Below are 72,089 nucleotides of genomic sequence, written 5' to 3' on the forward strand. Positions count from 1 at the left end.
GTATATACCCAGTAGAGGGATTGCAGGGTCATAAGGTAGTTCTATTTTCAGTTTTCTGAGGAACCACCATACTTTCTTCCATAATGGTTGTACTACTTTACATTCCCACCAACAGTGTATGAGGGTTCCTTTTTCTCCACAGCCTCTCCAACATTTGCTATTACCTGTCTTGTTAATAATAGCTAATCTAAAAGGTGTGAGGTGGTATCTCATTGCAGTTTTGATTTGCATTTCTCTAATAACTAAAGAAGATGAGCATATTTTCATATATCTGTTGGCCATTTGTATTTCTTCCTGGGAGCAGTGTCTGTTCATGTCCTCTTCCCATTTTTTTATTGGATTGTTTGTCTGTTGTTGAGTTTTATGAGTTCTTTGTATATTTTGGATATTAGGCCCTTATCTGAGCTGTTGTTTGAAAATATCATTTCCCATTTAGTTGGCTGTCTGTTTATTTTGATATCAGTTTCTCTTGCTGAGCAAAAACTTCTTAGTCTGATGTAGTCCCATTCATTAATTTTTGCCTTCACTTCTCTTGCCTTTGGAGTCAAATTCATAAAATGCTCTTTAAAACCCAGGTCCATGAGTTTAGTACCTATGTCTTCTTCTATATACTTTATTATTTCAGGTCTTATGTTTAGATCTTTGATCCATTTTGAGTTAATTTTAGTACAGGGGGACAAACTGTAGTCCAGTTTCATTCTTTTGCATGTGGCTTTCCAGTTTTCCCAGCACCATTTATTGAAGAGGCTTTCTTTTCTCCATTGTGTGTTGTTGGCCCCTTTATCAAAAAATATTTGACTATATATATGTGGTTTTATTTCTGGGTTTTCTATTCTGTTCCATTGGTCTGAGTGTCTATTTTTCTGCCAATACCATGCTGTTTTGATTGTCGTGGCCCTATAATAGAGTTTGAAGTCAGGTATTGTAATGCCCCCAGCTTCATTCTTTTTCTGTAGGATTGCTATGGCTATTCAGGGTTTTTTATAGTTCCATATAAATCTGATGATTTTTTGCTCTATTTCTTTAAAAAATGTCATTGGAAGTTTGATGGGAATTGCATTAAATTTGTATATTGCTTTGGGTAATATGGCCATCTTGATTATATTTATTCTTCCTAACCAAGAACAAGGTATAGTCTTCCATCTCATTATATCTTTTTCGATTTCCCTTAACAATGGTTTATAGTTTTCATTATATAAGTCCTTTACATTCTTAGTTATGTTTATTCCTAAGTATTTTATTTTTTTGTTGCAATCATGAAGGAAATTATTCTTTTGAGTTTGTTCTCAAATGTTTCATTGTTGGCATATAGAAAGGTTATTGACTTCTGTATGTTAATTTTGTATCCTGCGACCTTACTGTATTGGCTTATTGTTTCTAGTAGTCTTTTTGTGGATTCTTTGGGGTTTTTGATGTATAGGATCATATCATCTGCAAAAAGTGCTACCTTTACTTCGTCTTTGCCGATATGGATGCCTTTCATTTCTTTGTCTTGTCTGATTGCTCTGGCTAGAACCTCTAGTACCACATTAAATAAGAGTGGAGAGAGTGGACAACCCTGTCTTGTTCCTGACTTAAGGTGGAAAGCCTTCAGTTTTGTGCCATTTAATATGATGTTGGCTGATGGTTTATCATATATGGCCTTTATCATGTTGAGATATTTTCCTTCTATACCCATTTTGTTGAGAGTCTTAAACATAAAATTGTGTTGTATTTTATCAAAAGCCTTTTCTGTGTCTCTTGATAAGATCATGTGGTTTTTGTTCTTTGTTTTGTTGATATGGTGTATTATGTTAACCGTTTTACATATGTTGAACCATCCTTGAGATTCTGGGATGAATCCCACTTGATCATGATGTATTATTTTTTTAATATGTTGTTGTATTCGATTTGCTAGTATTTTGTTTAGTATTTAGTATTTTAGCATCTGTATTCATTAGAGATATTGGTCTGTAGTTTTCTTTTTTTGTGCCATCCTTGCCTGGTTTTGGTATGAGGGTTATGTTGGCCTCATAAAATGTGTTTGGAAGTATTGCTTCTTCTTCAATTTTTTGGAAGACTTTGAGTAGAATAGGAACCAAGTCTTCTTTGAATGTTTGATAAAATTCACTGGTATAGCCGTCAGGGTCTGGACTTTTATTTTTGGGGAGGTTTTTAATGGTTTTTCTATTTCTTCTCTACTAATAGGTCTGTTTAGGCTTTCTGCTTCTTCTTGACTCAGTCTAAGAAGGTTGTATTGTTCTAGGAATTTATCCATTTCTTCTAGGTTGTTGAATTTAGTGGCATAAAGTTTTTCATAGTATTCTACAATAATTCTTTGTACATCTACGGTATCCGTGGTGATTTTTCCTTTTTCATTTTGGATTTTGTTTATATGAGTTTTTTCTCTTTTTTCCTTTGTAAGTCTTGCCAAGGGATTGTCAATTTTGTTGATCTTTTCAAAGAACCAGCTCCTTGTTCTATTAATTTTTTCTATAGTTTTTCTGTTCTCTATTTCATTTATTTCTGCTCTGATTTTTATTATCTCCTTTCTTCGGCTGGTTTTAGGTTGTCTTTGTTCTTCTTTTTCTAGTTCCTTAAGGTGTGAAGTTAAGTGGTTCACTTGGGCTCTCTCTTGTTTGTTCATATATGCCTGAAGTGATATGAACTTCCCTCTTATCACTGCTTTTGCTGCATCCCATAGATTCTGATATGTTGTATTGTCATTTTCATTAGTCTGTATATATCTTTTGATCTCTGCACTTATTTCTTCTTTGACCCATTCATTTTTTAAAAGTATGTTGTTTAGTTTCCACATTTTTGTGGGATTTTTTTCCTCCTTTTTGCAGTCGAATTCTAGTTTCAAGGCTTTATAATCAGAAAATATGCTTGGTACAACTTTGATTTTTCCAAATTTGCTGATGTTCTTTTTGTGGCCCAACATATGGTCAATTCTTGAGAATGATCCATGTACACTGGAGAAAAATGTATACTCAGTCACTTTGGGATGAAATGTCCTGTAGATGTCTATCATATCCAGGTGCTCTGTTGTTTTGTTTAAGGCCACTATATCTTTGTTGATTCTCTGTTTGGATGACTGATCTAGAGCCATCAGTGGTGTATTGAGGTCTCCAAATATGATTGTATTTTTGTCAGTCTTTGTTTTAAGGTCAATAAATAGCTGTCTTATATATTTTGGTGCTCCTTGTTTTGGTGCATGTATATTAAGAATTGTTATTTCTTCTTGATTCAGTGTCCCCTTAGCCATTATGAAATGGCTATTTTTGTCTCTGAGTACTTTTGCTGTCTTGTAGTCAGCATTATCAGATATGAGTATTGCTATGCCTGCCTTTTTTTTGGATGTTATTTGCTTGGAGTATTGTTTTCCAGCCTTTCACTTTGAATTTGTTTTTATCCTTGTTGCTTAGATGAATTTCCTGTAGGCAGCATACAGTTGGATTTTCTTTTTTAATCCATTCTGCTACTTTGTGCCTTTTTATTGGTGAGTTTAATCCATTTACATTTAGTGTAATTATTGACACTTGTGAGTTCCCTATTGCCATTTTATAGATTGCTTTCTGTTAGTTTTGTGTCTTGTTTGATCCTTCTCTTTCGTTTTTCTATCTTTTGTTTTTATTTGGTTGTATTCCATACATCTTTCCTCTGCTGCTATGTTTTTTATCTCATGTGCTTCTGTGGTGGTTTTTTCAATGGTGGTTACCTTTAAGTAATGAAAAGGGTTCCTACCCTGTTCATTGTAGCGCACTATTTTGTGAGTACTTTTGCACTCCATCGCCCTTTGCTACTGTTAATCTCCATCCTCTCCCCCCCCTTTTTTTTTGTTGTTGTCACAGTTTAAATTTGATTTTATTGTGTTCTTCTTCGAGCTTTTACTTGTGGCTTTGTTTTTGTTTTTTTTGTTCTTTGTATCTGATTGGAGAACCCCCTTTAGTAATTCCTGGAGTGGGGGTTTTCTGATGATAAATTCCCTCATCTTTTCTGTATCTGTAAATGTTTTTATTTCTCCTTCATATTTGAAGGATAGCTTTTTGGATATAGTATTCATGGCTGAAAGTTCCTCTCTTTCAGGACTTTAAATATTGGGGTCCACTCTCTTCTACCTTGTAGAGTTTCTGCTGAGAAATCTGATGATAATCTAATGGGCCTTCCTTTATATGTTGTATTCTTCTTTTCCCTGGCTGCCTTGAGAATTTTTTCTTTGCTGTTGGTTTGTGCCAATTTCATTATGATGTGCCTTGGAGTAGGTTTGTTGGGGTTAAGAAAACTCGGAGTTCTGTTTGCTTCTTGAAAATGAGGCTTTAGTTCTTTCCACAGGCTTGGGAAGTTCTCATCTATTATTTGTTTGAGTATGTTCTCCATTCCATTTTCTCTCTCTTCTCCCTCTGATATACCTATTATTCTTATGCTATTCTTTTTGATGGAGTCAGATAATTCCTGTACGGCTATCTCATTTTTTTAATTTTTGAGTCTCTTTCTTCTTCTCTCTGTTGTGCCTCAAGTTGCTTGTCTTCTATTTCACTAATCCTCTCTTCTATCTGGCCTGTTCTATTAGCTAAGCTTGTTACCTCGTTTTTCAGCTCGTGAATTGAGTTTTTCATCTCTGTTTGATTTGTTTTTATAGTTTCAATTTCCTTGGACATATATTCTGTGTGTTCATTGAGTTGTTTTCTGAGCTCCCTAAATTGCCTTTCTGTGTTTTCTTGTATATCTTGGAGGATTTTTAGGATTTCTAACTTAAATTCTCTGTCATTTAGCTCCAAGGTTTCCAGTATATTAATTTTTTTCTCCATAGATTTTTCCTCATCTAACTGTGTTACCTCTCTTTCTTTTGTATCCATGATATTCGATTTTCTCTTCCTTAATGGCATCTGAGGGTGGTTTTTTTGATAGTATTAATGAGATTTAATAAAGAAAAAAGTTAAAAAAAATAAATAATTGAAAAGAGTTGTTTTTTTTAAATTAATAGTGAAATAAAGAAAATTGAAATTAAATTAAAATTAAATAAAAGAAAATTATTCCCCCCTCCTTTTTTCCTCTCCTCTCCTCTCCCCTCTTTCTTGAGAAAATCTTGTGGTGGACTGTGAATTATATTGTACTAAATAGAACAAACAATGCCTGTAATGGAGGGCCTGAATTGGGGAAAAGTAATAAAGGGGCAAAAAAGAAAAAAGAAAAAAAAGGGGGGTATGGACCCACAAAAAGCAAATAAGGAAAAAATTTGTGTCAAGAATAAAATGATTTGCTTTTAGGTGTTGGTTGACTAAGAGTTATGATGAGAGGAATAAGAGAGAAACAGGAAAATGGGGGGGGATTTAAAAAATTACTGTTATATTTAGTGGAACAAGAACTAGATAAAATGGAGAGCCAGGGATGGGAGCACTGTTAGTGATTTATAAAGGTGAAGTAAAAAAACCCCAAAATGCCACAAACATAAGTTTGAGTCCCAGATAAGATAATTTTTTCATTATTCAGGTTTGAATGAGAGGAGACGTAAAGGAGAAAGAAAGAAACTAATATAGATGGAGAAAAGAAAGAGAGAGAGAGAAAAAATGAGGAAACCACTAAAAGAAGAAAAAGAAAAAAGAGGAAAGAGAGAGAGAGAGAGTTAAGGGTTTTGGAGTGCAACCCTCATAGAGAGAAGGGAAGAGGAAAGAAAAGATAATGGGAGATGTAACACTTATGGGTAGTGTAGTTCAAGGAGAGGAGAGAGTAAGACCGGCAGAGAGTTAAACGACCAAATTGGAGGAGGAAAAAAAATATCAAGAATGAAGATAAGAGAAACAAATGAACAAATATAATAAAATGGGATAGGTTATAAAGTCTGCGGATTATTCTTGATTTTGAGAGGTTATCTTCTTGCTTTTTCTTTTCTCTCCCTCTTCCTGGTCGGTGACTCTGTACCCCGGGTTCTGCCCCTTTGGCATGCTCAGGTAGAGGTTTGCAGTTGATAAGTCTCTATGGCGATGTCATGTATTGTGCTTTAGTCTCGTTGGCAGTCGAGGCTCATTAGCATTTATAGGCTCTGCCAGTCAGAGAGTTCGTGTTCCTGGAGCCTTTCTCCTAGTCTTTCCTTCCTCAATTAGTAGCCTGATAATCCAGCTATGGGGTTGCTGCTGCCTCGGCCTGGATAGTAAGAGGCTCAAAGAGCTGGCAACTCCCCACTTTATTCCCACTCAGCACAGGGCTCTGGGTAAGGCTCAGTCAGTCAGAGCTGCTAGCATAATCAGGTGGGGCTTCTGCCCACTCAAAGACCTCTGGCTCTGCCACTCGGTCCAGTAACACAGGCGGGCACCCACTCTTGGGGTGCTTGGAGGAAACTCTCGCTCACTATCTGTGCACACAGACCAGGATATCAGGCCGCAGTCTCACACTCTGAGTGAAATCTCCTTCCACCCGGAAAAGTTCCAGCGTTGGAATTGGCTCTCGCTCCGTCCCTGTGTGCGGCTTTTTCAAGGCGCTGGGGCAGCCCAAGATTCTGCTTTTGGCCCACACAAAGGCCTCTGACTCTGCCTCTCTGTGGGATAACACGGGCGCCCACTCCCGGGGCTTTGGAAGAAATCTCTCGCCCACTATCTGCGTGAGCCAACCAGGGGATCAGGGAAAATGGCTGCCCCACTTGTCTTTCTTTGTCTGGATTTGGCGCGAGTGTTAGCTTGTATTGCCCGGGTTGCCACAGGAACAGTTTTTCCTCAGCTTGGATCTCCGTGCCACAGCCTGGTTCGGCCGTTTGTGCCGCAGCCTGGATCTATTCACCCCCTTTGCCCGCCTCAGTTTCTATATTCTCAGTTCCCAGTGAAAGCCGCCCTGTTTAGGTTAGTGAGGAAGGCAGAGCATTTCTTACTCTCTATTTCCTTCGGGGTTTGATTATATATTTAGCCCATTTTTCACTCGACCATACCTTCGGGTGTATTGCGAAACATCTGGAGGATCCAAGGATAGGTTTTTCTGTTTCTGGTTGAAGATCTTGTTGAGTTTTTAGGGAGATTTATTGGTATGCTTCCTACCCCGCCATTACTCTGATGTCATCTCCCTCAGCCCCAACTTCTGAAGGGCCTTGCAAAACACCAACTTTACACTTTTTTTTTAAAATAAATTTTTATTAATGGTAATGGGATGACATTAATAAATCAGGGTACATATATTCAAAGAAAACATGTCTAGGTTATTTTGTCATTAAATTATGTTGCATACCCCTCGCCCAAAGTCAGATTGTCCTCCGCCACCCTCTATCTAGTTCTCTGTGCCCCTCCCCCTCCCCTAACTCTCTCCCTCCCTCCCTCCCATGTCCTCCCTCCCCCCACCCCTGGTAACCACCACACTCTTGTCCATGTCTCTTAGTCTCATTTTTATGTTCCACCAATGTATGGAATCATGTAGTTCTTGTTTTTTTCTGATTTACTTATTTCACTCCTTATAATGTTATCAAGATCCCACCATTATGCTGTAAATGATCTGATGTCATCATTTCTTATGGCTGAGTAGTATTCCATAGTGTATATGTGCCACATCTTTTTTATCCAGTCTTCTATTGAAGGGCTTTTTGGTTGTTTCCATGTCTTGGCCACTGTGAACAGTGCTGCAATGAACATGGGGCTACATGTGTCTTCACGTATCAATGTTTCTGAGGTTTTGGGGTATATACCCAGTAGAGGGATTGCTGGGTCATAAGGTAGTTCTATTTGCAGTTTTTTGAGGAACCACCATACTTTCCTCCATAATGGTTGTACTACTTTACAGTCCCACCAACAGTGAATGAGGGTTCCTTTTTCTCCACAGCCTACTTTTTTCTAATGTAAGGGGTCCATATTTTCTTCTGTGTCCGGGGCCTCAACTGATCTTAATCCGCCTCTGCCTCTGAGTTAATTCAGAGCTTGCTTCTGTTCAGAACCCAAGCCAGAGTTTGGAGCTGTGCTCCCCCACACACCCTCCATTCCCTCTCAGCACACTTCACATGGCCTGAGGGAAAGCCGGCTAAGTGCCAGATTATGTAGCTTGAACTAAAACTGATTTCTTTTTTTTTTTCTATCACAGTTTACACTCGATGTTATTTTGTATTAGTTTCCAGTGTATAGAATAGGCAATCATAGACTCTACAAAGTATTCCCCTGATACTGCCAGTACCCATATAGTTACCACCATATATGACACCATATAGTTACCACAACACTATTGATGACAGTCCCTGTTCTGTACTTCGCATCTCCATGACTGTCTTGTAATTGCTGATTGATACTTCTTGATTCCTTCGCCTCTTTTAGCCAGTGCCCCAACCACTGTCCCCTCTGGCAGCCATCAGTCTGTTCTTTGTATCTGTGAGCGTTTTTCTGTTTTGTATATTCATTATGTTCATTTATGTTGTTTGTTAGATTCCATGTATAACAGAAATCATATGGTGTTTAAAACTGGTTTCTTTGGAGAATTTTGGGATGATGGATAACACCAGAAGGTAACTCAAAGCCATCCTGCAAAATCACTACACATTTCCAAAACAATTTTTTGAGATTTATCAACATCACCTACCACTGAACTGACCTTAAAACGCTATCATGTGCCAAGTTAGAGGGCTTTTCCTAGTCAGTATTTCTCAGTCATCATTTGTCCAGGGGTTTCTTCTCTATATTTAAAGTTAGAATATCTGAGTGTAGTCTAAGTTCTGATATTAATATGCTGTAGGCGATACCTCTGTCTAGTTGGGTTTCTTCCTCTTTAATATGCACAGATGAATGAGAATGTTTCCTGCTTTCCAGAGATTTTGCCACTAAATGGGGCCAGAGAAAGACCAGGAGCACAGATGACAAAGGTTTATGTGAATGAACAAACCAGTGAGTGAGTCAGTGAATGAAGGTTGCTACATAGGGAAAGTGTTTTACAAGAATAATTAAGAAAAATGTTGGAGCTTTAAAAAAATAAACCCCATAAGGTATGAGGCTGATTCCTCTGAAGTGGTGCCTAATGTGGAGCTGGAGCCCTGCCGGGAGAGCATCCCCTCTGCCCATCTGCACAGACCCTGTGTACGCTCTGCTAGATGCCCAAAGAGCCACGTGGCTATCACCACTTGGTTTCTACTTCTTTTGTCTCTAGCACATTGCTGGACTGAAACCACCAGGGAGCATAATTTGGTGACAGCTTTTGGGTTTGACTTGCCAATGAGAATGTTTGGCTGGGTGTGGGATTTTCATGATGCAGCTGGCCCATGGCCTTGAATTTCTTCTAGTTTCAGTGGGCCCACGGCATCATCCACACAGACTCTTCCAAATGGTGCCTCACAAATGAGAACATGTGTGCCTATGTGTGTGTTAGTGTGCATGCATGCACACACAGAGAAGATAGTCTTCAGAATGCCCAACCTTACAGATGCCTGGCTCTTCAAACAATTACAGGTATTGATCGACTTATGACCTATGCAACTTACGACCATTTGACTTTACGACCACAGCCGCCAGCCATGACTGCGCTGCGTCTGGCAGCGCAAGTGTTGCCCAACTGGGCGTACGACAGTACTGGCCAATTAAATGTTTCATACATGTTTATATATTTTGATATGTTTTGCAATTGGAAAAATGTTTCCTATGGTATTTTTTACACCTGTATTTTGTATTTTTGTATGCACCTGTATTTTGTAATTTTGTATGTTTTGCAAATATTAAACCAGTTGTACTGGTAATGCAGTGTTTTACTTAAACCTGATGAATGTAAAAATAAGAAACAAAATGGTGTAGAGATAATACAAATGGCATAAAATGAACAAAGAAAATTATGCTATATAACAATAATAAAAAAAATTATGATAAAATATGACTTAAAGATTTTTATAACATCATTTCACAGTACTGTACATATAGCCTACTCAACTTACAACCAAATCGTGTTACGACTGGTCTGTCGGAACCAATCATGGTTGTAAGTCCGAGCACTAGCTGTAAATCATCCGCATCACCATCTGCAAACACGCCTTGAGCCCTCATTATATGCAAAGAAGTGTTCTGGATGTGAGCAAGGCCACGAGGCACAGCACCTTGGTGGCCTTCAGAAACCTGTAGTCTCCCCTAAGCAGATGAAACATACACAGGATGGGGCAAATGCAGGTTACAGTTGTTTGTATGGAAAATAATACAATAATTAATACATAATAATACAAGAATACACTCTGCGTTTTATGTACTCACAACTGTAAACCTACTTTTGCCCCACCCTGTATACATAGCCTACCCCATTTATATTCTCAGTCAGGTTTTCTGGTTGCATGTCTTAGAAACCAATTCTGGATGATTTAGGAAGAAAGTGGAATTATTGCAAAGGCTGGAGGACTAGGCCTAGTAAACAGGTGTAAGCCAAGGGAGCCAGGAAGTAGAAACTCCTCCCTGCCATCAGTGGACACAGCTGTGATTTCTGGGCTGCTGTCACCTCAGCTGATCACTCTTAATGCAGTTGTGTCATCTCTGTATCATTAGTTCATTCTCTGAATAAATGATTTAGTAGGAGCGTGGCACCATTCTAGAACTGGGGATTCAGGCATGGACCAAAAAGACAAGCTTCTCTGCCTCCAGGGAACTTGCATCTGGTGGAGTCACCTATCACTCGCTCACGTCCGGCTGCCCTTGTTCAGACACTCTTGCTCTGGCTGCTCTGTGCCCCACAGTGAATCCTCTAGCAGAGGAAGAGGAAGAAGATACTGGGCAGCTAAAAAAAAAAAAATGACAGTTTTCTACTATCCCATAAATTACAAAGTCTAGATAATGAACGTAGAAGTATTCTGAAGAGGTCATGCTCCCTTCCAGGTGGGAGTCACGGAGTGGCCAGGCATCTACAATGAGCCTTTGGGAAGTTAGTCATTTGGAGAAAAGGGTGTGTCTAAAGGTCCAATTGGGCAGGCGTGTTCCAAGCTCCCTGTGTTAGAAGAATTCACAAAATGTGACCACAATAAAATCTGGAACAAAACACTAACCCTTGAAGGACTGGGAAGGAAAATGTTTGGCAGCAGCTGCTTGAGTCATAGAGTTAAATGAGCAATTTTAAGTCAAGGTGGAGAAACTGTTCTGGATGACCTCCTCCCTAACCAGAAGCAGCCGCCTAACCTCATCAGATACAGAGGGCATTTGGAAGCTAAATGACCATCGCTGACAACAATAGAGTTTCTGGACTCTGAGTGTAGAAATCAGTCTGCAAAATAGTCCCCTGCCTTTCAACAAGAAAGAGACATAATGCCATCAGAAAAAGAGAGGTGGAAGCCAGAAAATTTAATTACTTTTTTTTTCTTTTTCAGTGAGAGGAGGGGAGGTGGAGAGACAGACCCCTGCATGTGCCCCAACCAAGATTCACCGGGAAAGCCCACTAGGGGGCAATGCTCTGCCCAGCTGGGGCATTGCTCCATTGCTCAGCAATCGAGCTCTTCTTAGGCCTGAGGCGCAGGCTATGGAGCCATCCTCAATGCCCCAGGCCAACTCACTCCAGTTAAGCCATGGCTATGGGAGTGGGAGAGAGAGAGAGAAGCAAGAAGGGGAGGGGTGGAGAAGTAGATTGCCACTTCTGTGTGCCCTGACCAGGAATCGAACCCCATCCATATGCCCGGCTGACTTTCTACCACTGAACCAACTGGCCAGGCCTAATTACATCTTGATGTCAATTTGTTCTTCTGTAAAATGGGGGAACTAGACCAGGCATGACCAACATATGGCCCGCGAGCCGGATCTGACCTGCATAATGAGTTTATGTGGACCATGATTAAATTTTTAATATTCTCCACTACTTTAAAATCTCAGCTACTCAGAAGCGGAAGCATCTTTGATTATTAGAAATCAAGATAGTGAAGATATTTAAGAAGATATGCAGAAAAGAATTCTGCGTGTGACTAATCTAGGGTTAACTTCCAATAATTGGTCAAATGTATTTGTGATACTTCTTTATTTTTTTAAAAAAAAAATTCCATTATAGCCTGACCGGGCGGTGGTGCAGTGGATAGAGCATCAGACTGGGATGCAGAAGACCCAGGTTCGAGACCCCAAAGTCACCAGCTTGAGCGAGGGCTCATCTGGTTTGAGCAAAAGCTCACCAGCTTGAGCCCAAGGTTGCTGGCTCGAGCAAGGGGTTACTCAGTCTGCTGAAGGCCCATGGTCAAGGCACGTATGAGAAGGCAATCAATGAACAATTAAGGTGTTGCGATGCGCAACGAAAAACTAATGATTGATGCTACTCATCTCTCTGTTCCTGTCTGCCTGTCCCTGTCTATCCCTCTCTCTGACTCTCTGTCTCTGTAAAAAAAAAAAAAAAAAAAAAATCCATTATAAAGATTTACAACTTTTGTACTTGTCTGTACTCGATATAAACTGTTTGATTTTTAGTGTTTAGTGGCAATGTGAAACCCACATTCTTTTAGGCGGAGTTTGCCAGTGCGCACCCAAGGTCAAACGATTCGTTATTTTTTTGGTCAAGTGTGCTGAATCAAGTGGTATTGTAGCATAGACAATAGCTGCAGTTGATAACTGAAAACATTTCCAGGCTGTTTGTAAAACGAAATAATTGTTTTATTTGTGATATAACCCTTCAAGCTCATTCTATTAATTAAATATTATTTTGATTGATTGTGATACAGTTTGGATATTTATACGGTATGTAATGATATTTTTATTAAAATATATTTTTATTAAAATAATATTGTAATTAAAATTTTTTTCATTCACATTTATTCATAAACAAATTACATAATAAATTTTTTTTACTTAAATGAATCATTTTTGTATTTAACATTTTTTAATTTTAATATTTCATCTGGCTCATGAAAAATGTTTTCTTTCTAATCTGGCCCGGGGGTAAAAACTGTTGGCCACACCTGTACTAGACCCTTCCTGCCAAAAGCAAATGCATGTCGACAATAATCGGAGATCAGGGTAGTGCTGTGGAAAGGGTCCAGTGTTCGGGGAGATGTGGAGCTGGCACTGCAGCTAAGATTTACTAGCTGTGTGACCTTGGGCAAGTCATGTAACTTTTCTGAGTCTGTGTGCTCATCAATAAAATGAAGACAGTAGTTCTTGACAGGTTCTGTAAAGAACAAACAAGATTATGTACATGACAGTCTTTATTAATTATAAAGTGCACTGCCGGTATGACAAACTAGACTTATTCTCCTTTAATAAACGTGATCAGTAAACTACAATGGAAGGTTTTGAGGGTGTTCATTAAATGCTTGATCCTACTGTTCCTTCCCTGGGTTACACGAGCATTGTGGCAGCCCAGCGATGGTCCTACTGAGACCCTGTTCGTGTCCAAAAGAGGCCTGAGTGCACGGGAACCCTTTGAGTAGTTTGCGCCCCTGGCCTGCACAGAGGCGATAAATCTTGCATATTGACCCAGGGAAAAGCCCCAGCAATGAGGCTTGATTTATTATCTTAATAAATCACAAACTATTCCTGAGCAAAGCAAGAAAGAGGGAGGGCCTGGATGGACTGGAGCCCACCTGTGCCCGTCAGGCCCAGGCAGAGTAGAAGTGCATCCGGCAGACCATGGGCAACAGTGCCTGCCTATGAAGTGCAGATGTCCAGCGGGGCTGGGCTGTCCTCCCCATAATTTAATTGCCTTCCACACCTGCTGCTGATATCCAGACTCCTTCCTCCCCATACCGCTTGGTTCATGGACTAGGAGGATGTTGTGGTGCGTTTGAAAAGCAGTATACGGTAGAAGCTGGGTTTTTTAACTTCCACTCCTGCAAAGGATGCCTGCATAGTTCATATTTAATGTTTAAATTAGGGTGAATTAAAATTAATTTTGTGTGGGGAATTCCACAGCTCCCTCTGGAGATAAGTGGATACACCCTAGGGTGGTATAAAATGGGGCTGGGAAAGGCTGTGTTGGAGCACCATGCTAATGAGGCGAAGGTCAGGGATTCGACCCCCATGTGAAGGGAGCAGTTAATTTCATTCTGCATTCTGGCCTCAGATTCCACCCTTAATACTGGCCATCTGCTTCAAAGATGAGCTACTGGTCACCAGCAGGACAGAGTGAGACAGATGGACCAAATCCGTGCATATCCATCAACCCCATAGAAAAACAACCCAAGCCTGACCCATGGGTGATATGCCAGGATTTTTAATTTTGCAGATGAGACCACTATTACATTATTACTTTATGTTCATGTAAACACATAAAAATATGGAAAGCTCCAATGAATCAGATGTCATGGGGTCCGTGATCTCTGAGACATCACTCTTAGCTCCCAAGAGTTAGGCTAACTTCTTAGAGAGACAGCTTGAAAAATGTGATGTGTCTGTGATGATCACACAGATTATTTTTGTTTATGCTTAGGAGAGGGAGAAGTAGTATGGATAGCTACAAACAAAAGCTAATGCAAATATCACTTGTATTTAGTTTGGATGAGACAATTTAGGGACAACAGATTGCCCTCTTTAATTATGTTTTTCTTTGCTGACACCAATACCAGTCCACATTCCCTGAATGTGCCTGCTGATGACAGAAAAGAACTCCTGAGTGCCCAGCTGGATGGGGAGGGAGGAAGTCTAGGATTAAGCATTTGTATGAGATAATCCACGGAGCAAAGATCATTCATCTCCACAAGTCAAAGGCTGGCCGTATCCTGCTAATTATTGACTTACCATCATAATTGTTGGAAACAGAATTTCAGGTCATTCAGATTTCTCTAATTCTCTCTTAAACTTTCTCTCGTGTCTATCCAGCTTCCACTCCTTCCCAGAGGCCAGTCTAAGGCCACCTCTGGCCAGGTCACTACTAGTCACCTCTACCTTGAATATGCTCCAAACTTCCAATCAGTCTTCACTTTAGGTCATTGATAGGTTCTGCAACTTACAGAAACAGAACAAGGCATAACAAAACCAACTTTACCATAGGCCAATTGATAGAAACAAGAGGTAAGTTCCCATGGAATGTTTCTGATTCCAAAAACATCACCAAACTTCTAAATAAATACTTGAAATACTTCTAATATTAAATTTTGAAATAAATATGAGCTATACATACATTTAAGAAAGATTAATAAAAATAAGTAAGATGATTATCTTCTCATTCACTTATTCCAGTTCAGGGCTGAGGGTGGCTAGAGATTATCCCTGCAGCTCCAGGTGCAAGTGACACCCATCCTGGTCAGGACGCCCTCTTTCACAGGGCCCCTCACACCCACACTCACTCAGATGGGGCAATACAGACAGGCCAGTTAACCTAGCATGAACCTCTTTGGGATGTGAGAGAAAACCCCAGTCCCCAGAGACAGTGAGAATGTGTGATCTCCACACAGACAGTGGCCCTGGTCCCAGCCATTTTTCTTTTTTCTGATCAACATTTAACAAAACTATGTTGCACAAAATGACGTTATTAGAGGCCCTACTGTGAGTATTACATTGTGAAATGGAAGTCATGTCGCCTCAGTCTTGCAGGCAGAGGTCAGGGTAACCCTCTATTTTTTACAGGCTCTAGCGCAGCTCTGCACAGGTGCTCAGTGCTCAGTAAGCACCATGCCTGCTGACTGTGGGTTTCACTTAGGAGTTTGGAATAACAAAGAAATTACTGCCTCCCCCCAAGTTTGACAAAATTCAACACCTATTTATTAGAAAAACTCTCAGAAAATTGAAATAGGAGGGAAACTTTTTCAACATCCAGAAACCATCCATAAAATCCTACAGCTAACATTATTTTAAAGGTGAAAAACTAAATGCTTCCTCCTAAGAGCGAGGTGAGGCAAGATGACCCACTCTCACTACTCATCATTGTTCTAGAAGCTCCAGCCAGTGCAACAGGACACATAAAAGAAATAAAGGCACATGGTGTAGAAAGGAAGAAATAAAACTTTTCCTGTTTGCAGATTACCTGATTGCACACACAGTAAATCCCAAAGAATCAAAAAGCACAGACTGATCAGAGAGCCCAGCACGACTGTAGGACAAAAAAAACCAAAAAACATACAAATTCAATTCCATTTGTTTGAACAAGAGGACACTAAAATTTAAATGCAATTATTCTTATAATCACTTGAAATAAAATTAAATAATCAGGTATAAATCTAACAAAATATGTACCATACTTATATATTTAAAATATTGATTCAAAAAAACACAAGAAGAATGTAAATAAATGAACAGCTATACTATACTCATGAATTGAAAGACTCAACATAGAAAAACTGTCCATTCTCTCCAAACCGATAGATAGGTTAATGCATTTTATGTCAAAATCCCAGCAATCATTTTTAGATATATAAATACAAGATTATTATAAAGTTTATACGGAACAGCAAAATACTAGAATAGCTAAAACAATTTTGAAAAAGGAGAATAAAGGGGGAGGAACCAGTCTACCCAATTTCAAGATTAATTATATAACTACAGAAATCAAGGCTGCGTAGTATTAACAAGGGGGATAAATATCTAATAAGGACTGGTATCTAGACTGTATAAAGGACTCTTAAAACCCAAAAGTTAAAAAAAATTTAATTAGAAAATGTTTTCCAAAAGACATGGAAAACATTTAACTGAAGAAGATATAAAGATGGCAAATAAGCACATGAAAAGATTTTCAAAATCATTAGGTGTTAAAAAAAATACAAACTAAAATCACAATGAGACATCACTAGATGCCTAAAAGAAGGGCTAAAATAATAGTCACAACGCCAAATGCTGGCAAAGATGCAGAGAAACTGCATCCCTCATAATTGCTCATGGAAAGTTAAAATGGTACAGTCACTCTGAGAAACAGTTTGGTAGTTTCTTATAGATGGTCTGGAGGGTGAGGCAGGGTTTCTGCAGAGAGCAGGGTCACATGGCCCTGAGAGGACAAGTTACAGGGCCAATTTCATCTATATAGGCTGGGAACCAGTTCAGGAACCTGGGACATGGCCTGTGATCATTGGCTAATCCAGTCAGGAGGAAAGGCTCAAGGCAAGGCAGATAACTGGTGGATACTCACATTCAGCGGATCAAGAAGACCTGCAGGCCGAGATGGGTTGGAACTCTGCATGGCTGTTTGCTGGGAGAGTCACAGCTCTGAAAAGTTTGTAAGATCCTTGTGGGTCTTCTATCCTCACAGAGCCAGGTCTATCTGCCAGGTCTCCTGCTTCTGTTGGAACTCTGTCAGATGGGCCTCCCATGTGGATGAGGCCCACTGTCACCATGGATCTGGAATCAAGTGAATGAATCCTTCACTCAACAGACAGGAAGATTCCATCTTCTAGCCTGATTTGAGGCTCACAGTCTCAGAGAGTCCTTCAGTTGGATAGAGGTTATCTTCCCCTGAATTTTTATTTCCTGGGAACATTCCAGGAGCCACCAGAATCCAAGTGGCTAATGGATCAAAAGACACCAAGTCTTTTGAAAGCAGAGATAAGGATGCCAGAGTGAAACAGGAACTCCTTCATACTTCCAACAAGTATTTATTGAGCATATAGAATGTGTCAGTTTCCCTGGACCGATGGCAAGCACATTTCTCTGTCTTTATGTAACTTACAACCTATGAAAGTCAGTCAAAGAGCCTAAAGAATATATTAGGTGGAATGTAGGTTCATCAGTTCTAACACAACATCAAAATAATAGGTTAACGAGGTAGAACTTTGTTTCTCAGCCACATCTCAGTTTAAGTGTGAGCAGTCCATCAGAGCTTTGTCACCTTGTGTACACTGTCCTCACCCATTCAGTCCAAGATGTTTCTGCAAGATTCACATTCAAATCATCAGGAAGGAGGAAGGAGAAGAAGGCACAACTGTGTTCAGCACAAACCTCTCCCCGCAAAGGCCCAGAGATTGCACACACAGTTTTGCACAAACCCTAAATGCAGAAACTAGCTCCACGGCCCCATTGTGCTGCAAGGAGTCTGAGGAGATATGGTCTCTAACTGAAGAGCACATGCCCACCACAATGCTAGCTATTTCTTGTGGATGAAGGGAAAAGTGATCAAGAAAGCAGTAATCTCTAATTACCAGGGAAGTGAGTAGCCAGAGGACACACTTTCTAAGGATGAGGACAAACAAGGGGTCCAAAGCTGAGCATGGGAACTAACAGGCAGGGAGGAGAGGGGCCATGTGGAAGAACAAAAGGAACATTGACTGGCAGACCAAGCTCTGAAACAGCACTGTTCAGGAGCTTTGTCTGGGTTCCTTCCTGAGAGAGGTATCACCTCACAGTGGCACAGGGGAAAGGATGAAGGAGGGGCAACCCGAGGCAGCTGATGAAGCAAGCTTCTTGGGGCTGATGCTTTTAGTTCCAGAACTGTTCAGTAGGAGAAATCACTAAAAAGACTAATGGACTAATAGTGCTGCCCATTGGTGGTGTCAACTTTTGCCTTACCAACCGTCCTAATGGTCACAGTGATGCTAACGATGATGGCAGTGATGATGCTGGGTGAACACTCTGTCTCACTGGAGTAGCAGTGAGCTCCCTCAGCATTCCTGGGGGGAAGGCGCCATAAAGTAGAGCTTTACTGGGGCTATGCTGGTAGGGAGCAACCCGCACATGTGGGCACCATCCACAGCAAGCCCATGTCCTCCCTCAGTAGAATAGGATCCTCTCCACCCCCTCCTTTTCTCCTCCCTCCTCCTCCTGCCTCTCCTTCCTCTCCTTTCCTTGGCTACAGCTCATCTGCCTGGTTTTCCACCTGCCTCAATGATCTCTTCCAGTGTCATGATTTGAAATCTCTTGCTTATCCTGATGACACCAAGTCCCCCCCCCCAGCCCAGATCTCTGCCCTGAACTCCAGACTTGAAGATCCAACCATCTGCTGTCATCTGCACCCCAATGTCCATGTGAATCTGCAGCATCACATGACAAAAGAGAGCCAGGACTTTCTCTCCCAAGCATGTTTTCAAGTCACCCCATCTCAGAGAGCGGCCGCTTCCCTTTTCCCGATGCTCAGGACAACTCTTGCTCTAACACCTCGCACACATGCAGACTGGCAGCAGAGCCTATTGGCTCCATTTCCAAAACATTCAGGAGCCTGCTACCGCCCTGACCCCAGCCAACAGCCTCCATGCCTGCTTCATCCCCAACTCCCTTTATAGCCCCCACCCCATCCTGTCCCTGTAGTCTGCTCCCAGTCCCAAAGCCAAGAACACTGTGCAAACCTGATCAGCTTGCTTGCTGGCTTCTCTGCTCACTCGCTTCTCTGCTCAAAGCCTCCCCTGGTTTCTGTCTCCCTCAGAAGAGCAGCAAGACCCTCGGCACAATCCCAGGGCCCTTCATGAGCTGCCTCCACCCCCTACACTGACTTATCTCATCTCCTCCCAACCTACTCCCCCAGCAACACTGGCCTGGCTATTTCTAGGACCTGCTGAGCTCCTCCAGGTTTGTATTCAAGCGTCATCTTCTTGGTGAGTTTTCCTGGTTGCATCCCAGCTGCCTTCCCCACCACCTTCTGCCTTCTTTGTTCCATGTCTCTCCTCAGCACTTATGTTTGGTTATGTCTCTTGCTAGCTACTTCATTTCTCTCGCTGCAGTCATATGTAGCTCCATGAGAGCAGGGGTTCCTGCCTGTTTTGTTCTCTGCTATTTTCCAGCCCCCTGAGGGCATAAGGCTTGCAGTGTGGTGGGCACCCAATAAAATATTATTTGAGAAAGGGAATTGAATGAATGGCTCTGGCACCCTTCAGCCTTTAGCAGGACACCTAATCTCCCCGAGTGTTCATTTCACATCCGCAAAATGAAGACTTGGAGCTCCTTGAAATGCATGCCCTAGCCCAGTAGGTCAAGGGCTCTTAGTAGCTCTCCACACTCCTGATGCTGTTGGTCTCCAGACCAGTTATCACCACCATGTGCTCCCTGCCATGGCAAGGGCACAGCAAGTGGGGGCCCATCACCACTCTGCTCAACAACTGGATTGCACCCTCCTCAGGCGCTTAACAGCTCTTATCAATGCTTACAGTAGCTCAGAAGCTGGGGGTCCAAAGAAAGGGAAGACTTTGCTATCCTCCTCATGGAGCTCACTACCCTTCGAGGGGAAACAGAGAGACACAACTGAGGTCCAAGCACAGAGAACCATGGGGAGCTCTGGCCTGCCCAACACACCCCTCACCTCCATCCCACACCCTCACACACAGAATACGCTCCAAGTTCCAAACAGTCCAAAACAAAACACAGCAACAATGAACAGACACTGGCCAGCCCCAAGGGCTGCGCTGATAACCCTGTAGCAGCAGCAGTAACACAAATGCTTAAGTGTCTCCACCTCAGGGCTTCCACTCTGGGGCCAGTCAGGCACTGAGCGAAGGGTTCGAGCAGAAGGAAGGGCCACAGGAACAGAGGCCATGAGCCCCTCTCAGGGCCAACCCAAGGGCCTAATGGAACTTGAACATTCCATTAGGAATGTTGGGCCAGGAAGCCCCCGACTGGGCCTCACCTCTCTAGGCCAATGGAAGAGCATGGATTCCTTCCCTCAGCCTCCACAGGGAGCTTCCTGCCTGCTCCCTGGTCCCCAGGACAGACCCATTTTGCTGGTGTCCACCCTGCATTCCTGGACCTTGCTCCAGAGCATACCTCCACCCCTTCACTTCTCAGTTGCACTTCACATGTGTGGCAAGGTCTTCCCCCAAATGGGTGCCCAGGGGACTGTTTCACTCAAGGATGTGGGATGGCTTGGCTCCCCATAAATGCTTGAGCAAGAAGTGCTGTCATAAGGCCACAGCCTGGGGCTGAATTGTCCCTACAAGAGAGCCTTTGTTTGGCAAAAGCATCTTCCTTGGTTGCTAAGGTGCCAGCAATTCCTACAAGATCCCACTTGATAAGGCAGGGCAGGGTGAGGGCAGGGGAGGGGTGCCACGGTTTCTGCTTAGCAAGTGGCAAGTGGCCTGCAGAACATCCTGGCACCTGGGCCCTGCTGATGCTCCATGCCTTTTCCTCTCAAGGGAGGCTCCCGCATGCATGTTGGAGAGCCCTGTCTGGTTGCATGACAAGCTCTCCTACACAGCAGCTGAAGAGGACAGTGTTTGGGGGTCACCTCAGTGCTTTTCTGGGTGACCCCTAAAATGATGGGTTACTCTATGTCTTGTGATCCCAGAGTACTCAATTGCACTTGGGGCCAGTTCTGAACTCACAGGGCTTTGAGCCCTTCTGAGCCAAGGAAGTGGTGGGTGTGCACATGCCTAGCAGGGCTGGGGAAGGACCCACAGCTCGCCATCACCACAGTGGAAGAGCCTGACTATGACTGTACATGGATGATACCCAGATCTTAGTGCTGGGGAGGCTGTGGACGGCACTCAGACCTTAGCTCTGTGGAGACTATGGATGGCACCCAGATCTTAGTGCTGGGGAGGCTGTGGATAGCACCCAGACCTTAGCGCTGCGGAGGCTGTAGACACACCCAGATCTTAGCGCTATGGAGGCTGGCCGAGTTACTAACTCTGAGGCTCATCTGAGAGATTGGGGCAATGAGAGTCCAATGCCCGCATTGCAGCAGAGGTGGAGCAGGTGTGGTGTCCTGCTTCTAACATGGTCCTGTGCACACAGAAAATGTTCAAGAACTGCTGCCCTCGCTGGTGTGCAAATGCTGTGTCCCCAACCACACAGAACCCTGGAGTGTTCGAGGACCCTCACTCTTGCTGCCTTTGCCCAGAATGTGCCTCCCCCAACTAAAGTTCATTTACCAAACTTCACCATTTCTCCAGATGCAATTCAGTGTGGTCTCCTCTGTGTCCCCTGAATTCCTCAGGCAGAGATTCCTGTGCCCATATCCCACGTCTGTTCTATCTGCATGAGCAGCACACTCTCAGGGTTTGCAGTCGCCTCTCCCACCTGTAACCACGTGTTTATGTGTGAAGATGCTGCCCTGCTGTCGGGAGCCGATCCACTAATGCTGGCTAACTAGGTCACAGCAGGAGAAGATCCACAACTGCTGGTTGACAAAGTCACAGCAAAAGAAGATAGAGTCACCACAGTAAGACCAAGAGCTGCGGGTTGACAAAGTCACCGCAAGGAAAGGCACAATGACACTTCCCCCTTTAATCTTTTGAATTAATCTGGCCTTATATTCCCCCCTTTTCTGGGTGTGTGCTATTATTTATGGCACAGGGATAATAGTACCGTGCTTTCCCTGTAGATTTGTAGTAATTTCTTTGGAAATGAGAAGGTGTAAGTTCCACAGAAAAGCCTGTAAGCCCCTTGAACTGGGCTCATAAACATAAGAGGCTGGCCATGATATCCCTCATAAAGGGTTAAGTTTGTAGGAGAATTTCTTCTTATTAATCATGTTAGAAAGAATATAGTTAGAACTTAGCTAGTATATGAATATAGTAAATAAATAAAGTTTAACTAGACATTAGAATCTTAGGTAAAGTGGAGTGGAGTGGCCTGTTGCGTGGCCTTGGATAGGAGTGCAGCTGGCTAGTAAAGAATGTTTTGTTAAAAGACTTGTTTTGTCACTGAAGGCAGTTGCTGGGCTTTTCTCAGTAAAACATTCTCATGAGATTTTTGTATTTTCCAAGAATAGGAGAGGTATGTGGTGGGATTCATAGCAGCAATAGCAACTAATGCCTTCTGATATTATGTTGCTACTAGCTATCTTGCAGGTGCACTCTATGTATCTCTAAGTAAAAATTACTCTTTATACTATGTCAGTTTCTTAACAGCAAGCCTTTTGTAGTCTTGTGAAAAAAGAATTAGGACACTACATGAACTCAAGGCTATTTGCCTGAGCAAGCGGTGGTCCTCTGCTAGTCCTTGATGATTTCGTCTGCTATCTCTTTCTGTGCCCTTGACTCACAACAAGAGTAAAATAGAGTTATTAATTAGTACTAATCTTTTAGAAGTTTGTACCAATATTATTATTACTATTGTATAACTGTACTTTGAATAACTTACCACCTGACTTGTAGCTTATAGATGTGAATTAACTGTTATCTGGAAACATGTAACCATAGTGAAACAAAATACCATGTGACTGTAACTCAGTGTGTATGCATAAAAAGTAATGTTAGACCAGCCATTGAGAGAGATACCTGGCAGTAAATGCTAACCAGAGAATAAAGAATTCGGCTCTCTCACTTGATTTCGCCGACGCCGTCTCCTCCTGTGGGACCCCTGGATCCTCCCGCCGGGGCTGGACCCCGGCACCCTGCCCCCTGTTCTGCACCTTTACTCCACTCCTGGAGAGTCAGAGGTCACCTCTCATCTGTCTGCTGGAAAGCAGAGGGGCTGCAGGGATGGAGGGAAAGTCCTCACAAGGCACGCAGTACCTTAACAGTGGCCAAAGGTAAAACATCTCTGCCTCCAGCATGGAGCCAAGCTTAGTCTACCCACAGATTTTCCGTGAACACATGACAACCTCCAGTTTTCAATTGTTTTATTTCTTCTAAGGATGAAGAAAGACCTTTTTTTAAAAAAGTGGACACTCTGAGAGCTCAAATCAGGTCATCTCCTTGTGCAGAGAAAGTTTCTGTCTTTGAAACTGGAACCAAGAGTAGGCACATTCAGTCTTCATATTAACTATGCTGTCCCCAGACAGCTTGGCCTGACCCTAGAATCTGTCAGGTCCTCATTGCTGTCCTCTGTCATCATTCCTGGAGTTTTTGTCATAGCATCCACCATATAATCTATGTATATTTTATTTGTCAGTTATACTGGAGAACAAATTTTTTTTTCATTTTCTGTTGCATGAGGTTTTAGAACTGTTTCTATATATTTCTGCATCACTGATTCCAAATCTAAAATCCATTTTTTTGCTGCATGCTCTAGTTTTAATGCAATTTTTATTTCTTTTTGTTACAGTTAATGGCATGCATTGGTTTTTAAATTGGAGTTAAAGGGCAACAACTCTTGGATTGAACATAACTACAAGGCAATTAATGTTTTACAAACATCATTTTTACATAATTGTAGTTGTTTTTAAATGTAAAAAATTATTATCTGATAAAAAACACCCTCTTATTTTCTTTTAAGATTGAATCATGGCTTCTTCGAGTAGGCGTAAATGTAAGAATAGTCCTGACACCTTCTGTTATATATGTGGCTGTTACACACTTAAACATCAAAGGCGCAATATTTCATCATTTGTGACACATGCATATATTGCCTATTTTCAAGTTCTCCTTGGCGATCAAGACAAGAATTGGGCTCCTCATATTGTGTGTCATAGTTGTGAGAAAATGCTTCGTGACAGGACAAAAGGAAAATGCAAAGGAATGCCTTTTGGTATTCCCATGGTTTGGCGTGAACCTAAAGACTACAGCAGTGACTGTTATTTCTGTCTAATCCACACAAAGGGCATCGGCAAGAAAAAACAGCATATGATTCCATATCCTAATATCCCTTCAGCAATACGACCTGTCCCACACTCTGAGACACTCCCGGTTCCAGTTTTCAATGGTTTTATTTCTTCTAAGGACTAAGAAAGTGAACATGGTGATCAAGTGTATTTTGATAAGATGCATGAGGAAATGGATGTAGAATCTGAAGGGTCTTCTGATGCCAAGCAGTAATTAACCCCTCAGCAGTTTAGCCAACCCAAATTGAATGACTTAGTAAGAATGACATAAAAATTGTCCTCAACTTTCTGAAGTATAAGGAGCATAACTGGATCATTTGTGTGGATCTTAAAATGATAAATTTCCTGCTAGGACAACAGAGAGGTTTCATGAACTATCCTTGCTTTCTGTGTTTGTGGGACAGCCGAGCTCAGGAGAAACACTGGACACAGATGAAGTGGCCAAAATGTGAAGCTCTGGAAGTAGGGATGCAAAATATTGTGAATGAACCTGTAGTTAATTGAGACAGGATCATTTTTCCCCCACTTCACATCAAACTTGGCTTAATAAAGCAGTTTGTTCAGGCTTTGAATAGAAAAAGTGAATGCTTTCAACATATTATTTCTGCTTTTCCTGCCTTGTCTTTCGAGAAGATAAAAGCAGGTGTATTCAATGGACCTCAAATTCGAACCCTCATACGTGACAAAGAATTTGCCAGGAAGATAAATAAGGAGGAGAAAGCAGCATGGCAGTCTTTTGTGGCAGTTACAAAGAACTTCCTTGGGGATGGGAAGATGGCAGTGGAGTAGGCGGATGCACAGACGCCCAGCTCTCACCACCAAACTGGAATACAAATCAATATAGGAAAAATCAGCGTGAAAAACCAACTCTGGACTACAAGAACAGCTCTCAAAAACCAAGGAGCGAGCTGAGCTGAGGGATCCCGGTCACCATGGTCTCAGACGAAGATGAAGTGAATCTCCTAGTTATCATAGTTGATACCAACCCAACTTGGTGGGGGAAAGCAAGCATTGAAGGAATCCCAGTCGATTCTTATACCCTGGAGAGGATGACAGACTTGGAGACTTCTTCGGGGAACCTGGCAGCTCTCCTGCTGAATTTAATCCCTCAGGGAGTAAAGACGGAAAGTACGAGTTGTTAACAGCAGCAAATGAAGTTATTGTTGAAGAGATTAAAGATCTCATGACTAAGAGTGACATCAAGGGTCAACATACAGAAACTTTGCTGGCAGGATCCCTGGCCAAAGCTCTTTGCTAAAATAAGATATTCACAGAATGAACAAGGAGGTTAAAGATAATCAGGAAATGAAATCAAGAATATTGGTGATCAAGGCTGCAGAGGACAGCACCCTGCAGTATATGAACTTCATGAATGTCATCTTCGCAGTGCAGAAACAGAATATTTTGATCGATGCCTGCGTTTTGGACTCTGATTCAGGACTGCTCCAGCAGGCTTGTGACATCACGGGAGACCTGTACTTGAAGGTGCCTCAAATGCCATCCCTTCTGCAGTACTTGCTGTGGGTTTTATTCCCGATCAGGATCAGAGATCTCAGTTAATCCTCCCCCCGCCGGTTCATGTTGACTACCGGGCTGCATGCTTCTGTCACGGAAAACCTTATTGAAATTGGCTATGTATGTTCTGTGTGTTTGTCAATATTCTGCTATTTCAGCCCTATCTGCACCACCTGCGAGACTGCCTTTAAGATTTCTCTACCTCCTGTGCTGAAGGCCAAGAAAAAGAAACTGAAAGTGTCTGCGTGAGGATAAAACTTTGTCCATCTTTTAGAGCTACTTGTAAAAATTGTGTGGGGGAGTCTTTGTAGAAAGGCTGTGGAAACAACACAGATATGTATGAGAAGTTTTAATGATGTTTCTTAAAGGATATAGTGCTAAAGAGTCATCCTCACCCTGTACTTCTAGGGGACTGATTTGTCTGAGGGAGACAGTCTATGTAGTATGCTTACCCTAAAATGTTTTCAGACTGATTTTTGTCCGGAAAGGGAAAGAAAGTACATACTTGTTTGTGGCTTTTTAAAAATTAGGATGATCGTTTGTCAGATCATTCTGCTCTGACTGCTTATATAGGCTTCAGAAGTTATTACCCAAGTCTGGGTTCTTTTTTTTTTTTAACAGAGACAGAGAGTCAGATAGACAGGGACAGACAGACAGGAATGGAGAGAGATGAGAGGCATCAATCATCAATTTTTCGTTGCGACACCTTAGTTGTTCATTGATTGCTTTCTCATATGTGCCTTGATCATGGGCCTTCAGCAGACCGAGTGACCCCTTGCTCGAGCCAGCGACCTTGAGCTCAAGCTGGTGAGCTTTGCTCAAACCAGATAAGCCCGCGCTCAAGCTGGCAACCTCGGAGTCTCAAACCTGGATCCTCCGCATCCCAGTCTGATGCTCTATCCACTGCGCCATCGCCTGGTCAGGCCTAAGTCTGGGTTCTTACTGTGAAATGTTACATGGGAAATTTGAACTCAGTTTCAGAAAAGGTGGAGTAATGGTGTTAACATGGAACTTCTTACTGGAATCAACCGTTAACTTCAACAATAGTCATGTAAATTAAATCCTTCTTGTCTAACTTGAGATTTGGCTTCAGATATAAGCAGTTATTTATTCTTTTGCGTGACATCAGTACATGTTTGGACAAAGATACCCAAACAGTAATGATACTTTGTCATTGAGTCACTATAAAATCTGATATTAAATGAGTAAAGTGAGTGAAAAAAACAAACAAACCAAGGAGCAAAGAAGAAGCCACAACAAACCTGGTAGGGAGCGCCTGAATCTCCTCTGCTTACAGGAACAGAGGGGAAGGGAAGGCTGAGAGCCCAGAGGGGATCTCACCCAAGGCAAAAGATTAGAAACTACTGCTCACAGCCACTTGCCTGGTGACCAAGGAACGAGGTGTGTTGAAAAGACCAGCTTATCTCCCAAGTGGAAAGGACAGGGAGAGGGACAGACTGTGAGGGGCTAAGGAATGCAGGAAATGAACTAAAAAAGCTGACTCATCCATGCTGGATGCAGCCATAGCTGGGGGAAGGACTGAACCTTCCACAAAACAGTACTGAATTGCTTCTGGATCAGAGATCTCCAGACATCTCTCCAGCTCCAATCAGTGCAACAAGACACAGCTGAAAACAAGAAGTGGGGAGGAGGGGCAGCAACTCAGGTCTCCATGGAGATCTGAGATACACCTCCCCCTACTGAAGCTGAGAAAACACCCTGCCCCCAAAGAGATTAGTTGGCTGAAGAGGCCTTCAGAGTCTCAGGTTACACCCATTGCATTCCTGGATACACTTTGAAGGAAGCCCCCTGCTGAGATCAATAAACAAGACTATCACATGTTAAGAAAACAAACAAATCAAGACTTCAAAGCTGCTCAAATCGGAAAGTGGATTACAAATAATAGCTGATACCAACCCAAGAAGACCTAGAAATAACACAACTGAAAACTGGAGGCAGACAACAACAAGCCTAGACTCAACCAACTCTACAAATAAAACACCCAAACACAATGAGAAGACAAAAAAGTGCAATCCAAATGAAACCACAAGAGATACCTTCAGGAGATGAACTGAGTGATATGGAAATAATCAAACTTCCAGATGCGGAGTTCAAAATAATGATTGTAAGGATGCTTAGGGATCTTAGAACAAAGAACTTTCTTGGCAACAAAAAACCAGAAAATTATAAACTTCTGGTTCAAAGGATGCTATTGGCTTTCTGCAACATTGGATGTAACATGAGCATTAAGATTCACTTCCTGAACAGTCACCTTGATAAGTTCCTGAAAATCTTGGAGCTATTAGTGATAAGCAGACTACTGCTGGAGCATCAAAGAAGATTGTCCTCAACAAGTATACAAACGCAAGAGCTACAAATGCAAATTTTTGCCTGAATAGAATTTAAATAAGTTTTGCAAAAATTTTATGATTAAAATAAGTGTTTTAATATGTTCTATTTCAAAATTGTAGACAAATTCTGATGCAATCATATCTTTTAGTGTACTAGTGTATTATATAAATCACAAGATGATGCCCAAGAAGACATTCTACTTCATTATGTTAAAATAAATGTTGAAAATTTTACAATAAGATGGAAACCTAAAATCTTGAATTGCAAAAAACTGTAGCTTACAGAGAAAAACTAATGTCAGTGTTGAGATCAGCACACTCAAATTAGGTAAGAACAGGTGTTTTTGTGGATGCAACAAAAATTTTGTTCCCCAGTGTAAGGCCAGGAGCCGCCAACGTGGCCATTCACATGCAGGTTCCCATTGGATTCAGGCAGACGATAAAGAAATGGTGGAGTCAGAGGATGGGGGGCCATCCTATTTATTGGTGTCTCACCAAGACAGGCAAACCACAAAAGAAGACAAGGGAAAAGCAGAAAACCAGCTCTTCCCATGAAGGGCAAGGGATCAGGGAAGCCCCTGCAATTGTGATAGCAGGAACTGTGTGAGCAAGCTCCTGGTCTGTCCCACTTTATAGCGTAGAAAACCAAAATCCCTTAATCCAATATACAAACAAGGAAGTCTTCGATACAAAGTCACTCATCCAAGGCATAATTGGATTCCCCATGAGAGTGCACCACCCAGATCATACAATCAGTCAAGGGTGTGGGGAAAAGCTCAGTCCCAAAACCAAACCTTAGGCTACAACGACCTGGCCTGCCTATAGCCTGTCCCCCACACCCAATATAAGTCACAAGCGAGCAAACATACATATCATATTTACAAACCCATTTGACCAACATTCCACCCCTTTTGCTCGCTTTACAATCTAAACCACAGGCATCTTCCATGATGGTCACTGTGCAAGGAGTAGGATACATTGCATAAACAGAAATAGTACCAACTACAGCAATAGGATTAACAGATCAAAAACTATGGGCGAAATGAGAGAGCTGTCAGTGGCACCAAGAGAGGCAAATCTTTTCCCTCTGGCAGAATACAGGCCAGAGTTTTGTCTGCAGACAGCACCGTAGCTGGCACCAGAGGCCGCCCTGAGCGGGCATACCAAACCTTATTGGCCAATACACCAGCATCTGCTGGTTCTATGTGTAGTAAAATAGGGGAACTCATTATTGGCCATAAAGAAATTACAAAGGTGCCCTTCAAAATGCTGTCCCCTTGAGCACTCAAGGGATAATACACTTCTACCTTAGGTGGCCAGGTGCTGGTTGCCCAAGGAGTTAACTGGAGGTCCACCTCTAACCCCTTTCCCCATGGTGCCAACAAGGCCACCCATCTCAGATGGGGGGGCCTATACAGTCCAGGGTCAAGTCCATTGAAGCCGTTGTCCTTTAAGAAGGGCTGTTGGAGCAGGCAAGAGCACGTTGCCCTGCTGTCCGAAACCTGGCTTGAGTAAAATGTCCTTGGTGCGTATCTGCAACTGAATAGGGGCAGCTGTCCGATGCAGGAGGGCCTCTACTGGAGCTGGGCTTCCCCGTCGAGGTCGCTCATTCAAAATCTGAAGTACTGTCCATAAGCGGCGTGTCCATCCAGTAAGAGAGCCGGTGCCCCCCTCCTGTCGCAGTCCCTGCTTTAAGAGTCCATTATAACGCTCAATGATACCAGCAGCCTGGGGGTGGTAGGGAACATGGTACTTCCAGTCCACCCCCAGCTTTTGAGCCCATTGCCTCACCGTTGAACCAGTGAAGTGGGTACCATTGTCACTTTCGAGGACCAGCGGTCGCCTATATGCAGCACTCAGGCAGTCCAGAGCCTGTATGACTGCCCTCTGGTCAGGGTTACAAGCGAGGTAAGCAGCAAGCAGCCCGGTGGCAGTATCTACACAAGTGACTGCATACTGGTACCCTTCTGACTTTGGTAAGGGTCCAATGATGTCTATCTGCCATCGTGTCAGTGGGACATGACCCCTCTGGATCTGTCCAGGTGACACCAGAGGTCTCCGAGGGTGTTCCTTGGAACATACTGCACATTGCTCACAGGCTGCAAGTACCTCTGCATAGGACACAGGCAAGTTCCAAGCCTTAACCGTAGCCCACATAGTTTTCTGTCCCACATGGAGCAGGAGCCACTGTGCCACATCACCTGCAGGTGCAGTCTCCAACCATCACACCCTTGCCAACGTATCTGCCTCATCATTCCCAGGATGGGCTAGAGGGGCATGCCCTGTGACATGATATACTGTCACCTGCTTCTGGTGTCCTATTTCCCATAAGTCCTGCCACATGGCCTGACCCCATAATGGACAGTGCATTACCATCCACTGGTTAATGTGCCAAGTAGCAATCCAAAGGGTCAGTCCACGATAGACAGCCCAACTGTCAGTACAGATCACCAGAGGTGAAGGTTCATTATGGGCAACTAGCCAAACAGCTCTTAATTCTGCCCATTGGCTGCTTTGGCCTGTACCCGTGTCCATCCAAATAGTCTCAGTGGCCGGATGGAAGGCGATAGCCGTCCATTTGGCAGGTTGGCCCCTGCTGGAACCATCAGTATACCAGGCATCTTCGGGGATGGGCACCCGCCCCTCCTGGTAGGGACTGACCTCAGGTTCTGCCTCCTGAGCCCCAGTTGCACCTGACTCTAAAGTCGCATAGGTGACTGGGCCCAAGACTTCCTGCAGTTCTGCCCTCAATGGGCTGGTGCTAAGAGCACAGCGTTGTTGCAGATAGGCACCCCACTTGGCCAGGGTAGACATTTGGGCCATACCACTACATGGTTTAGTTGCCCAATCTCTCACCCATCCAGCTATAGGGTATGTTGTTTTGACTGTAACTGGTGTTGTGGTTGTAATACTCTCAGTTGCCAGGAGGGCAGCATACACAGCTGCCAGCTGCTTCTCTACTAATGAGTAACGAACTTCAGCACCTTTCCACAATTGGGACCAAAATCCAATAGGTTGCCGTAGGCGCTCTGTCCGCTGCCACAAGCCCCATCCAAACCCCTCCGAGGTTACATGAACATCCAGCTCACAGGACCTGGCAGGATCAAACACATTCAAGGCCTGTGCCACCTTGACAGCTCTCTTAGCAGCTGCAAATGAACCTTGTGCCTGCTCAGTCCAATCCCAGAGAACCCCTTTTCGAATAAGGTTGTACAAGGGGCGTAGTAACTGAGCCAAATGCGGTATAAATGCTTGCCAATACCCCAACAAACCTAAGAATTCCTGTAACTGTTTTACCGTAGTGGGCACGGGGTATGCTTGAATCTTATCTATAACTGCGTCAGGGATAACTTTTGTCTTACCCGACCAGACAACTCCCAAGAATTTAACAGATAACCCAGGTCCTTGTAATTTGTTCTCGTTAACTGCCCAGCCACATGCTTTCAAATGGGATAGCAGGGTAGGGACTGCTTGCTCCAATTCTGAAAGAGAATCACTAGTTAGCATAATATCATCAATATAATGGTACATGCGGACTACCTCTGGCTGTTTCCATTTAGCCAGGTCAGCAGCCACCAGCCCATGGCACAAGGTGGGGCTATGCAAATAGCCCTGGGGTAACACTGTAAAGGTCCATTGTCTCCCTTCCCAACTGAAGGCAAATTGGTCTTGACTCTCTGTGGCTATATCAATAGAGAAAAAAGCATTGGCCAAGTCTGCCACAAAGTGGTATGTCCCCAACTCATGGCTTAGCTGATCCATCATGTTAGCTATCGAGGGAACAGCAGCGTGCAAAGGGGGAACAACTTTATTAAGTTCCCTGTAATCTACTGTCATTCTCCAGGTTCCATCTGCTTTGCGCACAGGCCACACTGGGGAGTTGTAAGGACTGTGTGCTGGCCGGATGATCCCCACCTTTTCTAGTTCAAGGATTGTCCCTGTGACTTCTTCATAACCACCTGGCAGGCGGTACTGCTTGGTGTTAGTCACACACCGAGGGACGGGTAATTGCAAAGGGGAATGTGATGCATGTCCCCGCAATACTGTCTTCACAACCCTGATCCGCAGCCGGAACTCCCCAGCTGTAGTTTCCAACCACAGTCCTTGCAAGACATCTACCCCCAAAATATATTCAAGAATAGGAGATACATACACCTTATATGGCTTAGGAGGCAGTCTCCCTATCCCCAATGGAATAGTTATTGGTTTCACTTGAACAGTTTGGCCCCCATAACCGTCAATGGCCACTGGGGTCCCAGCAAACCGCTCTAGGTTTCCATAGAGAAGGGAACATTATCATTAGAAGAGAGAGCAGAGGAGAGCAGAGAAAGGTCACATGGAGGAGGCCAGGAGAAGCAGCCAAGATGGTGGAGTGCTGAGTGAGAAGCCAGTTTGTGTAGAGTTTGTATTTGGGATAAGGAAGGAGATGGGGAACAGAGGTGAATAAGTCTGGTGAGCTAGAAACCTTTGATTCTAGGAAACTCGGATAAGTCAGTGGCTTTGTGAGCACTGAATGTGACTGGGTTTTGGAGCCCAGTGTGTATTTTTACTTGCCCGCCGGGTGCAAGCTAGAATTAAAGACTATGGCCCATCAGTTCTTGGCTCCGCTGTTTCTTTACCGACTGTCCGAATTCAATGCGAACCTGCATGGGCCGGGCTGCTTTGATAGTGGCCCTGGCCCTGGCTCCTGGCTTTACACCCAGTGTTATTTGTTTCAGATCCAATTCTCTCTGTTCACAGATGTGAGGGCGGTGACATGTCCAGAGGCACATAGCTACTAAGTGTCTTCCAGATGCAACACACTCTAGATGTAAGTCCATAGGGACAATGAACAGATGGACAGTTTGGGAAATTGATGCAAGACACTGAACTGGGATATCTGACTATGACTATATCAGTTCCCCATTGTTGCTGTAACAAACTGCCACAAACTTAGTGACTAAAACAAGATAAGTCTACTGTCAGAAGTAAAAACTCACCCTGGCCAGTTGTCTCAGTGGATAGGGCATTGCCTGGCATATAAACGTCCTAAGTTCGATTCTCGGTCAGAGCACACAGGAGAAGCAACCATCTTCTTCTCTTCCCTTCCCTCTCCCCCTTCCCTCTCTCTCCTCCTCTCGTAGCCAGTGACTCAATTTGTTCAAGCACTGGCCCCAAGCACTAAGGATAGCTCAGCTGGTCCAAGTGTCAGCCTCAGGGACTGAGGATAGCTCGGTTGGTTTGAACATCAGCCCCAGACAGGAGTCGCTGGGTGGGTCCTGGTTGGGGTACATGCAAGAATCCTTCTCTCTATCTCCCCTACACTCATTTAATTTTTTTTTCCTTTTTTTTTGTGACAAAGACAGAGAGAGGGATAGATAGGGACAGACAGACAGGAAGGGAGACAGATGAAAAGTATTAATTCTTCGCTGCAGCACCTTAGTTGTTCATTGATTGAACTTGCAATTGTTTTCACCTATGGACAGAGTGAACATTACCACAGGTGCTTAGAATACACTGTTGCGCAGATGAACATTCAAAAAGAGTAAGGAATGTAGATTTGTGATTTCTGCTTTGGGCGGCTGTGTAGGTGCCCACCTAAGAGAGAACTCTGATTACAATTGTCATGTTAACAACCAGTTCACCAAACAACAAAAAATCACCGGTAGGTATCAGTTCTGCCAAACCAATGCAGACCGGTTGAATCCCATCACTGGTTTTAATGAAGTATTGAAGGGATGACATATACAATCTCTCCTTCTCCCTCTTCTCCCTCTTCCTCTTCATCACTGTGTGCCGTGTAGAGTCAATTAGAGGTGGGCATCAGGGCAGGAGAGGAGGTGGTTTAGGAGGATGTGACAAGGCCTGCCCTTGGCTAGTGGCCGTTATAAGGAGTAGAAGGCACAACAGATGTTACTGGAGATGGGCTTCAAGGATTGGCTGGTGGACTGAGGGAGTGGCTGATTGTGCCTGCCCTTCCCAGGGGTCTCTGTCCCACCACAGAGTGTCACACCTAGCTCATAGGCCCATGGGTGACCCTAGGAAAGCTGTTCCACTATGGCCAGCTGTCGTGGTCCCATCCAGGTTTCACTGTCATTAGTCGAGTTGTTCTGCTCTTATGTGATATTCATCTCTGTCTGCAAAATGCCTCAGTAACACTCATCTCCCACATGACAGGCAGTATTTTTTCCCAATTGATAATCTCCTTTGTACACAATAGATCTCCTTTCATTTTTCAATTGCCAGAAAAGTCTTGCCTGAAAGCACCTCCCTGCCCTAAGCTGGGCTCCTTCCTCTGCATCAGGTTGACTGCTAAACCGGCAAAAGGAGGGAAGAGAAAACCCTGATGTGCAGCATTTACTAAGTTCTATGATGTCACACAGATGCCTTAATTGTTACAATGGGGGCTGGCAGCCTATAGGGGCCGGCTCTGCTCAATACTGCTGATTCCTGGTCCGAAGCACCAGTGGACGACCTCCGTGTCTCGCACACACGATTACCTAGGTCAGAGCAGAGTACCCAGGAAACGGGTGGTATGGGGAATCCACAGGCATGTGAACACACCCTGTGACTTCTTATATGCTCCAGTGTGTCCATGGAGCTACAAAATCAAACCTGTTACTAAGGCAGTTTCTCTGCACTAGTGATGAAAGAAGCTTGGTGTAGTGTTCCCTGTGGACTGGTCAATGGGAACGCAGGACATGGGAAACCTAAGTGCCAGCTCTGGCTCTGCTGCTCATTTACTAGTGACTTCAGACGTGTCATCTCACTTCTCTGGGTGTCAGCCTGAGTGTCTGCACAATGACCCTAAATCTAAGGCAGTGAGGATGCCCCAGGTCTGTGTGTTCTTACTCTCAAGTGAGAGTCCTGGGAATAGGAAGGGAGAGCAGGCATGGACACTCAGGGAAGAGAGATGAGAATTAGGTGACTGAACTGTACAGAAAATACAGACAAAAACAGACTCACAAATGGTTCCCAGGTGAGCCCGGCCAGCCCCAGAGTCCTGTGCCATGTGCCATGCAGCATGCAGCATCCTTTGGATTTCTCCAGACAATAAAACTGTGTCCAGGGACTCCTGAGGCTAATGAAAAATTCCTAGGCATTCCACCTAGGAGACCAGCACAGCTCTGTGACCTCGCCCAGGGGCTGTTGGTGGCACTAGTACTCCATGTGTGAGCTGAGGGAGACCACAAAGAAACTCACCCTGACTCCACTCACCCACGGATTGCCAGACCATCTCTCTATCCCCCCCATCCCACCTCCTCCCAAGCTCATCCTAAAATGCCCCACCTTGGTCCACAGCTAGCTCGCTCACGTCACCCTCTTCTACAACCTGAGTTCTTTCCATTCGGAGGCACAGAAGTGAAAGTTATTGAGTGAGGTCATAGGAGGGGACCCAGGGAGCAGGGATAGCCTTTCCTTCCAACTGGTCCTCAGGCTTTCCTGCGAGGGAGCACACTGGCCACCAATGCATGAACTATTGAGAGATCTCGTCTATGCTCCTGATGCCTCATTCCAGTGAATATGTCTTTTCAAAATCAAAATGTTCTGAGTTTCTTTAATAACAAATGTGAAAACATCCCCAAACAGAAAGGACTGCTAAGGATAACCACATAAAGCAGTTTCTACTGAGAAAACCAGCCGAGTCCTACAGAGTCCCAAGGCAACCCTCGGTTTCCATGCATGTTCAGGAAGCGAGAATCCAGCGGTGAGCAGGTGGACACTCTGTCCAAACAAGCAACTACCATCCTGAATTCAGCCTCCATGCCCCACCAGCTGCAGTTCCCCTTGGCTTCCTGTAATTTCTCCCAAAAATACATCTCATGGACGTTTTATTTTCATGTTCTCACCTTGAAAAGCAGCAACTTGTGAGTGTGAGAGCCTCCACAGGGGACAGGCCCACAGGCACCCGGGACCTCTGAGCAAGGGTTGCCTCTTATCAAGGACACTGCCACAGATAGTCTCTTTCCTTAACTCCCAAGATGAGTGGGTTTTCACTTTTAGGATTAAGGCCTCCGTTATTTCTCAAATACTTTGCTTTATCCAAGGAGTATACAAGATCAGTCATGGGCCTGGCCAGCTGGTCCAACCTCACCAATCCTTGATCATAATGAAAGGCCCTAATTTGTCCTAATTTGGCCCTAATGTTTCTTCTCTTCTCCCCAGCAGCACTCAACCTGTGGGGTGGCCTAGTTTATGCAAATGAAAGGAACTCCTGAATCACAGGAGTCCTCCTGCCACCTCCAGGCCAAGGGTCTCTCCTCTAGAGGATAGGGGAACAGGAGCAGATGACCAGGACCCAGGAGCATAGGAGTGAGCACTTCAGACATGGATTTTGTGTGTGGAGGCATTTTCTAAAAGACCAGATTCTTAGAGACTGCTTGAAGGCAGCATAAAAGCTAATTCAGGCAGAAAGCTTTTCCTGGGAAAAATTCCGCGGCTCTATAGAGACCTCTAGTCTGCCTTCCAGACTCCTGGGAGAGGGGAGTAGGATTTGGATGGTGGCCTGGAGACAGTTTGCAGCTTTCTGCCATCCAATGACTCGCAGCCCCTCAGGCTGAAACAGGCAGGTGCTGTGAAATCCGCTGACAGGTCAACTTCAAGGTGATCCTCCTGCTGGAGTCTTCTGTCTGATCAGCTAATCTCCCATCACACCTCTGGTACCTGGTAAAGGTAAATAATTATGACTAAGTGTGTGAAGTAGGAGGGTCTTTGCACACCTGTAATTATTACCTGGCACATCTCTGTAGAACCTGGGAGTTTCCAGGTGGCCAGCAGGGCCAGGTGGGTCCTCCAAGCAACATCTGGCCTAGGAGACAGCATTCAGACTTATAGAACTGGACACCTGTTTCATGGTGAGGCTGAAAGAGTCCAAATCCCCAGGCTCCTAAGCTGTGATATACCTGGTTCAGATGCTCACGTACATCAGTAAGTGTCTCAGAATAACCAGAGCATGATTCCCTGAGAGCCGCACTGCACCACAGAAATAAAATGTGAGTTGATTATGGCAGTTTAAACTTGCCAGTAGCCCAGTCAAGGAAAGAAATAGGTGAGGTTAATTTTAATGATATAACTCAATTGACCAAAATAGTATCATTTCATCATTCAACATAATAAATATTTAACATAAATATAGAAATTATCAGTGAGATATTTTATATCTTCTTTTCCTTACTAAGGCTTCATACTCCAGGGGTGTGCTGCGGTGACGACATGTCTGAATTTGGACACATGCACCAGCGCCGTGGGCTCCAGCGCTGGGCCAGACCATGCATCTCAGAAGGTGGCAGCACCCCACCCCCACCCCAGTACCACAGCCTTCTGGAAACATTTCACAGCAAATAAATGAAATTGTTACACACGACATTTTATTTGACTTAAAATGCCAGTGCGCTTCATGAAGTAAGAATTACTAAACATTTCTTGTAAAGAGTACCAGCAGGTCTGAGCCCAGACTTAATTGGCTCTTTCTTTCAAGTGCTCATGCCAGCAGCCTTGGTAGCATGGCTTAGGCTAATAATTTTTTTCCCCCTCTCAAAAATAAATAATAAATAACTCCAAATCACACCTGCTTCACCCCTTAAAGATATTCACCCATATTTGGTTGAGCACCCCCTTGTTGTCTGCCAGGACACTGGGCACAGAGACTGCCCTCAGGAGAGCCAGCAGAGTGACAGACCACAGACAGAGACTGCCTAAGACTGCGTGTGCAGGAGCAGTGATGGCCACGCAGTCTCACCGCGCTGTCTCAGAGACTGATCCAGGAGGCTCAGGGCCTTGGTCCTAGATGTGACTGAAAGTTCTACAGGGAGGGAGAAGGGGACAGGTGGGAGGGACATGGAGCAGCAGGTACAGAACCTAAACACCCTCGCAGTCCAAGCAGCACAGGGGACAGCAGTGGGTCTCACAGCGGAACCCTACATCCACACCGTCCGATGACAACAGAATGCAAGCCATGTACTTTGTGGCATTATTTAGTAGTCACATTAAAAACGGTAAACTGAAACAGGTAAAATTAATTTTAATAATACATTTTACTTAATGCTCTTTATCCAAAATATCATTTTGACATGTGTGTTATTTTATGTTCCTGTTTTATGTAAGCCTTTGAAATCCAGTAACTTACACTTACACTTGGGACCAGCCTGTTTCCCCTGCTCGGTGGCCATACAAGGCCGGTGGCAACCATATGTGGCTTTAAAATCCAGATGTGGGTGTGTGTGGAAGGAATAACTTCTGCTCAGATTCTTGAGTATGAAAGAGAAGTCAGACCAACTGAAAGGGAGAGGCTGGGGGGAGAAGGGAGTTCTCTCACTTTTCTGAGGGGCAATACCCCTTGCTGGACACTGTAACCACCATGTAAGTGGGGAGGCCAGCAACTTCTCTCCCATGCTCTCCGGGACATCTGCATAAGGGGCAAGAGGACTAAACAGAGCACTGAGCAATATTTGCTAAATATTGCCAAGTGCCTGGACACCATATCACAAAGGTGGCCCAGAAAACAGCAAGTGCACCTGGAGTGGGTTGGCCCTAACCCAGCCTCGGAGGTTACCTGAGGTCACTGCCAAGGGTGGAGAGTACTGAGACTGCCTAATGTGGAAATGTTTGGTTCCAGAGCAGTCCAAGTGTAAAGCCAGGAGCCACAGCCAGGGCCACTATCAGAGCAGCCCAGCCCTTGCAGGTTCGCATTGGATTCGGACAGTCGGTAAAGAAACAGCGGAGCCAAAAACTGGTGGGCCATAGTCTTTAATTTAGCTTGCACCCGGTGGGCAAGTAAAAATACACACTGGGCTCCAAAACCCAGTCACATTCAGTGCTCACAAAGCCACTGACTTATCCGAGTTTCCTAGAATCAAAGGTTTCTAGCTCACCAGACTTATTCACCTCTGTTCCCCGTCTCCTTCCTTATCCCAAATACAAACTCTACACAAACTGGCATCTCACTCAGCACTCCACCATTTTGGCTGCTTTTCCTGGCCTCCTCCACGTGGCCTCCTTCTGCTGCTGGCTCTACTTTCTCTGCTCTCTCATGCTAACCTCAGGAACCAAGAGCCAAGCTCTCGTTCCGCCCCCCTTTTATAGTGTAGAAATCCAAACCCTTAATTCAATATACAAAATAGGGAAGTCTCTAATACAAAGTCACTTCTCTGAGGCATGATTGGATTGTACTACCCTACATCAAAAAAGGTAGGAAAGGCTTAATCCCAAAACCAAGCCCCAGGCTACAAGGATTCCGCCTGCCTTTAGCCCACCCCAACACACATTAATATCACCTGGGCGGCGGCCTCCTCGTGTTATCTTTAACAAAGTGAGTATAATACACTTTATCCGCCCAACACCAAGGCAAGGCCAGGAGGAGGCCAGGCAGCCGGGCCAGGAGCACAGCCTGACAATAACCAGACAAGGGGAATGGCCTCCCCGGCGTATCAGGTTCCCCCTATTTCTTTCCTAATAAGTCTAGTGGGGCCTGCGTCCTCTTCCTGCAGACGGAGAGCAAGCCAGACCAGCAAGAGTTTTGGACAACAGCCCTCCTTGCCCCTAGCCAACTTCCCAGCAACAGACTCCACTGTGAATTGAGGAGCGCTGTCTCCAAGGTGACTCTCTACCCCATGTCCACAACCCAGATGCGGAGCTGGTACCAGCGCTTCAGTCCTTCTCTCCTGGGTGGAAAGAGGGCCCTGGAGCTTCCCTACACCCTTTTCTCTTCCCTCCTGCCTCCCCTACCCTGGCAGGGCACCACTAGCCAGCTGGAGGTCACCCTCCCAGTATCTGGGTCCTGCATCCTGGACACTTGGTGCTGAGTGAGACCTTCCTAGGCACCTCCCACCCCACACGAGGGGAGGGCAAGATTGCAGTGTTTGGGGTTAGAAGCAGAAAGAACAGTGGGTACAGCCTCTCCAAGTCTGCCAGCAACAAAGAATGTACAAAACATCAGCCCTCATTGACAAAAGCATTATTTAAAAGGAGGTGCAGCCTGGCCTTTCTACAGGGTCCCTCAGTGAGGGTGGCGGGATTGAAGGGTGCCCTTACTGCAGCGTGCCGGCTCAGTGGTTTATGACCTTGGCCTTGGAACACAGTTACTCTGGCTTTGCCAGCTCCTCAGTTCAGGTGTGGTTGAAGGTCAGCCTGGAGGACAGGGGCTATCCTGCCTACAGAAGGTTACAAAAGGGAACTTGCCTGCCTGAGGGCTTGTAGATAATTAACGCATTTCTTTCTGTTAACCCGAGAGTTAACAGCTATTCAAAGCCCTCTTTGATAATGGGGGCAGAGGGGAGAAAAATGAATATGTTAACCATTAATCTAGGGAAATACCATAAAGTTAAGATGGAAAACACCCAGGCTGGGAAAGGAATTTGCAAGCAGTGTTGGGGGTGAATGGGGAGGAGAGACTGTGGAGTTCACACACACTCAGAGGTTTCTGTCTTTCTTCTTGTTTCAATGCTCTAAGGAAGCAGAGCAGGGATAACCCAACAACAGACACGGACATTACAGATAAAGCAGGTTCACTGCCTTTTGCTCCAGCCTCCCACAGCTGAACCCGTCCCCAGTGTGACTCCTTCTGGGAAGGAGAGCAGAGCGTTCCACGCTCAGACAAAGTGAGGGTGTCCTGGAGGCCCTGCTGAAAGAGGCATGCAGCCTGGCTGGCCTATCCTTGTGGCCACCCCGGCTGGAGCCTGGACCCCAACAGCATCATCCCACCAGGCCCCAAGGAGGCCTCCTCTGGGGCTCTGGCTGCCCAGGTGAAAATAGTGTTAGCCTTGGCTTCCAGTAGCCAAGCTGCCACTGCAGGTCCAAGCACCACAAGTAAGTGACTTCCAGACTTTTGGGCCAATACAAGCAGAGAGTATGGGGCTAGCCAAGCCAATGTGGACAAGGGTGAGGGTGACACAGGAATCACATTTCAGGCACAGGGAACAGCATGTGCAAAGTCACAATTAAGAGAGCCAAAAACATGGCAGAGACAGGAAGGAAGGGGTTTGGTGAGACAGAGTGTAAGGAAAGACAGGACTATAGGGGAGAAAGGGGTGGGCAGGGACCTGGCAATGTTTAAATTTTGTCCTGAAAGCAATAGGAAGCCGTTACAGGGTGTTAAGGAGGAAAATGATCCACTCAGTGTTTTTGAAGCACCTCTCTCTCTACAGAGTAGATGTGGTGTTAGAGGGGACAAGCCAAGAAGAAGAAGAGGTGAGTTGGGAAGAGATTAACATGGTCCTATTGGCCTGCACCAGGGACGTGGCAGAGGGGAGAGAGAAATTGGGAAAACTGAGACACTCCTGGTAGCTGATTGGAGGTGGGGCTGCGGGAAGTGAGCATGCCCAGGATGACCCAATCTTGGGCCCAAATGACCTCCTGGCTGGGTGGTGGTGTTGTGGTGCTGAGAAAGGGAACATGGAAGAAGAGCAAGTTTAATCAGGGCTCAATGTGTTAAGTTTTTGGTGCTTATGAGATGTCTAATGGAGCTGTCTGTCTTACAGGGCAGCTGAACATAAGGGTTTGAAGCTCAAGAAATGTGATTGGCTATAGATGTGTTTGGGAGTAATTAGAGCTGAGGCTGGGGTGGGCATGATGTTCAGCAAAGAATGAAGGAGATCTGAGAAGGGTTTCATGTGCTCGAGGAAACAGTATTAAAACAGGCTGACCATGGCCTAGATGGAGAGGGAGGTGACTCAATCAGAAGGACTTCTTGCCATGTGGCAATAGGAATAAAAGTCTAGAATCTGACCTCTGAGTTAAGTATTTTTGGAGTGATGGCAGCTCTGAGAACTCTGAGGTCCAAGACAAAGAAGCAAGGAAGGTGAGGAGTTGACTTGTTACAAGGGGCTGAGGACACTGAGACTGCCCGGGGGACCTGGGTACAAGACTCACTGGGGAAAACGAGATAAAACTTGATGACCCAAGGGGGTGACAGCAAGGAGAAAGAATGTGTGGTAAACGTAGATTATCAAGGGGTGCTGGAAAGTGCTAGAACAGTGCTGAGAAGACCACACTGGAGGGAAATTACCCACTCTCACTCCTCCCAGACCTTTAGAAAGACATATGGGAAGGTGTTGGGGCTTTTGGACCTGCCTGTCCATGTGCTCCTGCAGGACAGACAGGGGCAGCTGAATTCAAGAAGGCATATCCCAAGAGCATGTGTCAACAGACATCATATGGCCAACTCACCTACTTGTGGGAGTGGAAACAGGTGGCTTCTCTCCTGAGCCGTGTTCCTGACTTACTCCATGAATGAGGGTCTTAGGTTTCCATCTATTAAGTGGGATAATAATTCTTGATGTTTGCTTGCCTCACTTGGACACTATGAATATAAATTTTTTCCCTAAGTGCTTTGGGCCCACATTATGAGTAACTACCTAAACATTAGTGCATTCACTGCTGGCTGTTTTTGGACACCGATCAACTTAAATGGATACTATGAAATTCTTCTGCTGATCTTTGTTGAGAGATTAAAAGAAAGAATCTTCTTGAATTTTCTGCTCTATAAAATCTCTTTTAGGAAAAGGCTCTGAGGATCTACTCAGGGCTGATAGATGGCTAGAGATGTCTGTAGAACTTTTTGGTTTTAAAAATCCCATTGTTAAACTGTCTAGATTAGAAGAAAGCATTCAACACAGAAGAATGAGAATGGAGTTGAGTAAAACTTTGGGACCATGTCTTAACATGGGGCAGATTCCAGACTCATTTACTCATTCACTTATTCATTTATTCCATAACAATTTACAGAGCATTTATCACAGGCTTTCTACAAAGCACCCAACCACCAGCCCAGAGTTTGGTTGCCTTCATTTGACCCAGACCCAGCTCTCACTGCAGAGACCTCACTCAGAGGGAGGTGGCTTGGTTTGTACCTTACATCTGTCGTCTTTCTCTCTCACTCTCCCTGGTCCATAAGGTTCAAGGGGTGAAGTGGATGCCAGGCAAAAAGAAACTGTTTTCTAGGATGGGGATTTGAGACACCCAAAGACTTATGAAAGGAGGGAGAATAGAGACCCCAAAAACCCCTGTTCTCCAATATCCTGAGATGGGACATCTTGGAAGAGAGATGAACAGTGACACTGTCCAGGTAAAATTCCGCACTCTCTAAGGAGTTTTTCAGTCTCTCAAATATGAAGGTTTGAGTTCCCTTATCCTGCAGGACTATTTACACAGTAGGGGTTTTTGAATGGCTATTGAGTAAATGATTCAATCAGTGAGTTGACTGAATTGTCCGCATTAAGCTCTTGCTGAAGTAGACAGATGCCAGAGTCATGCCTTGTTCTTCCAGAAGGTGGGGTCTACAGGTCCTACTCCTGGCTGTAGGTAGAAGGCCCAAATCAGGATAGCAGCAAAGACGTTGCCCCTGAGGACTGAATCTCTATAAGTCAACCCTAGGTCATGACCCATTTAGATGGGCCACCACTGGCCAAGGTTTGTAAAGCTGACTGAGAACAGGAAGAACCTATGGAAGTGGTGCTTAGGTCCTGCACCTCTGTTTCTTGTTCAGAGGCTTAAAGCAGTCTGGGACAACCAGAGCATTCTCAGCCTTTCCTGCTTCCAGCTTCCACGTGGGATGGGCACCAGGCTTCCCAGGAATCGCTGCATACAGTCAACGTGTCTATTCACCTTCAGGAAGAACATCTTAACAACAGACCCACCCAAGAGTAGAATGGGACTCCTCCCAAAGCAGGGAGGGTGGCCCTGTGTTTGCCAGCAGAGGTATGCCACCAGCTCTGTGGAAGGGACTCTTGTCCTGGGCGAGCAGTGGCATCATCCAAACTCTGAGGTCCTTTTCAAATTGAGAGTCCCTTTCAAATTGAAACTTCTTTACTCCCATGGTTTCAGGTCATGGAACTCTGGGAAAAATGGTGGGAAGACCCCACAAGAAAGAACACAGTTGATTTGGTATTTGAAGACATCCTAACTGGTAGCTCTAACAGTGTGAGCTCACCCAATTCATGGGGCAAAAACTGGTCTTTTGGATAGTGAAAAACACCGACCGTGGGACAATGTCAGGGACAGTGTGTGGTAGTGGCCTCAGTTAGGCAGAAACTGCAGAGTTCCACCCTCGCCTGGCACTTCCCACGTGATTGAACCATCCAGGTGGGACACGATGTGTGAGAAGGGTGTCCGCATGAAAGTGATTTTATGGCTCTAGCTTAGGATTGTGAGCCAAGCAAAAAGAAAAATCTCAGGAATAAAAGGGGCAATAAAATAACTACATAATGCTTTGAACTCACATTAAATACCACCTTTATTTCAAGATTCTCAACGTGTTTTGAAAACAGGTTTAGAACTGTCATTGTATCTCCCTTTCATGGGTGGGCAAACTGAGTCACAGAGTGGCAAGGGCTTGAGAACATGCATGGTTTGTTTCAAGGGAGAATTCTTGGGCCAGTGGGTGAGCACCCACTCTCCCGCACATTTTTGTTCTGAGCTTCAGTGTCCAGATTCACAGCTGTAGGTATAAATTCTACCTTGAGCTCCAGTGGGTGGCTTGTCGACTCCAGAGTTAACAGAACAGTAACAGTATAGAGACCAGTTTTCATGCTTACTATATACCAGACACTGTCTCCCTCCTTCTCACCACAGTCTGGGGAGATTGGTGCTATGATACACAAGTGTAAGTGGGAACAACAAGGACCTAGCGCTGGAGGGGACGGTGCTGGTGTCGGATCCACAGCTTGAAATTTACCTACCAAGGACACTGACTTAGAGAGAAAGGACCCAGGCCAACATTTTCTCAGAGGCCAGAAACTTTAATTCAACCCTCCAGCCTTTATTTCAGAACATGGAGAAAGCCAGACACAGAATCAGGTCAGTTTCTCATAGAAGAAAGTTTGAGAGACAAATAGCCAGTGAACAAAACCAAGAGGTAACAGGTGTTTTCACGTCATAAATGTAAAGAACGGCAAAAAAAATTATAAAAGATTGTTAAAATGATGGAGAAAATTGTCAAGTATTTATTGTTCTTGGGTTTGTTTTTTCTATTTAAAACGTGAAATTTGTCCAATTGACTGTATTATCCAATATGGAACAGCTCAGGAGTTATGAACCTCGATACCGTCGGCCCAAACACCACCACTCAGGATGCTGGGCTGCTCCAACCTTCCTTCCTGGGCTTACATGGGAATCCCAGCTGACTCTTTACCAAACCCAGGTCCTTGTCCTCCTAGCCAAGCATGGCTCCATCTCCTAGTCTCCCTTACTGTTGAGTAAAGAAATGTGACCAGGTCTGACCAATGGAATATATTCTGGCCTGTGTGGCTTCTGATCACTGATTTTTCCAAGTTCCTGGACAATTCTCCACTGTCTTTCATGACTATGAGTCTCCTGGATGTGACCAAATAGGGTGATTGATCTTGGAAGCCACACATTGAGGATGGCAGAGCCACAGGCTGCAAGGAACAAAACCACTCCCCCTCTCCTGCTGCTGATACAACACATTCGATTTGGCATTTGAGGCCAACTTAACCAATAGCTCCAACATGTACAAGCTAAACCAAGTCATAAGATAGAAGCTGGTCATTTGGATGGCTAAAAAAATTCAAACTAGGGACAGTTTTGGTGGCAGTGGTAGTATGTTATAAAATGTTAACATAGCTACCATTACCTTAAGTAATAGAGCAATTTAGAGATAAGAATCCACCCTCTCCAGGCTAAAAATGAAAAGTTCTATAACCGTCTCCTCCAACAGAGTGGAAAGAAACCCAAGGCACAGAAATACCTCATTATTTTCCTTTTTTGTTCAGTTAGTGGCCTGTGATAAAGCTCAACTTCTTCAATTCCCTACTTGGATGGTCTAGGCAGAGGATGACAAATTGGTTTTGTCTTGGAGCCACCTCCAAGTGATGGATTGCCAGCACCAGCACTGAGAAGGATTCTGATGTCTTGCCGGAAAAAGCACCATGATCAATAAGCCGTGTCTGCTGAGCACAGGGTGAGGGCAGTGGCTGCCTCGGTTCCCGCTTCAGCAACAGGCTCCAGTGCCTTTGGAACACTGGGGTGTGTGTCAGAGGTTCAGTCTCCAAGCCCCACCCTCACCTCCTAAGATTTACAGAATTAAAATCTCAGGTGTGGACCCTAGAAATCTATATTTTTATCATCTTTCTATAGAATTGTGATAAAGAGTTAGCTTTGGGAGCCACCCCAAGGCATTCAGGCTGCTAGCTATTGTAGCACAGTTGGGGCAGAACCGGGTGTTCTTTATCACCTGGAGCTGGGTGACCCCAGATGAGTCTCTTAACCTCTCTGTGCTTCAGTTGCCTCACATGTAAATTAGAAATAACCATAGCACCTTCCTTGTGGGGATCTTAGGAAGATTAAATGAGATTTTTTTTTTTTTAATTTTTTTTTTTGTTTATTTTTTTACAGAGACAGTGAGTCAGAGAGAGGGACAGACAGGGACAGACAGACAAGAACGGAGAGAGATGAGAAGCATCAATCATTAGTTTTTTGTTGCACATTGCGACACCTTAGTTGTTCATTGATTGCTTTCTCATATGTGCCTTGACCACGGACCTTCAGCAGACCAAGTAACTCCTTGCTGGAGCCAGCGACCTTGGGTTCAAGCAGGTGGGCTTTTCGCTCCAATCAGATGAGCCCGCGCTCAAGCTGGCGACCTTGGGGTCTCGAACCTGGGTCCTTCGCATCCCAGTCCGACACTCTATCCACTGCACCACCGCCTGGTCAGGCTAAATGAGATTTTACCTAATAAGCACTCAGCAAATACTAGTTTTTATTATAGTCTCTTTTTCTAAGAGTCTATAAGAAGCATGTTGCCATTGCTCCTGGCATGAGGAAAACTCTGCTTCCTAAGATTTGCAGATGCTCTGACAGCAGCAGCATGCCCCAAACATGCAGGACCCTCATGCAGACGTGTTCTTCATTCCCCACCACTGCTGCAAGCAGCCCTGTGCAACACCGTGTCAAGCCCAAGGAGGGCCTGGATGGGGCACGATGCAGAGAGAAGCCCAGAGACAGGAGAAGAACACACATAGATGCTGACTTGGTCATGACCATGATGCTCAGAGCACCAGGGCAGCTGTGATCACACGTGGTGCAATGGCAGCGTGCCAACCAGCATTGTTGATATTGGAGAACAATGAATGTGACCTAGCTCAAATATCAGTTCCTCCTTGTCAGAGCTGTCTGGGTCATGGCATGTTCATGCCTGTGCTCTATGAATAGTCACGGCCGAGCTCTGGGCACCCCTTCCTCACTACGACAAGGGAGGAGAGAAAGGGAAGCCTCTCTTCATCCCCAATTGTACCCATGAAGGTGCAAACACACAAAGGTCAACTTGGTGAAACTTCTCAGGAAAGGAACTAGTTGGAAGGAAACTGGTAACTCACAAATCAATCCAGAAGTTTCCAAAAATGAGCAGGAAACAAAGCACACCAAGGACAGTAAGCTTTAACCTCAGTATGGGTAATCTAATGACAAAGCTGTCTCCTTGGGACCCTGACCACCTGCTGGCCCCACGGTACCTCCAAGACCAAATAGGGGTCCTGGGACCTCCACCCACCACCAGGTGAAGTCTACAATGTCCCTACGCTCTTGTCATTTACTCTGAGTCCCAGGCTTGGGTCCCGTGCCCATACTCTCCTGCCAGGGGACCAGGAGAGTAAGTAGCCTGTGTTTTCTGTTTCCCTGGTAAGCAGTGGAGCCCAACAGAGAAGTGAGTTTAAATACAGTGCAGCCAAACCCCATAAATATTCACTACCCCAAGCTAATCCTGGCTATTTTCAGCTGATTAACCAATGGAAAAGCCACAAACTAATGCGTCGCTGCTGTCTGCTTACCCAGCTGTGTCCCTCCCTGACAAGCAGGCCTCAGAGAATGGGTGCCGGGCTGCTGGGAGGAGAGCACGTAGGTGACCTTTTCAGAGTGGAGCCTGTGCCCTTGGACAGTGGTGTGTTGGGAGCCAGGTGACCTTGGCCAGTTTCAGGCGATAGGCTTGAGTAAATAGCTGCTGACAGCAGCACATGGCACTGTGGACCCTGGAGGTCATCCAGAGCCCAGACACGCCCAGTCCAGCACATTCCATGGGACCCTTAGCAGACGAGGAGCCAGGACGTCTGAGCTCTAACCCTGCCCTGTCTTTGCTTCTGGCGCAGAGTTCAACAGATCTTTCAACTTTTGTGACTCAGTTTACTCAATTGCCAAGTGGAGATAATCACATGGCACTCAGAGGACTTTTATAATGCTCTAATGAGTGTTTATAAAGCACTTTGTAGAAGTTTGCAGTTATTTGAGCTGGGAAAGGAATTATAAATTATTCAGGAGTAAACAGTATTTAGAATCTGGATTTTCAACAGGCAACAGGTTTTTCTGGCTGTTTACAAGACCGTCATAACAGGACACCCTGAGGTCTCATCAGTGCAAATGGGTTCACTCTTAAAAAGCATGTGACATGCTGCATGTCAGGCACTGGATGACTCAGGAGCAAATAGAATGCTGGGATTTAGAAATGGAAGCCAGACTCTCAAGTCTTTATTTTTTTCTTTCAGGAGCTGGGGACAAAGAAACAATGGAGAATTGTTTTGGAAGCCAGAAAAACCTGATTTCTCCCCCAGCTACATCTTCTGAAGTGCTCCATGCATCCAAGGGAAATTCACACGGCGTGCGAAATTAATAGATAATCATTCAGAAAAAAATATAATTTTTTCCCACAGAAGTTTCGAACAAAAGAGAGAAAGAGTACTAATGTGTAGGGAAAAAAGGTTTAAAATTTGGTAAGGTTTTGTGCCTCCACTTGCCTTTTCCACCCTCGTTCACACACCTCTGAGCGGGGATCCCCTCCACGTTACAGATGGGAACCCCAGCTAAGAGGGCGAAGCTGTCTGATGTTAAACGCACATGCAGAGTGTGCAGTGAGCTTGCATTCACGCTCAGGTGCACCTACTTCTGCCACACCGTTGTCATCCACACCGAGTTACTAAACACACAGGGCTATGCAGTATCCAAAACTGTGTCACAGTCTCTTGTCCAACCAGCCGTCCCTTAGCCACTGAGCAGGGGGAAATGGGCAGAATGTGGAGGACGAGAGGAAAGGGGGCTGGGGCAAAGCTGGTGTTCTTAGGCTGTCCTTGGGTTGGCCAGAGGAGAAGGAGTGGGAGAGACGGGCTCTTGGAACTTTGAATATTAGAAGAGCCAAACTCAGTTTCTGCTCTGACCTCTGTTTCAAAGACCAGCCTAACTCTGCCGAACCATTTGCTGTTTCCCTGGTGAACATGAGCCAGGAAACCAAAGCATTGGAGGTTTTCCCCAAAATGGCACAGAAATCACAGGCTGTGGAGAGAATTTTAAGCCATCATCTTCTCAGTGAGCTCCTCCAGGGAAGTCAGGATGAAATTAGCTCATGAATGGAAGGCATACAGCACAGAGTCTGGCACACAGAAGAGACCCACTGCTTTATTTCTCTATTTGTTGACTTACTGATTGTTAATGCTGCTAAGGTAGGGGAAGTACAGAGAGACTATTTAGAGATGATGGAAACAAAATCAGTAATTCAAGTGACTTCCTAGAGTCTTGTGGTGGAACTTCAGAGATACTGCTGCCCGGTGCAAATTAAGGTAGCAAACAGGATTTTTTTATGGCCATCTCTCCAAAAGTTGGCTGATACTTAACTGTTGGACACCCCAAAAATTTAATTCAGTATGAATGAAAATATTATTTACTCCCCCACTTGGTATGAACCCTGCATTTCCTCAGGTAAAAGTCTCTATAAGAATGAAGTTCAGCACTGGCCAGTAGACTTAGGGATAGAGTGTTGGCCCAATGTGTGGATGTCCCGGGTTCGACCCTGGTCAAAGTACACAGGGGAAGTGACCTCTCCCTTCTGTCTCTCTCTCTATCAGTATTTCTCTCTTCCCCTCCCACAGCCCTGGCTCATTCAAGCAAGTTGACCCCGAGCTCTGAGGATGGCACCATGGCCTCACCTCAGGAGCTAGAATAGCCCAGTGCTGAGCAACAGAGCAGCAGCCCCAAACAGGCAGAGCATCGCCCCCCAGTGGGTTTGCCAGGTGCATCCCAGTTGGGACACATGCGGAAGTCTGTCTGTCTGCTTCCCGGCCTCTCACTTAATAGAAAATTAAAAAAATTAAAAAGAAGTCCATTAGTATTAGACTTTGTGCCTGACCTGGTGGTGCAGTGAATAAGGCATTGACCTGGAATGCTGAGGTCACCAGTTTGAAAACACGGGCTTTGCCCAATGAAGGCACATACATTAAACAATCAATGAACAAGTAAAGTCAAGCAACTATGAATTGATTCTTCTTACCCTCTCTCTCTTCCCTCTCTCTCCCTCTTAAAAAAAAAAAAAAGTGGTCTTGGGAGCCATGAGGAGGAAACTGGGTGAAGAAAAGGGCAGCCAGACTGGACTAGACCCACCTCTGACCGCATCCCCCGTTTGTCTTCTGCCTCAAAGCCAACAAGACTCATCAGTAACATGTTCTGTCCATTGGTCCGCTCGGAGCACCTGGGAGAGACCAAGGGAGCTGAATGACAGCTGAGCTTTGGCCCTTTCTGGAGGAAATTCTAAAACACGTTTAGGCAGCAGGATTTCTTAACTCCAGAAGTTAAAAATACCTGAGTTTAATATTGTTGTGGAACAGGGTAGATGGAAATAATAAAGGTAACTTTCAGTTGAAGGGAGTCAAAATGTTCAAACTTCCATTTGTAAAATAAATGAGTCACTAGGATGTAAGGCACAGCACAGTGACTACAGTAATACTGTCTTATGTGTTTGAAAGTTGCTAAGAGAGGAAATCTTACCACAAGGAAAACAAATTCTGTAACTATGCGTGCTGACAAATGTCAGCCAGACTTATTGGGGTGATCACTTCCCAATATATAAAAATATTGAATCGTTACATTACACACCTAAAACTAATATAACATATGTCAACCATGCCTTAACTTTTAAAAAAGTAACTCTGATTTCAATGATAAATAGGAGCTCAAATAACCCAAAGACCATATATAATAGTAAAATTTGTCTGACCTGAAAACAAAGTTATGGGACTTTATACAGAAGTTTCAGCTTTCAAATTATACTTTTATCTAGATAAATTCATAGATTAAAGTATATTCTGGTACAAAGCACCCGATGTGGCAAGGATGTGACCATGTACATCCAGGGTGACAATGACCCTCTTGTTCCAGAGGAAAGTCCAGCTCCCTGGAAATGCAGCAAGTTGGACAGGATGTGGATAAATCCCAGCTGTCTGGTTAGCAAGATTTAAATCTACTCAACTTGTGTATGTAGGTAGTTGATCAGCAGACGGACAGATGCTGGTCTTCTCTCTTTATCTCTCCATTTGATTCCCAAAATCCAGCAGGTGAGCAAATGCCCCGCCTGACTCGGTCACCCCTTTGCAATAAAGGACGGAGCACTGCTTTGTTGGCAACATTGGAGACTCCCCGAGGTTTGGGCAGACAGCGCCAGCACTGTTGTGTGCGCAATCATGTCCCTGTTACTTTATGTGAGAACACAATACAGTGTTTACCCCCCCACACCCTAATCCTGCCAGTGCTTGGTCACACTGAGTACACTGGTTTGAGATCTCACATGGGACCAAAGGGGAAAGAAAACAAAATCTTTTAGGAAAAAGTCTGTTGAATGTAAAGTACAAATGTCTTCAGAGTCCAGACATACCACAATATTTCAGAGTGTGGCCAAGAAGGGCAAGGGTGCACCTGGGTGGACTGCTGGAGTAACAAAGCCTGTGAGTACTTAACACATGGAGCAAGGTTTCTAAGTGCCATTGAGGTGTGAGCCCTCGCCTCTGTCCACCAGGGTGCCAGGTGTCAGCATCTCCATAATGGAACACAGAGCCACCAATATCTCCAAACCCTCAGTGTCACTGCCACCAATGCTGAGTGAGCATCCAGGGGCTCCTATAAACCCACTTAGAATAGTCTGTCCTTTGATATCCGAGCTAGAGAAACCCTGTTCCCAGACCAGTGGGGGTTCAGACGCCAAGCACCTTTGTATGCATGTAAAATGTTTGTGATGGAAAGGGCCCATCCATAGCTCATAAATGCAACCTGCTGAAGGGAAGCTAAATCCACCATGCCAACCCAAAGTCTACAAATGGACCTTGTGTGAACTTGGTCCCACCATGTGAGGCCTCCACAGGGTCCCACGTCAGCAGAGCAGGTGTCCCCAACAGGCCAACCTTCTTCAGTGTCTATTCACAGCGCTCATGGGAAGAAAGCCATTTATTTTCTTTCCAGAAAAACAGAAAAACATTCTGTGAGAATAACTGTAACCAAAAATACCCTCCTTTGCTGGTTCAGAAGAGATCCCACAGATCCAGAGGGGTTCGCTTTTCAATTGTTCAAAGGGACATGTCTCCCTTGAAGAGGTGCGGAAATGCCTAGGGCAGTGATTGCCAACGTGGGCACAGGTAATGATTTTATGAGGTGCACAAGTGAATAATTTAGAAAGGAAACCCAAGGTAGCACATGAACAGCTAAAAATTAGAAAATGTTTCTGTAGGGCTGAAAACAGTGGGCTCCAATGGCTGGGGTCAGTGTTGTGGTGGGTGCACCAGGTCACCTTCACTGACTCAGCCTGCTGAGCACAGAGCACTGAGACCTCTGGACTCCCAGGGGCCACGCTGTCTGTCTGGACCTCAGCAAAGCAGCAAGAACTGCTCAATTTTCTCCATACCATAAGTGATTTTCATCCAAGTGGAGACTCCTTCTTTGATTGACCATCTACAGGCCCAAAGCCCTGAAGTTGAACCAATGCAAGGACTACTTTGCTAATCTGGACCAGCTTGAGGCTTCAGGGGCAGAGAGGTGTTCCTGAAGCTTACCCACCCCATGGCCTCATCTCCGATGGAGAACCAGGTTTGTCCACACCTGGAACTATGAGAGGAACCGGCAGGAGATACATGGACTCTGCAGGCACCCATGAGGGGCTGTGATTTCGGGGGAACCTGCCATTTGGTAAAGTTAGCCATCAGTCACCCCCAACCCCACCCCAGAGCAAAAGAGTCTGGTGCTTCTCTACTTCCCGCTGAAGCCCTCACTCTGGTTAAACAAACCTCTCATCCTGTGATGGAACGCCGCTGCTGCTACCAGGATGGAATCAGAGCCAATGTGCAAACAGGAAGAAGGAAGGGGCACTCAGAGCAACATTGTAGAAATCCTCTTGTGTAAAAAGAGGATTTCTATATGCTTGTAATTTTGTAAGGACTGACCCAAACGGTGTATGAGGGTGCTGATCCTGGTAGGGCTGGTGGGGAGGGGCTGTCTGTGTCAGTGGCTTTTGCAGTTACCTATGTTGCTTTGATAACAAAAGCTTTTTGACTGATAGCAAACAAGAGAAAGTACTTACCAGCTGTGTCAGTGCCCCAGGAGTTCAGTCCCCCTGACACATGTGAGAGTGCATTAGCATTCACATAATAATCACAATGCAGAATCCTCATTACACAATAATCATTATGATATATGTGGACATTTCCATAATAATCTCAATGCAGAAGGCATATTGCATAATGGTCATCATGAAACCACTTTCTGTAGCTCCACAGGCCTGGACAGGGAGCAGTCACAGTGAGGGGTCGTGACGAGGCTGGATGGTCCCTGCTGTGGCTGAGAAGAACCCCTCTCACTGGCTGTGACCATGGCTGTGTCAAACACTACATCAGTCACATACATACATCAGCCCTGACCTTACGGACTCCTGGCAGCAGGTCTTTCTCTGATTTACAGATGAGGAAACTGGGGCTTTGGATGGTCACCCATTGTGACAGAGAAGCTAACTCTCCAGTGACACTTGTCTTCTCCCCTTCATGGCATCAAATTCTACTAGGTTCACTTGTCCCCATCCTCCTGCTCAGTGACACATGAGTGGAAGGACTGGTGTCACTTTAAGCGAATGTGGTAAGAGGCCCCAACCCCTCACCTCCAAGGCTGTGGGGGATGGCAGAGCCTCATGTGAAAGGAGGTCCCTGAATCACCAGCTAAACAATGTCATCAGCTGACATAAAACAGCAGTGCAAAGACTCTGAAAAGGGGGTACACATATTACCCTCAAGGAGGCAACAAACCAAAGGTGGTGCCAGAAAGCCATCAGGTTCCAGAGACTAAGGCATGGGGCCAGGACACAGGGGCTCTGAGCCTTCAAAGCCCCCACCTTGACTACCATGCTGAGAGCCCGCCAAGCCATACTATAAATTATCCAGCTGCTCTATCGCCTCACCAGCCACTAGCCCAGGGCAGGGCCGGGACAAAGCCAAGTGGAGAAACAAGTGGTCAGTGACAATGGCAGCCCAGCAATGCCGCACCCCTCCAGCCACACTTCTCAGCACAGGAGATGATCTGAGGGTGGGGATGTCCCCCCAGATGGGTTTTCATGGCCAGCAGTTCATAAACAGTGTCACCAGGAACCTCAATGGCAGGGCAGGTTCTGAGCCCAGTTTCACCTCCAAACCTCCATCACCCAACACTGTATAATCAAACAGCAGCTCCACCTCGATTCTAGACAATCCACTTCCAGGAGGCTAGGTGCCTGGTCAGTAGCAGCCTCCTCGCATGCCACAGTGGCTGAACTGGCTTGGGTTCCCTACTCACACTACCACGTACTCTTGACCCGTGTCAAGTCATATTGTATGAATGAGCCCCCAAGATGACAAGGAGGAAGCTATCTAGTCCAAAGAGGGCAGAGATATTGGGATCATGGTTGGAGCTATAAAAAATTCCCTATATTTTAGATGTTCTATCCCCTACAAATAGCCAGTGTTTTGTAGATTTGACCTTGTCAGAGTGGTCAGTAGAACTGGATTCAACAACAACAAAAATCAGCTATCCCATACACTGTGGTCATCTTTGTCACTCTGAGCACAAGCATGTAGCAATATTGGTCTGCCTCTCACTCCTCCGTCAGGTATGGGCTACATAGAGCAGAGATGGGCTATGTCTGTCTACTACTACACCACCAGCACCCAGCAGGTTGCTTGGGACAGAGCTTTGCTTCAGAAAGGTCTGCTGTCCAGTTAGGGGCCTCTCAATGCACCATGGAGGCACTGTAGAGCCACAGTGCTTGAGGAACATTGAAGGTAGGTATAGTCTTTGGCTAATTTGTCCAAACATGGTCCTTGAAAATTAAAAAGGAACGTATACTGGTAAGTCTACCAGTAAGGCAAAAAGAGTAAGAAGAGACTATTCCAGAGCTCCCAGACAGCACTTGGGGAGGCCCCTTTAGAACAGGACCCTGCCCTGGCTGTTCATTGCCCCTGCTCAGCCAGCCCACACAGCTTCCCAACACCCTCTCTGGAGGTGCGCGTGCCGGTGGCAGAGGAATTGGTGAGAACCACACCACCCTCCTCTGCATGACTTCTACGAAGACAGTATAGCTGGCCAGTGGTCAAACCAGAAGTGAGGCCCAAACCCCAGACACGAAGGAAGAATTGCCCTTTTAAAACCCATCACAGCCCACTGAGGGGTTGAAATAACGTGCTTATGTGGTAAGCCTGTAGAGAGGTTCTTTTTTAATATTTTCCAAAACCTAAGGTTTTTTTGTTATTTTTCTTTTTAAAATCCTATGCAAGGAAATGTTACATAGTGGCCCCATTACAGCAATTGCTTCACAAAAGTTGCGTCAATTTTTAGTGGCAATAGTAACGTTTAACTACACTGGGGATGCAAACATCCTGAAAACTCAAGTAATTAATTTCCTCTTTCAATTCTTGGTATTTTATTGATGCATATAAGACTCCATGACATTTATTATGAAGAAAGGTAATGTTAGTTTAGGATAAAACAACTAATTACATTTTTAAAAGAAAAAGAAGAAAAAAAATATTTTTTTCTGTTCTATTTTTTTTTTTTTTTCCTTCTGTATTTTTCTGAAGCCAGAAACGGGGAGAGACAGTCAGACAGACTCCCGCATGCGCCCGACCGGGATCCACCCGGCACGCCCACCAGGGGGTGACGCTCTGCCCACCAGGGGGCGATGTTCTGTCCCTCTGGGGCATCGCTCTGTTGCGACCAGAGCCACTCCAGCGCCTGGGGCAGAGGCCAAGGAGCCATCCCCAGCGCCCGGGCCATCTTTGCTCCAGTGGAGTCTTGGCTGCGGGAGGGGAAGAGAGAGACAGAGAGGAAGGAGAGGAGGAGGGGTGGAGAAGCAGATGGGCGCTTCTCCTGTGTGCCCTGGCCGGGAATTGAACCCGGGACTTCTGCACGCCAGGCCGACGCTCTACCACTGAGCCAACCGGCCAGGGCCTGTTCTAGTTTTTTTTTTTTTTTTTTTTTTTTTTTTTTCATTTTTCTGAAGCAGGGAGAGACAGTCAGACAGACTCCCGCATGCGCCCGACCGGGATCCACCCGGCACGCCCACCAGGGGCAGTGCTCTGCCCCCCAGGGGGCGATGCTCTGCCCATCCTGGGCGTCGCCATATTGCGACCAGAGCCACTCTAGCGCCTGAGGCAGAGACCACAGAGCCATGCCCAGCGCCCGGGCCATCTTTGCTCCAATGGAGCCTTGGCTGCGGGAGGGGAAGAGAGAGACAGAGAGGAAAGCGCAGCGGAGGGGTGGAGAAGCAAATGGGCGCTTCTCCTATGTGCCCTGGCCGGGAATCGAACCCGGGTCCTCCGCACGCTAGGCCGACGCTCTACCGCTGAGCCAACCGGCCAGGGCCCTGTTCTAGTTTTTTAAAGAACTAGACTAGTTGGGGATAGTTCTTGATTAAGCGGCATGATTGCATTTCTCAGTGGTATCATTTTTTTGGTTTCTTACAATGTAATTTTCTGTATGTACTAAATATTCTGAGAAGCAATGTTTCCTCCAATTTGTAGGCAACATTCACACTTTTCCAGACTGTCTTCTAGGTCCTAAAGATACAGCAGTGACCAAATCAGCCCTTGTGGGGTTATACTCAGATGGAATAAAAGGTGGATCCCAAGAAACAGAGCCCCTTCGTTTGTGGCAATAAGCCAGCATCCAAAGTGACTCCCACTCAGCTCACCACCCTGGCTGCAAAGCACAGCATTTGAGCAGAGATCCAAGTTCCCCAGAATTATGGTGGGAAACAGGACCCAGGCCTCCTCATGAGTTCATGTCTTTCTCAAACAAGCCAAAATGCCTCAGCTCCCAACCCAGCACACATCTCAAATATAACATGAGACTCAACAGTGGTTGGTAACATGTTAACCCTTTGGCGAGTCTCTGATTGGCTCCAGAGGAAAGATTCTAGATGACCCAGCTCAGAACACACATGTGGGGGTGGGAGTGCCCTCAGAGCCCAGGTTTCTGGCAGCATCTGGGTGGAGGGATTAGTGGGGCTTTCTGCGTGCTCACATGGGAAGCCTTGTGAACTGTGCAGGGATGCGAGCCAGCGGGGCTTTCCAGAGCCACAGTGCCGGCCCACCTGAAAATTTCTTACCTTACCTCACCACCACCCAGAGAGGGAGGCTGTGAAGTGTTTCCAGCCTCTTAAGAACTATAATAATGTCAGTTAGCTTGAATTGTCTAATACCATGATACTATGATGGAATCTTCAAAAAAATACTAAAACAATCTTGCTATTATGGAGCAGAGGGCATCAAGAAGAGGTGACCATCTTACCCAGGACCAAGCCAACTGGTGAATGAGGGACAAAGCTGATATTGTTGTGTCTGTAAAGCATATTTCCTTTGATTAAAAAACTAATGAAGCCTGACCTGTGGTGGCGCAGTGGATAAAGCATTGACCTGGAACACTGAGGTCACCTATTAGAAAACTTGGGCTTGCCTGGTCAAGGCACATACAGGAAGCAACTACTACAAGTTGATGCTTCCTGCTTCTCCCCTCCTCTAAAAATCAATAAATAAAATCTAAAAAAAAAAAAGTAATGGATAAGCCGGATACAAAAGGACAAATATTGTACAGTTTCACTTACAGGAGGCCCCTAGAATAGTCACATTCATGGAGACAGAAAGTAGAATGGTGGGCACCAGGGGCTGGGGGAGGAATGGGCAGTTATTTATTGTCTTATGGGGACAGAGTTTCAGTTTGGTGAGATGGAAATAATTCTAGAGATGGACGGTAGTGACGGCTGCACGTGAATGTACTTAAAAGCCACTAAAAGAATTAAAATGGAAAATTTTATGGTATGTATTCTTTATCACAACAAAAAAGTTATGGAAATATTCATTGTGATTCTTTAATTAGGTCAGTTGAACATTTAACAGTTTCTGTGTATGTGCTGGCCTTCCAACAGGGCATTAGACTCTGAGATTCCCAAGGGCAGGGACTACTTATAATCTATCACTTTAGTCCATAGTACCTAGTACAAAGCCCCAATAACAGAATGCTGGATAAAAAATTTGAAAGGAAAAAAAAAAAGCACAAAAATCTCTTATTGACAAAGGTCACGCCACTGCACTGTGCTTTTTCTAAAAGCATGTTCACAGAATAGCCACAATAATAATAATAATAATAAAGAACACAATGAGTGTTTCACATTTACAGTGTATAAGATTTTCAATCCAAAAAAAGAAAATTTTAGGGCCTGGCCGGTTGGCTCAGCGGTGCAGCGTCGGCCTGGCGTACGGGGGACCCGGGTTCGATTCCCGGCCAGGGCACACAGGAGAAGCGCCCATTTGCTTCTCCACTCCCAACCCCTCCTTCCTCTCTGTCTCTCTCTTCCCCTCCCGCAGCCAAGGCTCCATTGGAGCAAAGATGGCCTGGGCGCTGGGGATGGCTCCTTGGCCTCTGCCCCAGGCGCTAGAGTGGCTCTTGTCGCGGCAGAGCGATGCCCCGGAGGGGCAGAGCATCGCCCCCTGGTGGGCAGAGTGTCGCCCCTGGTGGGCATGCCGGGTGGATCCCGGTCGGGTGCATGTGGGAGTCTGTCTGACTGTCTCTCCCCGTTTCCAGCTTCAGAAAAAAAAGAAAAAAAAAGAAAAAGAAAATTTTGGCCCTGGCCAGTTTTCCCAGTGAATAGTGTCAGCCTAGAGTGTAGACATCCCAGGTTTGATCCTTGGTTAGGACACACATGAGAAGCAACCATCTGCTTCTCCCTCCCTCTCTCCCTTCTCTCTCTCCCCCCCTCTCACAGCCAATGGTTCAGTTGGTCTGAGTATCAACCTCAGGTGCTGAGGATAGCTTGGTTGATTTGAGCCTTGGCCCCAGACAGGGGTTGCCAGGTAGAACCCTGTCAGGGCACATGTAGAAGTCTGTCCATCTCCCCTTCTCCCCCTTAAAAACAGAAAAAAAGAATGAAAAGAAAAAAGAAAAGGTTAAGTACCCACATCTAGTTATACTGAAAGCCTCCTGCTTCAATCCCCCACTGCCCTCATTTCATTCTAATGAAATGTGAGAATGAATGAATGAATTACTGTCCATCCTGGTCCATAGGGCTAGACTTTCTCTGTCTGGAGACCAGGAAATTCCATGCAGAGAGCCCTGTTGGTCCCTGGAGAGGACAGGAGCCACCTAACACTTTCCACCTAACACTGAGATGCCCCTTCCTGGTGGCTCCTTGCTGGGTGAGACAGGATGTGATCACCAGCTGCCCTCCTTGCTGACCCAGCCATGTGAAACCCTTTACACAGTAATCTGACTCCACTTCTCTGGTACCTCTTTGGGTGAAGACGTTTTTATTTTCTGGTAAATCAGAACTTTCAGGGGCAGGAAATGCACTGGCAGAAGAAAGGCAAGGTGGAGAGAAGCCCGTGTGCCATCCGCAACTAAAGCCCCTGTGCCGGGGGCTCAGGGCACCTCCTTCCCTCAGTGCTCCTCTTTGTGCTGAGCTATCCTCCCAGCATCCTCAAATTCCTAAGATTTTTAAAAACATCTCACATTTCATCGCTAAATAAAGCCAGCTGTTTGTGTACCAGTCATCTTTCTTTCTTTCTCTCTTTCTTTCTCTTTCTTTCTTTCTTTTAATATTTATTTTATTGATTTTAGAGAGAAGAAGGGAGAGACAGGAACATTGAGCTGTTCCTGTTTGTGCTCTGACGGGGAATTGAACCGGCAACCTCTGAGCTTTAGGATGCTCTAACCAACCAAGCTATCTAGCCAAGGCTTCCAGTCATATTTAGTGAAGAGTACCTCAGCTGTTTTCTTTGCATATGAAACCAAAGTCTCACCTGAATAAAAGCTGCATGTAGAAATAAGAGGTGTTTTCTGATGAGTTTTGCTAAGAGCTTGGCCAGGGCTCCCAACCTGCTGCATATGATATTTCTAACTCTGAGGGAGAGCTCAAAATATGTGATCAGAGTGAAAAGCTTCTGCTGGTCTCAGAAATCCAGAAGGACAGGAATTATTTGTGATGCTATCATGAAGGGTCTGGAAAACCTCCAGCCACAAAATGCCCAGACACACTGTGCAGCAGTAACAGATGCAGCTCTAAAACAGGGCTGAGATCAGTGAACGGGACCCTGGGACCAGTGCAGGCTGACATGAGAGCAAGTGCCACACGGCTGCCTGGGCAGTGGGACCTCTGACAGAAAAAATGTCACCATGGCTTTCATAACCACATGCCACACTTCACACAGGTTTGGAGTTTAAATTTACTCACCTGAATGGTCTAGAAAACCCAAGAGGCCAGTCTAATAATATCACAGGAACACTTGCTAAAGCAAATGGAAAACTTCTTTATGGAAACAGATCCTCAACCTCCTCCGTACAAGGTTCCCATAGTGAATGTTCTTTGAAACTGAAACTCACAATAAAAAGAATACAAAATGCTTTAGGAGCCAAGAGCAAGTGTCTGCTAAGAACAGGAGCAACAGACACACCAGGTAGTGTTCGTGACACAAGTCAGGAACCCTAGGAATATCAGGTAATAAAACCATAAGAAAGAGGTTATAAATTGTGGTTAAAATAATTAAAATATAAAAGGAAAAATCCAAATTGTGCAAAAATAATCAGACTCTTTAAAACAATGACTAAGTACATTTGAAAAAAGACTAAATAGAACTTCTAGAAATAAAATATTTAGCATTAAAAACAAAAACTTGATGAATGTGTGTGAAGCTGAGGTTAGACAGCTAAGGAGAGAATTGGTGACCCAGGACATGGTTTGGAAAGAGATCACCTACAGTGAGGCACAGAAGGAGAAAAAGACTTGTTTAAATGAAATGGAAGATAAAGACATGAAATACAAAATAAGGAGCTAGTATGTGTCACATAGGAGCTCCAGAAAGAAAGAATGGAAAAAGAGGCAGTACTTTAAAAGACAATGGCTGGCTGCTTGAGCACGGGCTCATCTGGTTTGAGCAAAAGCCCACCAGCTTAAGCCCAAAGTCGCTGGCTCCAGCAAGGGGTTACTTGGTCTGCTGAAGGCCCGCGGTCAAGGCACATGTGAGAAAGCAATCAATGGACAACTAAGGTGTTGCAACGCGCAATGAAAAACTTATGATTGATGCTTCTCATCTCTCTCCGTTCCTGTCTGTCTGTCCCTGTCTATCCCTCTCTCTGACTCACTCTCTGTCTCTGTAAAAAATAAATAAATAAAGACAATGGCTGGCTAAGAATTTTTTAGGATAGGATAAAAATTAAACTCACAAAGTAAAATTAGTACAAAGCAAGATAAACAAACTGAAAAGACACATTGTAAAGAAAATTTTCCGCCCTGGCCGGTTGGCTCAGCGGTAGAGCGTTGGCCTAGAGTGCGGAGGACCCGGGTTCGATTCCCGGCCAGGGCACACAGGAGAAGTGCCCATTTGCTTCTCCACCCCTCCGCCGCGCTTTCCTCTCTGTCTCTCTCTTCCCCTCCCGCAGCCAAGGCTCCATTGGAGCAAAAATGGCCCGGGCGCTGGGCATGGCTCTGTGGCCTCTGCCTCAGGCGCTAGAGTGGCTCTGGTCGCAACATGGCGACGCCCAGGATGGGCAGAGCATCGCCCCCTGGTGGGCAGAGTGTCGCCCCATGGTGGGCGTGCCGGGTGGATCCCCGTCGGGCGCATGCGGGAGTCTGTCTGACTGTCTCTCCCTGTTTCCAGCTTCAGAAAAGAAAAAAAAAAGAAAAGAAAATTTTCCAAAGGTCAAAATTAACCAGGGAGAAAAATACTTCAAAAAAAAAAAAGTTAGCTTCATAGCAGACTTTTTAATAGCAACAATAGAAACCAGAAGTCAGTGAAATATTTTCAAGGCAATAAGATATGGAATGGGGCTCAGAGAAAAAGATGGCAGCGGAGTAGGCGGACTCACAGACACCCAGCTCAAACCACCAAACTGGAATACAAATCAATTTAGGAAAAATCAGCATGAAAAACCAACTCTGAACTGCAAGAACAGCTCTCAAAAACCTAGGAGCAAAGAAGAAGCCACAACAAACCTGGTAGAGAGCGCCTGAATCTCCCCTGCTTACAGGAACAGAGGAGGGGGGTGAGGCTGAAAGCCCAGAGGGGATCACACACAAGGGAAAAGAGAAAAAACTACTGCTCACAGCCACTTGCCTGGTGACCAGGGAGCGAGATGTGTTGAAAAGACCAACTTATCTCCCAAGTGGAAAGGAAAGAGAGAGGGACAGACTGTGAGGGGCTAAGAAATGAAGGAGACGACCTAAAAAAGCTGACTCAGCCCTGGCCGATTGGCTCAGTGGTAGAGCGTCGGCCTGGCGTGCAGAAGTGCCAGGTTTGATTCCTGGCCAGGGCACACAGGAGAGGCGCCCATCCGCTTCTCCACCCCTCCCCCTCTCCTTCCTCTTTATCTCTCTCTTCCCCTCCTGCAGTGAGGCTCTATTGGAGCAAAGATGGCCCGGGAGTTGGGGATGGCTCCTTGGCCTCTGCCCCAGGCGCTAGAGTGGCTCTGGTCACGACAGAGCGATGCCGCAGAGGGGCAGAGCATTGCCCCCTGGTGGGCATGCCGGGTGGATCCCCGTCAGGCACATGCAGGAGTCTGTCTGACTGTCTATCCCCATTTCCAGCTTCAGAGAAATACAAAAAAAAAAAAAAAAAAAGGATGACTCATCAGTGCTGGAGGCAGCCATAGCTGGGGGAGGGACTGAACCTTTCACAAAACAAAGCTGAATTGCTTCTGGATCAGAGATCTCCGGACATGTATCCAGCTCCAATCAGCACAACAAGACACAGCTGAAAACAAGAAGTGGGGAGGAGGGGCAGCAACTCAGGTCTCCATGGAGAGCTGAAATACACCTCCCCCTACTGAAGCTGAGAAAACACCCTGCCCCCAGTGAGATTAGTTGACTAAAGAGGCCTTCAGAGTCTCAGGTTACACCCATCGCATTCCTGGATACACTTTCAAGGAAGCCCCCTGCTGAGATCATTAACAAGACTATCACCTGTTAAGAAAACAAACAAATCAAGACTTCGAAGCTGCCCAAATCCTAAAGTGGATTACAGATAACAGCTGATACCAACCCAAGAATACCTAGAAATAACACAACTGAAAACTGGAGGCAGACAACACCAAGCCTAGACTCAACCAACCCTACAAATAAAACACCCAAAAACAGACAATGAGAAGACAAAGAAGAGCAATCCAAATGAAACCACAAGAGACACCTTCCGGAGATGAACTGAGTGATACGGAAATAATCAAACTTCCAGATGTGGAGTTCAAAGTAATGATTTAAGTATGCTTAGGGATCTTAGAACAACAATGGATGGTCATTATGAACACCTAAATAAAGAAATAGGAAGTATAAGAAAGAATCAGTCGGAGATGAAAAATACAATATCAGAAATAAAGACCACAATGGAAAGAATTAAAAACAGGATAGAGCTGAGGATCGAATCAGCAAGTTGGAGGACAACTGGAATGAAGGCATGAAAGCAGAGAAAAAAAGAGAAAAGAGACTCAAAAGGTCAGAGGAAACTCTTAGAGAGCTCTGTGACAACATGAAGAGAAATAACATCCACATTATAGGGGTTCCTGAAGAATAAGAAAAAGAACAAGGAATAGAGACTTTGTTCAATCATATCATAGCTGAAAACTTCCCTAAATTAATGCAAGAGAAACTCTCACAAGTCCAAGAAGCACAGAGGACTCCATTAAAGAGAAACCCAAATAAAACTACACCAAGACACATCATAATTAAAATAGCAAAGCTAAGCGATAAAGAGAAAATATTAAAAGTGCTAGAGAAAAAAAAGTTATCACCTACAAAGGAGCCCCATAAAAATGACATCTGACTTCTCAACAGAAACACTTGAGGCCAGAAGGGAATGGCAAGAAATATTCAAAGTAATGCAGAACAAGAACCTACAACCAAGACTACTTTATCCAGCAAGGCTATCATTTAAAATCGAAGGAGAAATAAAAAGCTTCCCAGACAAAAAACAACTCAAGGAATTTATTACAACCAAACCAATGCTGCAGGAAATGTTAAGGGGCCTGTTGTAAACAGATTAAAGTGGGAAAAGAATATAACAAAAAAGGAATACACCTTTAAAGAAGAAAATGGCAATAAACAACTACATATCAATAATAACCTTAAATGTAAATGGATTAAATGATCCAATCAAAAGACATAGGGTAGCAGCATGGATAAGAAAACAGGACCCATACATATGCTGTCTATAAGAGACACATCTTGGAACAAAAGATACACATAGATTGAAGGTAAAAGGATGGAAAAAACCATTTCATGCAAATGGAAATGAAAAAAAAGCTGGGGTAGCAATACTTATATCAGACAAATTGGACTTTAAAACAAAGGATATAGTAAGAGATACAGAAGGCCACTACATAATGATAAAGGGAGTAATCCAACAGGAAGATATAACTATTATAAATATCTATGCACCTAATAGAGGAGCACCCAAATATATAAAGCAGACTTTGATGAATTTAAAGGGCAAGATCAACAGCAATACTATAATAGTAGGGGATTTCAATACCCCACTAACATCACTAGACAGATCCTCAAGAAAGAAAATTAACAAAGAAACAGCAGACTTATTGGACACACTATTCAACTCGATTTAATAGATATCTTCAGAACCTTTCACCCTAAAGCAGCAGAATATACATTCTTTTCAAGTGCTCATGGTACATTCTCTAGGATAGACCACATGTTAGGGCACAAAAGTGCTCTCAACAAATTTAAGAAGACTGAAATCATACCAAGCACTTTTTCCGATCACAACGGCATGAAACTAGAAATGAACCACAACAGAAAAGCTCAAAAATTCTCAAACACATGGAAACTAAATAGCAGGTTGTTAAATAATGAATGGATTAAGAATGAGATCAAAGAAGAAATAAAAAAATTCCTAGAAACGAATGACAATGAGCATACAACAACTCAAAATTTATGGGACACAGCGAAAGCAGTACTGAGAGGGAAGTTCATAGCACTACAGGCACACTTTCAGGAGCTAGAAAAAGCTCAAATAAACAACTTAACCCTGCATCTAAAAGAACTAGAAAAAGAACAGCAAGTACAGCCCAAATGTAGTAGAAGGAAGGAAATAATAAAGGTCAGAGCAGAAATAAATGACATAGAGGCTAAAGAAACAATACAGAGGATCAATGAAACTAGGAGCTGGTTCTTTGAAAAGGTAAACAAGATTGATGAACCTTTAACTAGACTCACCAAGAAAAAGAGAGAGAGGACTCAAATACATAAAATTAGAAATGAGAGAGGAGAAATAACAACTGACACAACAGAAATACAAAATATTGTAAGAAAATACTATGAAGAACTGTACGCCAAAAAAACTAGACAACCTAAATGAAATGGACAAATTCCTTGAAACATACAATCTTCCAAAAATCAATCTGGAAGAATCAGAAAACCTAAACAGACCGATTCAAATGAGATTGAAACAGTTATCAAAAAACTCCCAACAAAGAAATATCCAGGGCCCGATGGCTTCACAACGGAATTCTACCAAATATTCAAAGAACTAACTCCTATCCTTCTCAAACTATTTCAAAAAATTCAAGAGGAAGGAAGACTTCCAAGCTCCTTTTATGAGGCGAGCATAATTCTGATTCCAAAACCAGGCAAAGACAACACAAAGAAAGAAAATTATAGGCCAATATCTCTGATGAATATAGATACTAAAATCCTCAACAAAATATTAGCAAACCGGATCCAACAAAATATGGAAAAAATCATACACCATGATCAAGTGGGATTTATTCTGGGGAGGCAAGGCTGGTAGAATATTCGTAAATCAATCAATGTGATTCATCACATAAACAAAAAGAAGGAGAAAAACCATATGATAATTTCAATAGACGCAGAAAAAGCATTTGATAAAATCCAGCACCCATTCATGATCAAAACTCTCAGCAAAGTGGGAATACAGGGAACATACCTCAACATGATAAAAGCCATCTATGAGAAACCCACAGCCAACATCACACTCAATGGGCAAAAATTAAAAGCAATCCCCTTAAGATCAGGAACAAGGCAGGGGTGCCCCCTTTCACCACTCTTATTTAACATAGTCCTGGAAGTCCTAGCCACAGCAATCAGACAAGAAGAAGAAATAAAAGGCATCCGAATTGGAAAAGAAGAAGTAAAACTATCATTATCTGCAGATGATATGATATTGTATATAGAAAACCCTAAAGTCTCAGTCAAAAAGCTACTGGACCTGATAAATGAATTCAGCAAAGTGGCAGGATATAAAATCAATACTCAGAAATCAGAGGCATTTTTATACACCAACAATGAACAGTCAGAAAGAGAAATTAAGGAAACAAACCCCTTCACAATTACAACCAAAAAAATAAAGTACCTAGGAGTAAACTTAACCAAGGAGACTAAAGACTTGTACTCAGAAAATTACAAAGCATTGATAAAAGAAATCAAGGAAGATACAAACAAGTGGAAGCATATACCGTGCTCATGATTAGGAAGAATAAAAATCATTAAAATGTCTATATTACCCAAAGCAATCTATAAATTCAATGCAATACCAATTAAAATACCAATGACATACTTCAAAGATATAGAACACATATTCCAAAAATTTATATGGAACCAAAAAAGAACACGAATAGCCTCAGCAATCTTAAAAAAGAAGAATAAAGTGGGAGGTATCACACTTCCTGATATCAAGTTATACTACAAGGCCATTGTAGTCAAAACAGCCTGGTACTGGCATAAGAACAGGCATATAGATCAATGGAGCAGAACAGAGAACCCAGAAATAAACCCACAGTTCTATGGACAACTGATATTTGACAAAGGAGGTAAGGAAATACAATGGAGTAAAGACAGCCTCTTTAACAAATGGTGTTGGGAAAATTGGACAGCTACCTGCAAAAAAATGAAACTAGGTCACCAGCTTACACCACTCACAAAAATAAACTCAAAATGGATAAAAGACTTAAATGTAAGAGTGACGTCACGGAAATGGCACCGTGAGCAGCGCGTCCGACAGATCTCCCCAAAATCACAACAAATTTATCAACTAGAAACAGAAAAATTTATCCTCGGAGCATTCCAGAGTTCCACACAAACTGAAAGCAAAAGGACTGTTATCACTTGAATCTGAGAGACGAGGGTGTGGAGGAAGCTAACTACCACAGCGACGTTCATTCAAGCTGCGGAGGGAGTGCGCCTGTGGTGAGTCGGCCTACACTTGGGAGCGGCGAGCAGCCGCCGGCGCGCGCTCGGTCTGGTTGCAGAGCGAGCACCGCTAATGTTCCCAGCGGCCCACGCACTGCGAGGGAGAATCCCCAGCCACCGGTGCCCGGAGCACCCCATTCGCGCGCATGCCCTGCGCATCCCACGCGCCCAGAGCGCCCTACGGGCCCACACACCCAAGGTGCCCCACTATATTGTGCCCGGTGCGCCCCAGCCGCCAGCGGCAGGGCGAGCGGGAGAGGCACCAGGGCGGACTTCCCTACTTGGGAGATTCTCTCCGTGGGCGGGGCACCTCACCCAGCCATTCAAGCTAACAATTAAGCGTTGCGGGAGGGGCGCGCAGGCAGCCGGAAATACCTTCGGGAGCACAGCTGCGGCCCCAATCACTGAAATTAGCTTAACCCATGAAATCTGCGCACCCACGGGGTTCTAATTGATAAGATCTCTCTCAGTTCAGCGATCCAAGACAAGAGGCGTGATATTTTTTAGTGCCTCTCGTTAATGGGGCGGGGGCAACTTCTGATTGATAGAGCCATAAACGCTAACAAGAGGGACTTGGCAGATAATAAGATCTATACTACACCAGTCGCAAGCAGAGACTAGTGCCTCTTCTTCCCAGCAAAAACAGGCTACAAAGCGTGGAAAGCCTGGGTTGAGTGGTCCAAATGAATGCTAGGCACTGAACAGTCACCTTGACAACAATTGACTCCCACCCCCACCTGATTACATTGGAGGCTCTGACTGCCAGAGCCTTTCCCAAAGCCTTGTGCTGAGTGGGGATAGAGTGGGGATTTCCTAGCTCTTTAAGCCTCTTACTCCCCAGGCAGAAGCAGTTGCAGCCTTATAGCTGGATCACCAGGCTGCTAATTCAGGAAGGGGGGACTAGGAGAGAGACTCCAGGAAAGCAAACTTTCTCATCATTGGACCCTGCAAACGCCTACAAGCCTTGACTACCAGCAAGACTAAAGCCAATTATATGACATTGCCATTGAATCCCATCAACTGCAAATCCCTACCTAAGTGTGACACAGGGGCAGAGCCTGGGGTACAGAGTCACCGACCAGGAAGAGGGAGAGAAAAGAAAAAGGAAGAAGTTAACCTCTCAAAATCAAGAAAAATCCACAGACTTTACAACTTGTTCCACTAATTTTTTTGTTGTTGTTGTTTGTTTCTTCTATCTTATTGCCTTTATTATTATTATTTCTATTTCCTCCACCTCGGTCCTTTTATTCTCTGCCCATCTTATGCTTCCCTTTTCTTTCTTTTCTTTTTTTTTCTTTTTTTACATTTTGCTCTATAATTAATGGTATTTTTCTCTTTTTTTTCTTTTTTTTTTAATAAATTTTTATTAATGGTAATGGGATGACATTAATAAATCAGGGTACATATATTCAAAGAAAACATGTCTAGGTTATTTTGTCATCAAATTATGTTGCAAACCCCTTGCCCAAAGTCAGATTGTCCTCCGTCACCCTCTATCTAGTTCTCTGTGCCCCTCCCCCTCCCCCTAACTCTCTCCCTCCCTCCCTCCCATGTCCTCCCTCCCCCTCCACCCTTGGTAACCACCACACTCTTGTCCATGTCTCTTAGTCTCATTTTTATGTTCCACCAATGTATGGAACCATGTAGTTCTTGTTTTTTTCTGATTTACTTATTTCACTCCTTATAATGTTATCAAGATCCCACCATTTTGCTGTAAATGATCTGATGTCATCATTTCTTATGGCTGAGTAGTATTCCATAGTGTATATGTGCCACATCTTCTTTATCCAGTCTTCTATTGAAGGGCTTTTTGGTTGTTTCCATGTCTTGGCCACTGTGAACAGTGCTACAATGAACATGGGGCTATATGTGTCTTCACGTATCAATGTTTCTGAGGTTTTGGGGTATATACCCAGTAGAGGGATTGCTGGGTCATAAGGTAGTTCTATTTGCAGTTTTTTGAGGAACCACCATACTTTCCTCCATAATGGTTGTACTACTTTACAGTCCCACCAACTGTGAATGAGGGTTCCTTTTTCTCCACAGCCTCTCCAACATTTGCTATTTCCCGTCTTGTTGATAATAGCTAATCTAACAGGAGTGAGCTGGTATCTCATTGTACTTTTGATTTGCATTTCTCTAATAACTAATGAAGCTGAGCATCTTTTCATATATCTATTGGCCATTTGTATCTCTTCCTGGGAGAAGTGTCTGTTCATGTCCTCTTCCCATTTTTTTATTGGATTGTTTGTTTGTTTGTTGTTGAGTTTTATGAGTTCTTTGTAAATTTTGGATATTAGGCCCTTATCTGAGCTGTCGTTTGATAATATCAGTTCCCATATAGTTGGCTGTCTGTTTATTTTGATATCAGTTTCTCTTGCTGAGCAAAAACTTTTAATTCTGATGTAGTCCCATTCATTTATTTTTGCCTTCACTTCTCTTGCCATTGGAGTCAAGTTCATAAAATGTTCTTTAAAACCCAGGTCCATGATTTTAGTACCTATATCTTCTTCTATGTACTTTATTGTTTCAGGTCTTATATTTAGGTCTTTGATCCATTTTGAATTAATTTTAGTACACGGGGACAGGCTGTAGTCGAGTTTCATTCTTTTGCATGTGGCTTTCCAGTTTTCCCAACACCATTTGTTGAAGAGGCTTTCTTTTCTCCATTGTGTGTTGTTGGTCCCTTTATCAAAGATTATTTGACCATATATATGTGGTTTTATTTCTGGGCTTTCTATTCTGTTCCATTGGTCTGAGTGTCTATTTTTCTGCCAATACCATGCTGTTTTGATTATCGTGTCCCTATAATATAGTTTAAAGTCAGAAATTGTAATGCCCCCAGCTTCATTCTTTTTCCTTAGGATTGTTTTGGCTATTCGGGGTTTTTTATAGTTCCATATAAATCTGATGATTTTTTGTTCCATTTCTTTAAAAAATCTCATAGGGATTTTGATGGGAATTGCATTAAATTTGTATATTGCTTTGGGTAATATGGCCATTTTGATTATATTTATTCTTCCTATCCAAGAACAAGGAATATTTTTCCATCTCATTGTATCTTTTTCAATTTCCCTTAACAATGCTTTGTAATTTTCATTATATAGGTCCTTTACGTTCTTTGTTATGTTTATTCCTAGGTATTTTTTTGTTGTTGTTGCAATCGTGAAGGGAATTATTTTTTTGAGTTTGTTTTCTAATATTTCATTGTTGGCATATAGAAAGGCTATGGACTTTTGTATGTTAATTTTGTATCCTGCGACCTTACTGTATTGGTTTATTGTTTCTAATAATCTTTTCATGGAGTCCTTCGGGTTTTCGATGTATAGGATAATATCATCAGCAAAAAGTTATAGCTTTACTTCTTCTTTTCCGATATGGATGCCTTTTATTTCTTTGTCTTGTCTGATTGCTCTGGTCAGAACTTCTAACACCACGTTGAATAAGAGTGGAGAGAGTGGACAACCCTGTCTTGTTCCTGATTTAAGGTAGAAAGTCCTCAGTTTTATGCCGTTTAATAGGATGTTGGCTGATGGTTTATCATATATGGCCTTTATCATGTTGAGATATTTTCCTTCTATACCCATTTTGTTGAGAGTCTTAAACATAAAATTGTGTTGTATTTTATCAAAAGCCTTTTCTGCATCTATTGATAAGATCATGTGGTTTTTGTTCTTTGTTTTGTTGATATGGTGTATTACGTTAACCATTTTGCGTATATTGAACCATCCTTGAGATTCTGGGATGAATCCCACTTGATCATGATGTATTATTTTTTTAATATGTTGTTGTATTCGGTTTGCCAGTATTTTGTTTAGTATTTTAGCATCTGTATTCATTAGAGATATTGGTCTGTAGTTTTCTTTCTTTGTGCCATCCTTGCCAGGTTTTGGTATGAGGGTTATGTTGGCCTCATAAAATGTGTTTGGAAGTATTGCTTCTTCTTCAATTTTTTGGAAGACTTTGAGTAGAATAGGAACCAAGTCTTCTTTGAATGTTTGATAGAATTCACTAGTATAACCGTCTGGGCCTGGACTTTTATTTTTGGGGAGATTTTAAATAGTTTTTTCTATTTCCTCCCTGCTGATAGGTCTGTTTAGGCTTTCTGCTTCTTCATGACTCAGTCTAGAAAGGTTGTATTGTTCTAGGAATTTATCCATTTCTTCTAGATTGTTGTATTTGGTGGCATATAATTTTTCATAGTATTCTACAATAATTCTTTGTATATCTATGATGTCTGTGGTGATCTCTCTTCTTTCATTTTGGATTTTATTTATTTGAGTCCTGTGCCTTTTTTCCTTGGTGAGTCTTGCCAAGGGTTTGTCAATTTTGTTGATCTTTTCAAAGAACCAGCTGCTTGTTTTATTGATTTTTTCTATAGTTTTTCTGTTCTCTATTTCATTTATTTCTGCTCTGATTTTTATTATCTCCTTTCTTCGGCTGGTTTTGGGTTGTCTTTGTTCTTCTTTTTCTAGTTCCTTAAGGTGTGAAGTTAAGTGGTTTACTTCGGCTCTCTCTTGTTTGTTCATATAGGCCTGGAGTGATATGAACTTTCCTCTTATTACTGCTTTTGCTGCATC

General features: G+C 44.3%; 1 non-coding gene and 1 pseudogene across 1 annotated transcript; both read left to right on the forward strand.

Annotated features, from left to right (window-relative positions):
• The first annotated feature begins 25,232 nt into the window (after positions 1-25,232).
• Positions 25,233-26,477, forward strand: LOC136320300 (general transcription factor IIH subunit 3 pseudogene; annotated as a pseudogene).
• A 35,110-nt stretch (positions 26,478-61,587) lies between these two features.
• TRNAS-AGA (transfer RNA serine (anticodon AGA)) lies at positions 61,588-61,663 on the forward strand. Its single transcript has one exon. It is a non-coding gene; the product is annotated as a tRNA-Ser (tRNA).
• The last annotated feature ends 10,426 nt before the right edge of the window (positions 61,664-72,089 follow it).

Source organism: Saccopteryx bilineata, chromosome 1 (assembly GCF_036850765.1).
Source record: "Saccopteryx bilineata isolate mSacBil1 chromosome 1, mSacBil1_pri_phased_curated, whole genome shotgun sequence".
Classification (NCBI taxonomy): domain Eukaryota; kingdom Metazoa; phylum Chordata; class Mammalia; order Chiroptera; family Emballonuridae; genus Saccopteryx; species Saccopteryx bilineata.